The sequence below is a fragment of the Thalassophryne amazonica genome, chromosome 7 (genome assembly GCF_902500255.1).
Source record: "Thalassophryne amazonica chromosome 7, fThaAma1.1, whole genome shotgun sequence".
Lineage (NCBI taxonomy): Eukaryota > Metazoa > Chordata > Actinopteri > Batrachoidiformes > Batrachoididae > Thalassophryne > Thalassophryne amazonica.
Window position 1 is genome coordinate 75,931,942 of NC_047109.1, and position 68,121 is coordinate 76,000,062.

At 42.4% G+C, this 68,121-nt stretch overlaps 1 protein-coding gene across 1 annotated transcript; it reads right to left on the reverse strand.

Moving 5' to 3' along the window:
• Nucleotides 1-14,722: 14,722 nt before the first annotated feature.
• On the reverse strand, nt 14,723-34,945 carry slc2a3b (solute carrier family 2 member 3b). The gene is made up of 11 exons (XM_034174579.1): nt 34,795-34,945; nt 34,410-34,509; nt 22,734-22,838; nt 19,829-19,989; nt 19,460-19,700; nt 18,301-18,463; nt 17,918-18,105; nt 15,790-15,894; nt 15,606-15,707; nt 15,309-15,512; nt 14,723-15,216 (listed from the first exon to the last, which is right to left on the reverse strand). The coding sequence occupies exons 2-11, from the start codon at nt 34,431-34,433 to the stop codon at nt 14,980-14,982; spliced, it is 1,530 nt and encodes a 509-aa protein (XP_034030470.1). The 5' UTR covers nt 34,434-34,509; nt 34,795-34,945; the 3' UTR covers nt 14,723-14,979.
• Nucleotides 34,946-68,121: the final 33,176 nt, after the last annotated feature.

Genomic DNA, 68,121 nt, shown 5'->3' on the forward strand with positions numbered 1-68,121 from the left:
AAATCGGCCTGACTTCGTTGCAGTCACTAGTAATCAGTCGTGTCTCTGGGTGAAAACACGACTTTTTTCGTGTGTGTGTGTGTGTTTTTTTTGTAACGAGTAACAGCATGGCGCATAGAAAATGTATCGGAGTAGAAGTATGCAATTAAGGTCGGAAATGTAGTGAAGTAAAAGTGAAAGTAAGCTGAATTTAAAAAAACTCAAGTAAAGTACAAAGTCTTCCAAAACGTACTTAAGTACAGTAGTGAAGTATTTTTACTTTGTTACTATACAACACTGCCATAATGTAACCTAACCCCCCCCCCCCTCCCAGACACCCCCTCATCATGAAAATTGGGTGCTTTTCGTGACAGTGTCATGAATCATAGATTAATTTGCATTTCATAATGCCATCACGAACTGCCATGAGATTGGGTTGTCTGTGTGCTTGGATGAGACACTTGGTACCAGCCTTGGCTGGGGAAGTAACCTGAGTCCCGCCGGGGGGTTGTAACATCTCATCCACTTGATACCATGGAATCCAGAGATAAGCATCAGGACCTATATGGGAGGGAGTGACTATACATCACTTCCGGCAAAGTGGCGAATCCGAAGGCAAGAATTTGTACTTCTGCGACTGGCTGCCCGATGAAAACACGCTCTGGCCGTATTGCTTGTCTACTCAAATCAGCTAGTTTGGTTTTGTCTCTAACTTGCTTCTAACAGCCACCTGACAGCTGTCATTGCCTGGAACAATGAGATTTATAGACCAAGCTGACCTGAAATTAACCATTGTACATTAAGTTGACTTTACTGATGAATCTATCCCCTTTGAAAAGTGACAAAAATTACATGTATTTGTATTGCGTTCAGCAATGTTTTCATCGGCAAAAAACGGCCACCAGAGGGCGCTTGGGTAAAGTCCACAGCAACACATTGGACTTACTACTTCTTCCACCCAGAATAAAGTCGCACACACCACAAGTTTGTTGTAATTTGTACTTTTCAAGCAAGGCAGTTATACAGCAGTGTTCAGAATAATAGTAGTGCTATGTGACTAAAAAGATTAATCCAGGTTTTGTGTATATTTCTTATTGTTACATGGGAAACAAGGTACCAGTAGATTCAGTAGATTCTCACAAATCCAACAAGACCAAGCATTCATGAAATGCACACTCTTAAGGTTATGAAGTTGGGCTATTAGTAAAAAAAAAGTAGAAAAGGGGGTGTTCACAATAATAGTAGCATCTGCTGTTGACGCTACAAACTCAAAACTGTTATGTTCAAACTGCTTTTTTAGCAATCCTGTGAATCACTAAACTAGTATTTAGTTGTATAACCACAGTTTTTCATGATTTCTTCACATCTGCGAGGCATTCATTTGGTTTGGAACCAAGATTTTGCTCGTTTACTAGTGTGCTTGGGGTCATTGTCTTGTTGAAACACCCATTTCAAGGACATGTTCTCTTTAGCATAAGGCATCATGACCTCTTCAAGTATTTTGACATATCCAAACTGATCCATGATACCTGGTATGCGATATATAGGCCCAACACCATAGTAGGAGAAACATGTCCATATCATGATGCTTGCGCCACCATGCTTCATTGTCTTCACTGTGAACTGTGGCTTGAATTCAGAGTTTGGGGGTCGTCTCACAAACTGTCTGCAGCCCTTGGACCCAAAAAGAACAATTTTACTCTCATCAGTCCACAAAATATTCCTCCATTTCTCTTTTGGCCAGTTGATGTGTTCTTTGGCAAATTGTAACCTCTTCTGCACGTCTTTTATTTAAGAGGGACTTTGCGGGGGATTCTTGCAAATAAATTAGCTTCACACAGGCATCTTCTAACTGTCACAGCACTTACAGGTAACTCCAGACTGTCTTTGATCATCCTGGAGCTGATCAATGGGTGAGCCTTTGCCATTCTGGTTATTCTTCTATCCATTTTGATAGTTGTTTTCCATTTTCTTCCACGCGTCTGTTTTTTTGTCCATTTTAAAGCATTGGAGATCATTGTAGATGAACAGCCTATACTTTTTTGCACCTGCGTATAAGTTTTCCCCTCTCCAATCAACTTTTTAATCTGACTACGCTGTTCTTCTGAACAATGTCTTGAACGTCCCATTTTCCTCAGGCTTTCAAAGAGAAAAGCATGTTCAACAGGTGCTGGCTTCATCTTTAAATAGGGGACACCTGATTCACACCTGTTTGTTCCACAAAATTGACGAACTCACTGGCTGAATGCCACACTACTATTATTGTGAACACCCCCTTTTCTACTTTTTTTTACTAATAGCCCAATTTCATAGCCTTACGAGTGTGCATATCATGAATGCTTGGTCTTGTTGGATTTGTGAGAATCTACTGAATCTACTGGTACCTTGTTTCCCATGTAACAATAAGAAATATACTCAAAACCTGAATTAATCTTTTAGTCACATAGCACTACTATTATTCTGAACACTACTGTAATTGTTCACGTGCCTCACCCATGTCCTTTAAATCGCAAGTTCATTCGCACTTATCTGTGCGGCCATGGGTGTAGTCAGGTGCAGTGCCGGTGCATCGGTATTGCTTGGAAGCCCAGATAGATTGTACAATAGACCAGCAAAAACCTGGTCTGAAGTTGAGGTTGGTGCATTTTTGGTTTTACATGACACAATACTCAGATGACCCTTACACAAGTAGGTTCACAATTAATGTATGCCTTACATGTATAGACAACAAAACTGAATTGAAAACATCCATTCAATAAAATAAAAGTAAATATACATTAAAAAAATACAAAACCTTCATTTACTGCTTCACCTCAGGGAGTTTTGGCGTCCGCTGTCTGTGGGCACAGATCTGTTAACTCACCAGAAACCCTCTCACTTGACTGTACTTCCCCCTAAATAGCAGAAAGGCATTGGACAGGCCTCTTGTGAATCCTGCCAGATGACCCTTCCAAAGAGTCTAGTTCTGCTTGAGGTTTCGTCCATTTAAAAGGAGATTTTTCTCACCACAGTCACCACACAGCTGCTCTTGAAGGAATGTTGTTTGCTGTAAATTATATAGCACAGCGTACACTCGAGATTTGTTCTGCATGTAAAGCACCATATTATGTCTGTTGTAATGTGGTACTTTATAAATGAAATTAACTTGAAGTAAATCTGTATTCAAATGACCCTTCTCTAAAGCATAAATATAATGTTTGCAAAAATGAATGTGTTCAAAGCGATGGATTACACAATTCAAGAAAGTTTTCACAACATGCAGAAACAAATGAACATCAATAACAGTTTGAAATATTACAAGAAAATTCAAAGACTGGTGTTGTGTTTATATGATGACCTAAAACTATCACTGACTTCACAGAAGGTTTCTCTGTTGGGAAAGTGTAGGAACACGGACCCACAACAGGGGGCGCAAATGAACGGACAATGGAGTAAGTCAAAATAACAACGCTTTACTGTTGTGAATGTGCACAACGAATACAACCAATTACAGAAATGGACAAAAGTCAATACACAAAGGTGTCGTGTGGGCAGGCTCGAAGATAGGAGACGCCTCTCCAAGGTAAGACCGGAACCACACGGCTTCCTCCGCCACAGGACCCCGGGAATACTGGAGCCGCCAAGTCCCGAACTCCCAGGTGGCCACTGCCTCCGCGTGTCGGACCTGGTACTGCTGGCGAGCGAAAAAGAACAGTTAGATGGGGGCGCGTTTGCACCCAGAACTCCGAACGGCAGGAAAGGTACCTCCACCTCTCGTTGGAACAGTAAACCAATAACTAGCTCAGTCAAAACTGTGTACTCAGTAGGCTTTGATATGTTACCTCTCTGGTAGAAACGTATCTCGGCAATGAGGTGGAGATGCCGTCCTGCTGATATACCCCACTGATGATTGCCGTCAGCTGTCTCAGGTGATGGGTGACAGCTGTCACCGAGGGCTGCTCCCGTGAGGCGGCGGCGCCCTCTGGTGCCTGGAGCCCGCACTCCAGGCAGGGCGCCCTCTGGTGATGGTGGGCCAGCAGTACCTCCTCTTCAGCGGCCCACACAACAGGACCCCCCCCCTCAACGGGCGCCTCCTGGCGCCCGACCGGGCTTGTCCGGGTGGCGACAGTAGAAGTCGGCCAGGAGGGCCGGGTCCAGGATGAAGCTCTTCTTCACCCAGGAGCGTTCTTCGGGACCGTACCCCTCCCAGTCCACCAGATATTGAAAGCCCCGGCCCATCCGTCGGACGTCCAACAACCGGCGCACTGTCCAAGCCGGCTCGCCATCGATGATCCGGGCAGGAGGTGGTGCCGGACCGGGTGTACAGAGGGGCGAGGTGTGATGGGGCTTGATTTTTGACACATGAAATACTGGATGGATCCGCAGTGAGGCTGGAAGCCGAAGCCTCACTGCAGCGGGATTGATGACCTTGAGAATTTTAAACGGACCTATGTACCTGTCTTGGAGTTTTGGGGAGGCCACTTGCAGTGGAATGTCCTTGGTGGACAACCACACTTCCTGCCCGGGGCGATACGTAGGGGCCGGGGTCCGCCGCCGGTCTGCATGGGTCTTCGCCCTCATCCGGGCCTTCAGCAAAGCAGAACGGGTGGCACGCCACACCCGACGGCACTTCCGCAGGTGGGCCTGGACCGAGGGCACACCGACCTCTCCCTCAACCACCGGGAACAACGGGGGCTGATACCCCAAACACACCTCAAAGGGGGAGAGGCCGGTGGCAGATGACACTTGACTGTTGTGGGCGTACTCGATCCAGGCCAGATGAGTACTCCAGGCCGCCGGGTGCGCGGCTGTCACACAACGCAGTGTTTGCTCCATTTCTTGATTGGCCCGCTGTGCTTGCCCGTTGGTCTGGGGGTGATACCCGGACGAGAGACTGACCGTGGCCCCCAGTTCCCGGCAAAAGCTCCTCCAGACATGCGAGGAGAACTGGGGACCGCGATCGGAGACGATGTCTGATGGTATCCCATGCAGGCGGACGACGTGGTGGACCAGGAGGTCCACTGTCTCCTGGGCCGTTGGGAGCTTCGGGAGGGCCACGAAGTGGGCCGCCTTGGAGAATCGGTCCACTATCGTGAGGATCACGGTGTTTCCCTGGGACGGCGGGAGGCCCGTGACAAAATCCAGGCCGATGTGGGACCAGGGGCGATGAGGCACGGGCAGCGGCTGTAGCAGTCCCGGAGCCTTGCGATGGTCGGCCTTGCCCCTGGCACAGGTGGTGCAGGCCTGGATATAATCCCGGACGTCGGCCTCCAGGGACGCCCACCAGAAGCGCTGCCGAACAACTGCCACGGTTCTTCGCACCCCTGGATGACAGGAGAGCTTAGAGCCGTGACAGAAGTCCAGGACTGCAGCCCTTGCCTCTGGTGGGACGTAAAGTCTGTTCTTTGGTCCAGCCCCGGGGTCCGGGCTTCGTGCCAGGGCCTCCCGGATGGTTCTCTCTACGTCCCAGGTGAGGGTGGCCACGATAGTGGACTCCGGGATGATGGGTTCCTGTGGATCCGACAACTCCGCCTTGACCTCGTCTTCGTGTACCCGGGACAAGGCATCCGACTTCTGGTTCTTGGTCCCGGGCCGGTAGGTGATGCGGAAGTCAAAACGGCCGAAGAACAGTGACCAGCGGGCTTGCCTGGGATTCAGCCGCTTGGCGGTCCTGATATATTCCAGGTTCCGGTGGTCAGTGAAAACCGTGAATGGCACGGACGTTCCCTCCAACAGGTGTCTCCACTCTTCAAGAGCCTCTTCACCGCAAGGAGTTCTCGGTTGCCGACGTCATAGTTCCGTTCAGCCGGGGTCAACCTGCGGGAAAAATAGGCACACGGATGAAGGACCTTATCGGTCTTCCCACTCTGGGACAGCACAGCTCCTATCCCTGAGTCCGAGGCGTCCACCTCAACCACTAACTGGCGACTAGGATCGGGCTGCACCAGAACGGGTGCAGACGAGAAGCGCCGTTTCAACTCCTTGAACGCGGCATCGCAACGATCCGACCAGGTGAAGGGGACTTTTGGTGAGGTCAGGGCTGTCAGGGGGCTAACAACCTGGCTGTAGCCCTTAATGAACCTCCTGTAGAAATTTGCAAAGCCGAGGAACTGTTGCAGCTTCCTACGGCTTGTGGGTTGGGGCCAGTCTCTCACCGCTGCAACCTTGGCCGGATCAGGAGCGACGGAGTTGGGGGAGATGATGAACCCCAGGAAGGACAAAGAGGTGCGGTGAAACCCACACTTCTCGCCCTTAACAAACAGCCGGTTCTCCAATAACCGCTGCAGGACCTGACGTACATGTCGGACATGAGTCTCAGGATCCGGAGAAAAGATGAGTATGTCGTCTAGATATACGAAGACGAATCGGTGCAGGAAGTCCCGCAAGACATCATTAACCAATGCTTGGAACGTCGGGGGAGCATTTGTAAGACCGAACGGCATGACCAGGTACTCAAAATGACCCAACGGGGTGTTAAATGCCGTCTTCCACTCGTCTCCCTTCCGGATCCGAACCAGGTGATACGCATTCCTAAGATCAAGCTTGGTGAATATCTTGGCTCCATGCAGGGGCGTGAATACCGAATCCAACAAGGGTAAGGGGTATCGGTTACGAACCGTGACTTCGTTCAGCCCCCTGTAATCAATGCATGGACGTAATCCGCCATCCTTCTTCCCCACAAAAAAGAAACCCGCACCCATCGGGGAGGTGGAATTCCGGATCAACCCGGCAGCCAAAGAGTCCCGGATGTAGGTCTCCATTGATTCGCGTTCAGGTCGTGAGAGGTTGTACAGCCTGCCGGACGGGAACTCAACGCCTGGAACCAAATCAATGGCACAATCATACGGGCGGTGCGGGGGGAAGGGTGAGTGCTAGATCCTTGCTGAACACCTCCGCAAGGTCATGGTACTGCACCGGCACCGTCCCTAGATTGGGCGGGGCTCTGACCTCCTCCCTGGCCTGGGAACCGGGAGGAACCGAGGAACCTAAACATACCCGATGGCAGGTCTCGCTCCACTGGACCACTACCCCGGACGGCCAATCGATCCGGGGATTGTGTTTCACCATCCAGGGAAAACCTAAAATCACACGGGAGGTGGCCGGAGTCACAAAAAACTCGATCTCCTCCCGGTGATTCCCCGACACCACCAGAGTTACTGGTGGTGTCTTGTGAGTGATTGGAGGGAGTAGGGAGCCATCTAGTGCCCGTACCTGCACAGGCGAGGTAAGTGCCACCAGAGGGAACCCTATCTCCCTGGCCCATTTGCTATCAAGCAAATTCCCTTCTGAGCCGTGTCCACCAGTGCTGGGGCCTTCAGGGTAAATCCTCATAAAGGATTGTAACTGGGAGTCGTGTGGCGATGTGGGTGTGTCCCACGTGCACGTCTCGGCCCCCCCCTAGCCCAGTGTCTAGGGGCGGGCGTTGGTGTTTAACCGCTCGGGGCAGTCTCGTACCTGATGCTCAATCGAGCCACAAACAAAACACGCTCCGCGGGCCAGCCTCCTCTGTGTGGCCCGGTGCCCCTAAATGTTGCCCTACTCGTTGTCCATAGCTTCGTCAGCAGGGGGAGCTGTGATCGCACGGAGCGCAGGGGCCGTGGAGCGTGGGGAGGGCGGAACGCGGTTGGAACCGGAAGGGAGAGGGACGACGTGTGCCTGGCCACGCCCTTCGTCTCGTTCCCGACAGCGCTCATTTAACCGATTGTCTAATCGTATGACAAGATCGATAAGCCCATCCAAATCCCGCGGTTCGTCCTTAGCCACCAGGTGCTCCTGGAGGACCAATGACAGTCCGTTTACGAAGGCGGCGCGGAGGGCAGTGTTATTCCAGCCGGACCTCGCAGCCGCGATGCGGAAGTCGACTGCATAGGCAGCTGCGCTCCGGCGCCCCTGTCTCATTGACAGCAGCACGGCTGAAGCGGTCTCTCCTCTATTAGGGTGATCGAACACTGTTCTGAGCTCCCTCACAAACCCATCATATGTCAGAAGGAGCCGTGAACTTTGCTCCCAGAGCGCTGTAGCCCAAGCGCGTGCCTCACCACGAAGCAGATTTATCACATAAGCTACTTTGCTAGCGTCGGCCGCGTACATGACGGGACGCTGTGCGAAGACGAGCGAACACTGCATAAGGAAATCCGCGCACGTCTCCACACAGCCTCCGTACGGCTCCGGGGGGCTTATGTATGCTTCAGGGGATGGTGGGGGGGGTCGTTGGACAACCAGTGGAACGTCGCTGTCACGCACAGGGTCTACGGGAGGGAGAGCCGCAGCGGCGCCCGGAGGGCGCGCTTCCACCTGCGCGGCAAGAGCCTCCACCCTGCGGTTCAGGAGGGCGTTCTGCTCGGCCATCAAGTCTAACCGAGTCGTGAAAGCGGTGAGGATCCGCTGCAACTCACCGATTACCCCTCCTGTGGACGCCTGTGCGCCTTGTTCTTCCATTGGCCGTTCAACAGCCGGTTGACGCCCCTCGGGATCCATGACGCTGGCCGAGATATCCTGTTGGGAAAGTGTAGGAACACGGACCCACAACAGGGGGCGCAAATGAACGGACAATGGAGTAAGTCAAAATAACAACGCTTTACTGTTGTGAATGTGCACAACGAATACAACCAATTACAGAAATGGACAAAAGTCAATACACAAAGGTGTCGTGTGGACAGGCTCGAAGATAGGAGACGCCTCTCCAAGGTAAGACCGGAACCACACGGCTTCCTCCGCCACAGGACCCCGGGAATACTGGAGCCGCCAAGTCCCGAACTCCCAGGTGGCCACTGCCTCCGCGTGTCGGACCTGGTACTGCTGGCGAGGGAAAAAGAACAGTTAGATGGTGGGCGCGTTGCACCCAGAACTCCGAACGGCAGGAAAGGTACCTCCACCTCTCGTTGGAACAGTAAACCAATAACTAGCTCAGTCAAAAACTGTGTACTCAGTAGGCTTTGATATGTTACCTCTCTGGTAGAAACGATATCTCGGCAATGAGGTGGAGATGCCGTCCTGCTGATATACCCCACTGATGATTGCCGTCAGCTGTCTCAGGTGATGGGTGACAGCTGTCACCGAGGCTGCTCCCGTGAGGCGGCGGCGCCCTCTGGTGCCTGGAGCCCGCACTCCAGGCAGGGCGCCCTCTGGTGATGGTGGGCCAGCAGTACCTCCTCTTCAGCGGCCCACACAACATTCTCAGCTTAATTTCAGTCCAAGTTCAGTTTGTCGTATGTTTCAGGAGTGATGGGTCCATTTTCAACCTTTTGGCATTTATTAGTGAATAAATCCCTCAATGTGAATTTTAAAAAGCATCCAGTCTAGCAGTTTGGATGCAGCAAGAGAATGAAGTTTCCATATGTGCCAGTAAACCTGATTTTGCTATTATTTAAAGCTCGCTGTAATAATCTATCCACAGAGTAGAATACGCTCTGAGCACCCAAACAGTGCTCACTCTCATGAAAATACGTACAGCAACTTCTGAAAATGCATTTAACTGACATCTCAGATTTGATTAGTTTTCAATGTGAAACCTGCTGCACTCATAAAATAAAATCAAAGTCGTGTAATTTTTTAAGCAAATGTTTTTTTTCGAGTGGAAACGTCATCGTAAATTTTGGAGGAATTCCCCTCTGAGGAAATTATAGTCTTGCATCTCTACATGTGTTCTGGTTCGGCTTTTTGAAACTGCATGACCCGAGATGAAATCTGACCTTATAACTCCTCCTCACGCATACAGTCCCAAAAATGTCAAACCCATTATCTTTGAAATCAAACCGGAACTACAGAAACAGCATTTAACTTGTGGCTGTTTTTTTCTTGTAGCATCGGTTAATTTCACAGTGGGTAAGTCTGAGTTTTTGCAGTGGTGCAGAAAAAAGGAATATAGCATTGCACTGGTGCAGATGTGAGCACCAAAGTACCAAACAGACAACTGACACTTTCACTTTAACACACAGACTGCAACGTTCATGCAGTGTGGGCCAAAAGGGAAAAAAAATAGGGGGAAAAAGAAATCCTTATTTATTTTCAAAATTCAAATTACACATTCCCTTAAAAGATGATCTTTATTTCCTTTTAGCTGCTCAATGCCTGCATCACTCATGTTATTACAGCAGGAGAAAAGATGCTGTCATACCTCAACTCATTTCTGTTTCTATATGCACATGCGCACGCACACACACACATGCATACAGAACAGTACAAAAGCAAAATATACACATTTAAGAGATGTAACAGTGAAGTCTATATGGTGGTAAAAGACACCAAAGTAGTATCAGAGTGCAAATAACATCACAGAGGAAGAAATGCAGATGCAAAATGTATTATGAGCTACAATAAATGCAACTGAAAACATACATACCCTGACACAGAGAAAAAAAAAAAAAAAAAAAAAAAAAAAAAAAAAAAAATATATATATATATATATATATATATATATATATATATATATATATATATATATATATATATATATATACGTAACAGAAAACCACACACTCATTAAACATCACTAAACAGCATTTAGAGCCAAAGTACAAATAGACAAGCTCAAAGTACTTAGTAATCAGTGCCCGTGCCTCCACAGGCAAATAAGCCTAAGCTGTGACACATTTATCTCTTTATATCATGTAGCTGATCATGATGGAGTGACTGGAAATACCAAAATATACACATGATTTCAAACAGTTAAGACAAATATATATATATATATATATATATATATATATATATATATATATATATATATATATATATATAGTGCGTTACCTAACATAATAAATTCAGTATGTTTAGTGTGTCACCTCCAAACATAATATTTGAATAGTTTGGCCAAGATATTATCACTAACATGTAATGATTTTCTAGATATCCCGCAGTTGATAGAATCATTTGTAAGACTTTCAATTGAATGTAACAGTCATTTAGAGATTTTTAAGGGGTCGCAACTGTGCACATTTTTAATCTACCTTTTACAGTTATAAATATCTGGGATTTTGTGTGAAACATCCTAAAAATTCCCAGGGTTCTACATCTGTGCATATAGAATTTTTCCAATTGTACTGAAGATTTTTTTTTACCCAACGTTACTCGTTTTAGAAGTGACATATGTAAAGGCCCCGTCACACTAGAGCATGAATGCCGCAAGAATCACTCACTCACACACACTCAACTGCTTAGTCCAATTAAGGGTCGCGAGGGCCGTAAGAATCACATGAATTGGAAAAACAAACAGAATTGGAGCTGCATTTGTACGCGACAGACATTCATACAGCTGTGTACGAATGCCATTCAAATACCCAGAATGTGGTTCTAAGTTGGCTCAAATGATTCGCACACATTCGAAGTGCAACCGCTAATGAATCCAGGTCGACTACCCAGAGTTGATGGAAGGCAAGCAGGGGTGGGGGGTGGCAGGGCGCGCGCTGTGGGCTGTGGTCCACTCTTTTGAAGACCTGCTGTGTCACACTGCTTGGTGTGGAATGACATCCAACCCATGGACTGATTACATGTAAACCAGGGTCCCCTGACCATTGAATTAGTGGAATGCTTGTGTGATTGGATTATTACGGACATCTGATCACCAATGTGCACACCCACAGCTGTTATTACCGGCAGGGGTGAAAGTAAGATTAGATTCTTGCAGGGACTGTGGTACTCAAAAGTTTTTTTGTTTGTATGCTTCATGCGCTCCCATCATATTAAAGATATTAAACTCACCTGTGGCACTGAGCAGAGACACTCAACAGGGGAAGACGATTATCATAAGCTTTAGGGAGCAGGCGGGATTACTTTGTCCAACACCTTCCAGCTGAGCTGCCAGGTGGACGTGTCAACTTATTCATGCCACAGAGGGTTTTCCAAGAAGCGGTGAAGAAAGGCAACACCAAGGAGCTGCATTCATTGCTGCAGAACATGACACACTGCCATTTCAATGCCAACTCCTTCAGTCCGGAAGGACAGACGGTGGTCCACCAGTCTGTCATTGATGGGAACCCAGAGCTGGTAAAACTGCTGGTGAAATTTGGCGCAGATATCCGACTGGCCAATAGGAAAGGGTGGAGAACAGTCATTTATAGCTACACAGTCGTGGCAGATTTAAGGAAAAAAAAAAAAGAAGAATTCTGCAACCACCACAACCCACCACTGCAAAGCAAACAAATGCGGCTCTTTGCCCTCTTGAATCCAAAACGCAGCACTGCTTTTACGCAGCGTTTCTCCACAAAAATTTCAAATAAAATTCATAGAATGAAACAGCCACGCCGGCCAGTTTTGTTGGTGTTGGGGTTTTCCCCTTAAGTGTGTGTTAACTCTGATCATGCGCTCCACTCCAGCGGTAGCCAATCCATGTATATGTGTGCGTCAGCGTGTGCACATTTGGAGTCCAGTGCCCAGATAGCCCCCTTCTCACCTTCCACAGTCTCTTCTTCCTCAGCAGGGGTGTATATTCAACCTGTCATCTTTTTTTTTTTTTTTTTGTCTTTTAACCTTGTATTATGTCATAGTCAAACACAACACTTGATGCTCAGCATCACAGTGACAGCCCGTTCAGCCATGCGCAGTGCAGCTCAGCTCTGAGATGCACTGACTTGCTCTGCAGCTCACCTGACCAGGCTGTTACAGCTACATGGTCATGCCCTCTCATGGGTTACATAAAGTATGTGAATTATGATCATCATCTTAGATGTAACATCATGTGCAGCACCCTGCCAACACCAAGCCAAAGGCTCTGTCACTACACCTTGCTATAACTAGAATACAGTAGTGTTCAGAATAATAGTACTGCTATGTGACTAAAAAGATTAATCCAGGTTTTGAGTATATTTCTTATTGTTACATGGGAAACAAGGTACCAGTAGATTCAGTAGATTCTCACAAATCCAGCAAGACCAAACATTCATGATATGCACACTCTTAAGGCTATGAAACTGGGCTATTAGTAAAAAAAAGTAGAAAAGGGGGTGTTCACAATAATAGTGTGGGATTCAGTCAGTGAGTTTGTCAGTTTTGTGGAACAAACAGGTGTGAATCAGGTGTCCCCTATTCAAGGATGAAGCCAGCACCTGTTGAACATGCTTTTCTCTTTGAAAGCCTGAGGAAAATGGGACGTTCAAGACATTGTTCAGAAGAACAGCGTAGTCAGATTAAAAAGTTGATTGGAGAGGGGAAACCTTATACGCAAGTGCAAAAAATTATAGGCTGTTCATCTACAATAATCTCCAATGCTTTAAAATGGACAAAAAAAAAAAAACAGAGACGTGTGGAAGAAAATGGAAAACAACCATCAAAATGGATAGAAGAATAACCAGAATGGCAAAGGCTCACCCATTGATCAGCTCCAGGATGATCAAAGACAGTCTGGAGTTACCTCTAAGTGCTGTGACAGTTAGAAGGCGCCTGTGTGAAGCTAATTTATTTGTAAGAATCCCCCGCAAAGTTCCTCTGTTAAATAAAAGACGTCCAGAAGAGGTTACAATTTGCCAAAGAACACATCAACTGGCCTAAAGAGAAATTGAGGAATATTTTGTGAACTGATGAGAGTAAAATTGTTCTTTTTGGGTCCAAGGGCCGCAGACAGTTTGTGAGACGACCCCCAAACTCTGAATTCAAGCCACAGTTCACAGTGAAGACAGTGAAGCATGGTGGTGCAGGCAGGGGAGGTGACCTGCGGCACACTGGTGTCCCATTCAGAGGCCGGTCATCGACTCCCATCCACTTCATTCTATGGTATCCATAAAAAGGCATGGGCACTAATGGGCCTCAGAGCCTATACAGGACTTCTTGTTGTGATAATTATGCACAGATGCCAGCAGCTTTTCAAGTCCAGTTACAAGTAAATGTACATTCTATGCCAGAGCACTTAGGAGGGATCAATGCACTCACTCTTTTACTAGTGTGGTCAGTTTTGCTGAGAATCTGGTCTTCGCCTCCTGGTTGTCTTCGACCATCTGTCATTGTGAATGCTGGACTATATGTGGTTGCTTAGCTGCAGCATTTCCATCACTGCATGTTATGACAGTTCTGTGTTGTACTTTTGTTTCAGTTGTTGGCATGGCCAAAGCAGATGGTCACCCCACTGAATCTAGCCTGTCTGAGATTTCACCAATGTCCTTACTCACTGGATAAGTAATATGGTTTAAACCTTGCTTATGTGTAGTACTTTGGGATGAATTATGTTATGATTTGGGTCTTTAGAAACAAATTTAATTGAACACTGAGTATTTTTTTAACATTAATATGTTTCACTATTTTCTATAGTTCCTGGACACCAATGGAAACGTATCCGTCCTCCCCACAGTGGCTGTCGGCAGAATGCATAGGCACAATATTCAGGGTTGACATTGCTAATCTGTACTTGTGCTGTCTTTACCAGCATGGGAAATGATGAACGTATGCCTTCCTTCGCCAGAATGACAGGGGATCTTTGTAGCAAAAGGGTTACACATGTCACCTTCTGTTTTAAACTAACCTTCCCTGCACTTCGGTCTTCTCCTTCCTACCTGGTTAGTCTTTCTAATCATGACAACATGTTTCTCTTCTTATGGCAACATCAAGTATTCAGCAGGTAGGCAGGATGGCGAGCCAGTGTTTTTGGGTCAAACTACAGGGCTCCAAAACCAGCTTTACGAGCTTGACCTCAATAAGGAAATGCCAAATCCTGCAACCTTTTGACACTGGTTGGGGAGGGGAACGGGGGACTTAACCCTGAACATACGCTGTTTTTTTTGGCACTCTGGATGCCATCAAACATTAAGTCGTGATAAGACATTTGAGGTGCCCTGTTAAAAGCAGGCTTACAGAGGGAATTTATTTTAGCATTTTAAAAGAACTGTCAGACATATAAACACATTATATATTAATAAAACTAAAATCTTGCTTTGTTATTAATCCACTCAGTCGACTTTTTTCTACTTTAACCTTTTAGCACTAAGCAGCTTGTTCATCATTTGTGAGTACACCTTACAAATCAATTTGCTCAGATCCTGTTATCCACATCTTCCTATGCCTCCTGTTTTTTGTCTCAAAAAGCTCAAGTGTTGTTCATGGATTCTGTGGTGGAAGATCATCCATTTGAACCGTGTCTGTTGGTGCAGCTTCTTTGTTCTTGGATGGACCAGTGTATGGTAAAGGGGAAGACTTGTCCTCAGTGGCAGCAAATCCCTGTGCGATGTCATCGAAAGTTCTTCCTTTGGTCTCGGGCACACGCAGGTAGGTGAAGATGAAGAATAGGATGAGGAAAACCATAAAGATGATGAAGACGTAAGGACCACATAGTTGCTGAGAGACAGCAACAAAGATGTTTGTTAAAAGGCCTTGGAATGACAAACTTGATATTTGTGCACTGGTAAGTTAAGTGAAGCAGTTACTACCTCCAGTTTAGGGAAGCCTAACCCCACCAGGAAGTTGGCAGTCCAGTTGGAGAATCCAGAAACGGCAATGGCGGCAGGTCGAGGCCCTTGGGAGAAAAGCTCAGCCACGATAAACCAGGGAATGGGACCTGGGCCCATCTCAAAACTGGCAACAAAGCCAAACACTGCCACTATTGCCAGGTAGCTTAGGGCTGAGTTGACCTTCTGCTCAAAAGAGGGAGGGAAAGAGCATTAGTGAGACACTTTATTGCTGTGATCACACATTCACTTGACATAAAGTCAGCAAGAGCTACTCACCACCAAAGAAAGGGAGATAGTCATGATCAATGCACAGACAGCCATTCCAGCCAGACCAATCAGGTGCAGTGTCCTTCGCCCCGCCCTTTCCACCAAGAAGAGCTGATGTCCAAAGAAGTAAGTGAGTTATTATATGAAATATAACACAGTGCAACGGCACATACTGATATACTAAGACACTTACAGAGACAACAGTAAACACGGTGTTGACTACACCAGCTCCAATCGTAGCATAGATGGGTTGAGTGACACCAGCGGTCTGAAAAATACCTGTAGAGTAGTAAAACACCTAAAAGGGAAGATGAAGAGACAGTTTCATTGTGATTAAAGTTCAGTTAAACTATTGCCCACTGGCAACACCTAGTGGAACTACTCAAAAATGACACAATAATGCAAATTGTGCTCACAAATCAGTGTATCTTTACATGAGAAGTGCAGTGTATCAAATTAATTTTTGCAGTAACCTGCACAATTGCATGCAAGTTATATTATGTGAAATTGTAGAAGCTGCTGATTTTCTGCTGAGTTACAGTCAGTTTGACTTGTAGTATATACACTCAGCCACTTTATTAGGTACACCTGTTCAACTGTTTGTTAATACAAATAGTTAATCAGCCAATCAAATGGCAGCAGCTCAATGCATTTAGGGATCTAGACACGGTGAAGACGACTTGCTGAAGTTCAAACTGAGCATCAGAATGGGAAAGAAAGGGGATGTATTTGACTTTGAAAATGGCATGGTTGTTGCTGCCAAACTGGCTAGTCTGAGTATTTCAGACACTGCTGATCTACTGGGATTTTCATACACAACCATCTCTAGGGTTTACAGAGAATGGTCCAAAAAAGACAAGATATCCAGTGAGCAGCAGTTGTATTCACAAAAAATGCCTTGATGATGTCAGAGGAGAATGGGCAGACTGAATGAATGGATGTGATGCCATTATGTCAATATGGACCAACATCTCTGAGGAATGTTTCCAACACGTTGTTGAATCTATGACACAAAGAATTAAGGCTGTTCTGAAGACAAAAAAAAGGGGGGGGTCCAACCCAGTACTAGCAAGATGTACCTAATAAAGTGGCCTGTGTGTGTGTGTGTGTGTGTGTGTGTATTGTAGCGACCCTGCAGTAATGTTCAAGTGTTTTCTGTGTTTATTGCCTGTCTGGTGCATCAAATGTGTAGGGGGCTAAGGCAGGTATGTGACTGGAGAAGTGGGAGGGGTGTAAGGAACTGAAGTTTTCTTTGGAGCTGAGAGTGTTGCAGTGTTGTTGGCGTGGTTACGGCTGACAGTAACAATTTTATGCTCCAGAATAACGAGCTGTTTTGCTGTCACTCCCCGTCATCTTTTCAACGTCTTGGTAAATGTTACAGTATATACTAATGTGTTGCCTCTGGGGATCCATGGGCTCTAGATTGGGTAGCGTTTATAAAATAGGTAGCTGACATTTTTGAAGGGTGGTAATAAATTAAGCAAAGTTTCTATGAGTTGCAATGGCGTGTGAGTCCAGAATGTTTTTAGAACCTGAGACCTCAACAGTTTTTTGAAGAAGAACTCAACCCTTTTATTTCCTGTTGATTACATTTTTTTTAAATATTATTTTACTGTCTTAATGTATTTAGAAATTATTTAGGTTCTTGTTATCTTATACACACTATTATTATTATTATTATTATTATTATTATTATTATTACTATTAATAATAATAAATATTATTATTATTTTAGCTTCTATTCTGTTGTTTGATTTTTAATGCTATACACAGGTGCTTTTAATTTGACAAAGAGATGGTGGCAAGCAATACACATTTCACTCATGGTATCAACATGACACTTAAGTCACTCATGGTAAACGCAACATAACACTTAACTGACTAAACCAGTTGAACTACAAAAACACAATAAATCAATATCACTAACAACACTGTTAAACTAACATGAATCACAATAACAACATTTAAATCCTCAAAACCCAGAAGTCCCATGGTGCATTGCAGCACAACGTCCATTGTTTACTGGTTAGCTAAAACTGCTAATTTCTAAAAAAAAAAAAAAAAAAAAAAAATTTTTCTATCAACTTTCGGTTTTCACAGCGTTCATCCTTGACCCAAAGTATATAAGCATACCAAACGGTGAATGTCAACTCTCCCCAGTTTTGCCGTGATCTAAGCCATACCCATGCATGCACGCAGAGGCCACTTGGCTATTATAATACAGATATATACAGTGGGTAAAATAAGTATTGAGCATGTCAGCATGTTTCTCAGTAAATATATTTCTAAAGGTGCTACTGACATGAAATTTCAACACTCACCGCATTGATGCCGGAGAGCTGCTGGGAGAGTTGAAGGATGATGGCGATGATGATTGGCTGACGGTAGTTCCGAGAACGGAAGAGCTCGGGGATGGTCACTTTCTTTTCCATGGCCATCTTCATCTTTTCTTCCCTCATCTCTTGAATGTCAGCATTCACATCTTCATGGCCCCGCAGCCGCACCAATGCTACAAGCAAAAGTGATGGAAAACAAAGAAATGACCACTGACATCCAAAGGTAAAATTGGTTGAGACTGTTGGAATGCCATGCCTGACAGAGTTACAACCTGAACACAGCAGACATGCTTCAGTCCACAAATCATTCAGGATTTATCAGTCTAGATTAACATTGTTGGCACTAAAGAGGTCACATGTTGCCTGACCTTTTCTTGCCTCCTCCTCCTGGTTGAGTACAATGAGGAGGTAACGCGGGCTCTCGGGGCAGAAGAGCAACATGATGCTCTGCAGAAATGCGGGTAGGACCGTCAAAGCCAGCAGCAAAGGCCAAAGTTCATCTGAACCCAGCAGGAACTCCAGACCAAAGATCTAAAATACACCGCAAACATGGCAAGAGGTCCTCAAATACAATAGTTTTCATCAAATGAACCACAATTGAGGCAAATCTTTTTCAGTGGCAATGCAATCTTTGTACTACAACAGAAATCCAAACTGCAATTGCTTTCTGGCTGCTGAAGTTTGCTTCAGACTAAAGATGCTTTTCCTTGTTCCCATTTATTTTTTTATGTGCCCCAATCCTATTCCAAGGCCCTGTTTTGATTGTACATGTTCAAAAATGTCGATTTTGATGTCAGAATCATCCATATTAGGCAGGTATGTGCATATGCTTCCCTTCAGACCATCTACGAATGTTCTGTAGTTAAGTTGGCACACAGTGAGCAAATGTAAAACAAACCATCTTTTTCCTGATTAAGTAGTGTGATGGACATGAATGCCCATCACACTACTTAATCAGGAAAAAGGCACATGTAGATAGGATCTTCTTAACTTAGCACTTCAGCATTTGCACTTATTTGCACACTGGTTTTTAATGCAACTATTTATATAGGGTTGCGAATTGTATAGATATTGTTATCTTTTAGGCTGTTTTAATCTTTCATTTTGTGATTTTTACCAACGCTGTATGTCTTCTTATGTCATGATTTTATCAATGCTAAAGTGTCAATATTATCAATACTCTTTCCACATCATCAAGCCTTCTTCATTCATCAACTCCTCAAAATATTCCCTCCACCTTCTCAACACACTTTCCTCACTTGCCAGCACTTTACCATCTGTATACTTTATAACGCTAACCTGCTGCAAATCCTTTCCAGCTCTTTCCCTTTGTCTGGCTAATCAGTACAAGTATGTCCACAATCAGATACCAAATACTGCCAATGGGAGGTCTGCTTTATATGTTTTGGCAACATGTGGAGGTGGAGAAAATGTTTATTTTTAGCCAAGACGTATGCTAACATATGACCTGACCTGGGTGTACATTTTTCCAAGAGATTTCATATGGGAAACACCACCACATTTTACCTGTGCCACTAGTATGCCGATAACCACACCCAGCTGGTGAAGTGTACCGAAGGCACCGCGGACAGCGGTGGGTGAAATCTCTCCAACATACATGGGTGTCAGGCCCGTGCACAGCCCACAGAACACACCGATGATCAACCGGCCAATAATAACCATCTCAAAAGATCGACTCAGAGCTGATAGTCCCATGAGACCTCCACCCAGTAAGGCAAGGATGTTACTGACCAGCATGGACTTACGCCTGGCGACACAAGACAAGAACAAAGAAAGGATTAATTAGTGAGTGTGCGGACAAATAATACAAAAGCTAATTGCATTTTAAATAACCCTCAAACCTGCTGGGCTGATTTTCTGCCTCTCAAGACTCACCTGCCTAATCTGTTGACTAAAGCACTGACAGAGAAGGAGCCGATCATGCCTCCCACACTGAAGATGGCCACAGAGAAGCTCCACACCATGGTGTTAGCGTCTGCACTGAATGGTTCCCCGTACCGCTCACCAGACACATTCTGGAAGAATCCTCGCAGTTTCTGTCGTTCCCAAAGAAGAGGATGGCAAGAAGTAGCTACATTATCAAAGTTGGTGTTTTTATGTGTTTTCACGTTTGTTTAATTTTCACCAAGATTAATTCAAAACTTGGGGAGTAATTTTTTTAACTTATTTATCCTCGCCAACAAAGTTGGAGGAGGTTTTGTTTTTGCCCCGGTTTGTTTGTTTGTTTGTTTGTTTGTTTGTTTGTTTGTTTGTTTGTGAACAGCCTGCAGCCCAGAATTTTTCATATATTATGAAATTTTTACTCAAGATTCATAGGCAAGAATTCATAGGCAAGAAGTGATTCAATTTTTAAGGTCATAGGTCAAACATCAAAGTCAGGAAAAATCTTGAAAAACTGGGATAACATTGAATGAATTTTAAAAAAATCATAACTATGTCAAAAAGATCAACCTTTCTTGTTTGAGAGCATTATGTAGGATGGTATCCTTTATTGACTGACAAACTTTGATCAGGTGTCGCAGACCAAATGGTCCCCCTAAAAATCGGTCTCCCCTGATGACACAGTTCACGGATTAACACCTCGTTTCTGCTTCAAACTGCACTCCAGTCATAATGATGACTGGACTCAATGACAGATATCTGAAGCTTTTGTACAACAATCATTTCCACATAAATTCAGCATTATTTCATCATAAAAGGTGGTGGAAGCGATCAGAGCACCGCGGCTAAATGAGTTGCTAGCTGATGTGTTCACTGCGTGTCGGTCATTTCAAAGAGTCACGGAATGTCACCTCGTTTCTGCTTAAAACTCACTTTAGAATGATTTAAGAGGTTCTACCTTTATCATTTGATGGTTAATAATCCATTTAATTGTGTTGGTTGAAGAGACTCTGTCTTACACATGCTGCTGTGGTCTGAAATGACGCACGCGCAAATGCAAAAGGCGGACCCATTTTTAGCGGCGGACCATTTAGTCTGCGACACTGGATCTGATCCAGATTACAGATTTTGTGGCCATTTAAATTTAACATTGAAAACCCCATTTAATTTATATTTTACATTATATCTTAATCAAACTTGCCCCAATCACTCTCATATTCGAAAGTGAGGTGCAGACTGGCACTCACTATCGCCTCACAAAGTTTGATCCAATCTGATCCGGATTGTGGATTTTGTGAACATTTGAATTTAATATTGAAAAGCCCATTTGGTGAACATTTTACATTATATCTCAATGAAAAGTGCCTCAATCACTCTCATTTGTGACAATGAGGTGCAAACGGACACTCTCAATGAATAGACTAAATTTGATCTACATCTGATCTGTATTGTGGATTTAGTGGATATTTGATTTTAACATTGAAAAGCTCTTTTGATCTATATTTTGTATTATATTTTAGCTTATGAAAAGCCACTTCCAACAGGACTTTGACCTTGAACATTTTTTCCAAGGTAAAAATTTGTGGAATTGGAAGCTAGTGTTTGTGGAGGTTTGCGCTCTGAGCGAGGTGTTGGAGGGGTGGGGCACACAGACCAAGGAGAGGAAATCGCTGGGGTTCAGTGGTCTGGTTCTTATCCCTGGGTTCTCTCATGAGAACTGGATCAGAGTCTATGACTCATTCTAGAAGGGAAGCTAGTCCATGGCAGGGAACTGGTTAAAGCCTGTACCCTTTACAGCTGGGTGGACTGGGACAGTGTAGTCCACGAATACAGTATTTTGGGGTTATATATGTTTAAGGAGGCAGTTTCAAAGGAAAGATGAAGAAAAAGCCAATAAATTTTGGTGGAACCAGGTGTGGATTCAAAACACCTAATTCCCCTTAAATTTTGGTCAGTCTCTTGTGAAAGGGATACATGTGGTCAAAGGACTGGAATATGGTTTGGAATTTGGCTGAAAAGTGCACATTGACGAAGATATGTGTCCTACTGAATGCTCCTCCATTTATATTATATATATATATATATATATATATATATATATATATATATATATATATATATATTACGCACATGAGGGCAGTATTGCTTCTCACACTGCCTTGGTGTGACCATTAAACTAGAAACATCATCTTCTGAACATTGTTGGAGTAATAATAATAATGGTGGCAAGCAGTGGTTACATGAAGTTAAATGTTTTATGTGTTTTAAGTCAAATCACTGAATTGTGGTGAATTTCATCAGCAAGCAAGACCAAATGATAAAATATGAAATTTTAGTGTGAACCTGGTCAAGGGGTGTGTCAAGTATTTTAATGCATATGGCATTTTATTTTTTTTTTCATGAAATCCCATGTTTCTCATGTATAGACATCAATTAAAAAAAAAAAAAAAATCATACATGTTGTCAGACGGCTAATGTGACCCCAGTGAGTGCACCTCTGTGTTCTAATGTGGTTTATTCAGTCATGCACCTCAACACAATATTTGTTCCTGCACTTTTCTCCAGACCAGACACATTATAATATAGTCCGACAATAATCCTGCTCTGAAATACAAAAATGAAAGTGGATTGGGTGAATGTGAGGCATAATTGTAAAGCACTTTGAGCTTCTGGTGCAGATGAAAAAGCACTATATAAATGCAGTCCATTTACCATTTACCTCCTCATAAAACTACACACACATGCGCGTGCACATGTTCACATGCACGCACACACCTTAAAGGCCATGAATTAAAACTGAATTATAGTGCTGACAGTAACAATAATCATTTGTGGTTTTAGTCATTATTATGAGTGAATTAATCAACACTGACACATACATACACACACACACACACACCTTTTCAGGTGCGTTGATGACCCCAGTGTTGTAGCCGAATTGTAGCGACCCGATGACTGCTGTGGAAACACAGTAGAGAAGGTACGCAGTCACCGATTTCTTTGGCTGTGGACACAGACAGAAATAAAACATTATAACAATGAGCAGAGAGAACACTGTGTGCACTGCCTGTTCGTGGCTCGACAAAGCTTTTGTTGTTTGTAGCCTGGAAATTACACACAATGAGCCTTTTTCTGCATCTGCTCTGATTTTCACATTCAGCTTCTGAGCTACTGTTTCAACACTGCCGGCTGCTCTGATTTACACTTTGGAGAAATGTCTCAGCAGCTAAAGACGGCCTGAAAGACTTACGCCTAAATCCTAGAGCGAACATTTCTTTCCAACTAGTTTTGGAATTAAAGTGGATTTAACTCATAATAATGATTAAATATAAGTTAATGTTTGGAATGTCACGCATGTTGGAAGGCAAAGTCTGAAACACACAAAGGCCTGTGCTAAAGCAGAGTCCAAAATATTGAAATAGGGAGTACGTTCTAGTACGTGCAGTTCACTGACTCACTCATCTTCAACCGCTTACTCCAAATAAGGGTGACATGGGGCTGGAGCCTATCCCACCAGTCACAGAGCGTGAGGCGGGGTACACCCTGGACAGGATGCCAGTTTGTTGCAGTGCCACATATAGACAAACAAACACATACTTTACAGTTTCCAATTCACCTAACCTGCATGTGGGAGGAAGATGGAGCAGCCAAAGGGAACCCACACAAACATCACACAGAAATACCACAGATGGGAATCGACCCCATGAACTTCTTACTGTGATGAAGCAGTGCTAACCACTAAGCCACCTAAAAACGAAAAGCCCAAATTCAAAAGTTTTTTTTAAATTTCCATTGTCTGATGCAGTAATTTTGGCCAATATTGTACTGATGATGTTCCAAAATACTGGATCAATGCACCTCTTATTATTACCTACTAAACCAAAAGGCCAACAGATATTACATTTGGATTTACATGTCTTTTACAAAATATGGCATTTTTTTAAAAAATGGTTAGACAATTTAGAAATTTTGTCTGAATATGAAATAATATAAACTACTTGCCATTTTTATTCATGTGTTTGTCTGTCGGTGTTTGAAGAGTGCTGAAATAACGATGGGAGCAGCTGCTTAAATGACAGTTTATTATCATTTCAACTATTTTCCATCTGTCACTATTCCAAGTGTTACATTTGACTTGAAAATATAATATAAATGAGTGAATTAAACAAACCTTTATTTCTAACAGCTACAAAGTAAATCAAAAAGTGGGCAGTTAAGAGTCCTACTCGACTCAGACACAACTGGATATAAACAATTAGGGACCTTCTGCTATTCGCTCACTGTATTATCAAGGGTACATGTCGGGGTGCGCGCGCGCACACACACACACACACACACACATCGCGATCACGATTATAGGAACTTAAGGGTACAGCCAGTACGGTCTCTGTGACAACAAAAAAAGGGATTATTTGACAGCACTCACTGGACTGACCAACACATTCTCACACTCAGCTCATCACATATTGATACAAAACTACCAAGTGTCAACATGTGATGAGTTGTGTACCCCTTTCATGTCATTTAGTGACATGCACTGCTATCCCGTGCATCACTAAATGATGCAAACCGGGCATCCATTACATCACATGTTGATGATAAGGGCTACTGACCAAGTGTAAAAATGTGACAAGTTGGGAGTGAGAATGTGTAGGATAATCGACACACCTTGTGACCAGTCCAGTGACCACAATATAGAGCTGAGGATTGTAGGTGTAACAAGTCAGGAAAGTCTCTCGAAGCCATTTCTCATCAACTGTAAATTTCCAGCGCATCCGTTCAAACAATTGCATGTCAGTACAAGTTCCTCGGAGGTGCAGCCACGGTGCTGAGGTCTGGAAGCAAACCCTATCTGTCACCCTCATCAAAGAGGAAATTCTGGTCAGCAACAGCCTAAATCTTTACTTCAAAAAAATAAATCTGGGCAACATTCAAGTCAGTATGGCTTGATTTATATGTATCTCACTCATGTTCTAAGATAGGCTGGGGTAGAAGCATGGGGGGGGTCTAGCCTGGGGACCCTCACTGGATGTATGTCCGGGGCCCGGTGTCACTGACCAAAAAATTCATAACTATGTCAAAAAGATCAACCTTTCTTGTCTGAGAGCATTATGTAGGATGGTATCCTTTATTGACTGACAAACTTTGATCAGGTGTTGCAGACCGAATGGTCCCCCTAAAAATTGGTCTCCCCTGATGACACAGTTCACGGATTATCGCCTCGTTTCTGCTTCAAACTGCTCTCCAGTCATCATCTACCTCAGCGACAGATATCTGAAGCTTTTGTACAACAATCATTAACACATAAATTCAGCATTATTTCAAAATAAAAAGGCGGCGGATTGATCAGAGTGCAACAGCAGCACATCTGAGTCTGACTCTCTGAGTCTGACTCTCTACACCCAAAGCAACGAAAGAGAATAATGGGATTATTAACCATCAGATGACAAAGAAAAAAACCTCTTAAATAATTCTAACATCAGTTTTAAGTAGAAACGAGGCAATAATCTGTGAATCGCTGCTGATGCTCCAAAATGAGGTATGTGCAGCAGCAGCATGTCTGATGTGATGCTGTCGCACTCTGATTGGTCCCCCGTCTTTTATTATGAAATAATGCTGAATTTCTGTGGAAATGATTGTTGTACAAAAGCTTCAGATATCTGTCACTGAGACAGATGATGAAGCAGAAACGAGATGATAATCGGTGAATTGCTGCTGATGCTCCGAAATGAAGCATGCACAGTGAAGGTGCATTGAAGGGGGGGGGGGGCGTTCGGTCAACAACACCAGGCCCTGATTGGTGTGTGAACCCCCAATCTGTTGTTCCGAAGACCTCCAACCTGGAAGAGTGGCTCCAGCAGATTCCAGGCACAACATCACAGGTCTCTATCCAGAAGTGTGCAGCCTTAAGAACAGCTGAGCTACAGCACAGAACCCTCAAACATCCAGTCCTCTACGTGAAAACTGCCATTGTGATACATGACTCATTTTCTTATCATGGCGCTTTGGTGATAAATGAATGTGAGCGTTTTTTTCCACAATGTGGATGATTGAATACAGTTTGTGTCAAAACAAACAAAAGCTTTCTCTAGTACAGAGTGTTTGAGACTGTACTTATTACGAACCTATATATTTGGTTATCTTTCCAGCTCAGATTGAAAGAACATAGAGTAAAATGACACATTAGTTGAAGTAATGATAAGACAGAGAGACACTGATAGTTGATATTATAGGCTACAGCGTGTATCCATCACGGCCTTGCTGGATAATAACTGAAACAAGCTGAATTTAGACAGAGAGTATCTTTGTATGACACAGGAAACATGCAGGATAAGAAAAGGGAAATGCACAATGCTGGGGGGATAAAAGACAGTACGGATGCAGAGACGTGACATAGCATTTTATATCATGCTCACTGGTGGAATGTCACAGCTACAGCACGCTATGTGAACATGTCTGCAGCACAAATAAGTGTATTTTATCAACACCAACATAATCCACACACACACACACACGTATTTCATGACATATCAGGACGTATGACAGAAATGTAAAAAATGGGAACATGACTTTCCCAAGGTCCTAGAGGCCTGGGAATCAAACTCATTGTGACCCATGCTTACAGGAATATGTCTATCTGTTGAGTTTTTGGCTAGGGCTATATTTTGGTCAAACCTAATATTTATGCTACATATGAGGACACTACATGACTTATGAGTGCAATAACATCACACTGAAAGTGTGTAAAAAGTGTGTTCAGTTCCACAACTGACCACTAGGCGGTGAAATTGAAGATGAGCAAAAACGATAAACATGCTTACACACTTATTTTCCAAAAAATGTGATATTTCAGGACATATCAGAGATTTTTGGTCTGGGAACATGTTTCTGGGGGTCGAATGCTTTAGAGTGCTCGGTAAAATGAGGACGCGTAAAATGTCCGTGTTTTCCCCAGATATTGAAGGTGTGTTATCATAAAAACATCCTGAAACAAGTGTGCACACACACACACACACACACATACACACACACACCTGTTGCCACAGGAACCACAGGATGTCACAATAATCGAATCGGTTTGCAGAAAGCTGGGTTGTCAATCAGAAGGACCATCTTAAGTTGGTGAATATGAAAACTGACAGTAGAACACAGCAGCTTAATTTCACCACAGCTGACATACCAGAATGTCCACATCAGTGTGGTGTTGGAGGTTTTACTCAGTATTTGTTCATTCTGTTGATATATTTCTACTGCCTATACCAGGGGTGGCCAAGTTCGTCCTCGAGAGCCACCTTCCTGACACTCTTAGGTGTCTCCCTGCTCCAACACACCTGAATCTGATGAAAGGCTCATTAAAAGTCTGCTAATGAGTTTTTCATTGGATTCAGGTGTGTTGGAGCAGGGAGACACCTAAGAGTGTCAGGAAGGTAGATCTCGAGGACCGAACATGGCCACCCCTGGCCTATACTAATGGTGCAGTTTGGTTTAGAGGTCGGTTTCACACGTGCAGTTGATAGTAAAATCTTGAGTAAGTTTCTAAGAGGTTTCAGCATAATATCATCCAACATGTTTCAAAAGACAAGGCACAGAAAACGTCTGGAAACTGCAACTAGAACAGGCTGAGAGAACAGGTTACTCTTTGCTGAAAGTTACAGTATTTATCAACAAAAGTGTTCTTTTCCCATTTTTTTAACAAAGAAATTGAAATTTCTTACGAATACCTAAAGAAAGATAGAGTACTGTATAGTTCAAATTCAAAACACAAATCAAAACAATGAAAACAAGTATTTACAGTACTGTAGTTTACTTACATGGCACGGTAACATCACTTGACAGTACTATCCAATGTATGGTGGCTGAGGTTTGGGTGGACCCTTTGTCCAGCTTCCCTCAGTGTGAGGCCGTGTTTGATCACATAGTCCACCAAAGTTGCTCGAATTTTATCTGAAGCATTTCTCCTTGCTCTTCTTTGTCTTTGTCCTTGTCCATGTATCTGTCTTTGTCTTCCTCTGCCTCTTTCTCTATGTCTTATTGCCTCCGTGATTGCAGATTTGACAAAATGTCTTACCTGAGCTCTATTTGTAATGCCAAAGGTCAGACTGATTGGTGGTGAGTATTCTGTGTGAGTGTGTTCAGATGTGTGCACAAGTATTTGCAATTACCAGGTGTGTTTTGCATTTTTACTAAATGTGTTTCCCCAGTGATAACGAGATATTTTATCTTTGAGTTCAGTGTCTACTGTAGAAAACTGTGTGTAATGTTCTGCACCAACTGAAGAATTGCAAACAAAGTGCAAACAGAAAATGTGTTTACTGCAAGGTATTGTCACACTGTGTTTTAGCTGTTACAAGAACTTTTGGGTTTGAAATTTTAGATTCTCAGCATTTGCTTTTTGAGTGTAAGCAATTGGCAAAAACTGTAAACACCAAAACGGAGTCACATATCACACTTCTATTGGTTACATGGCTTTTGAATATGTTTGACCTTGAAAGGTCAAGTTGATAATCATAAGTGCTTATGACACATACCTAAAGTTCACCTGTAAAACTCATCCTTAATTTGCACCTTAACACTCATCTCATCTCATCTTCAACCTCTTATCCAGGATCGGGTCGCGGGGGCAGCAGCTCCAGCAGGGGACCCCAGACTTCCCTTTCCCGTGCCACATTGACCACCTCTGACCGGGGGATGCCGAGGCGTTCCCAGGCCAGTGTGGAGATATAACCTCGTCACCTAGTCCTGTGTCTTCCCCAGGGTCTCCTCCCAGATGGATGTGCCTGGAACACCTCTCTAGGGAGGCGCCCAGGAGGCATCCTTAACAGATGCCTGAACCACCTCAGCTGGCTCCCTTCAACATGAAGGAGCAGTGGCTCTACTCCAAGCTCCCCATGGAAAACCATGCTTCTCACCCTCTCTCTAAGGGAGACACCAGCCACCCTCCTAAGGAAGCCCATTTTGGCCACTTGTACCCACAATCTAGTTCTTTCAGTCATGACCCAACACTCATGACCAGTAGAAGACTGACCAGTAGATCAAGAGTTTTGCCTTTTGGTTCAGATCCCTTTTCGTCACAACAGTGCAATAGAATGAATGCAATACTGCCCCTGCTGCACCGATTCTCCGGCCAATCTCACATTTCATCATCCCCTCACTTGTGAACAAGACCCTGAGGTACTTGAACTCCTTCACTTGGGGCAAGACCGTATTCCCTACCCGGAGTAGGCAATCCATTGGTTTCCTGCTGAGAACATGGCCTCAGATTTAGAGATGCTAATCCTCATCCCAGCCACATCCCTTCACACTCGGCTATGAACTGATCCAGTGAGTGTTGGAGGTCACAGGCTGATGAAGCCAACAGGAACTACTCTCTTTGAAAGGGGTTGCACCTTAACAAATACATCAAATTAAATGCAACAGAAAATGAAATACAAAAATGTTTACATTAAGATGAATTCAAGGAGAGAGAAAATCTGTATGACTTTGTATGATTAGCGAAGCGGCGCGCAAGCGGCGCAAGCTTGCTCATGGTACAGGGAGTCCTAAACAGGAAGCGCCAAATTTTGAGTCCACAGTGAAACAGGAAATGTCAAATGTTGAACACTTCCTGGAGCTACAGCAGAAGATTTTAGTCTGTTTTTCATTATGTTGTTTTTGCGCTGGTATGTTTATCCTCTGTAAGGTTTTTGTGTAACTTGTTGTTTGTCTCAATTTTAAAAAGGAGATCGCATGTGAATAGAGGAGATCTCCTTTTCAATTCAGCGGAAAGTTGACACTGAAACCGGATATGCAAAAACAGTACAGGAGATTAACCTGCTTTTCAGTTTTTGCTGTGGTATGTTTAATCTCTGTAAGGTTTTTGTGTAATTTTTTGTTAGTTTCAATTTTTTTTTAAAAATTAATTAAAAAAGGCAAAGAAGAGATCTTGCACGACTAGAGGAGATCTCATGGGAAGTCAATGCACAGTCGACACTGAAACAGGAGATGCTAAATGCTGAGTCAACATTGAATCCGGGAACGCTAAAGTGAGAGGCAGCACACACCTTGACAGCACATGAGGTCAGTCATTTACTGAAAATAAAGTCTGAAGGACCTAAATGAGCTGGTGGGGACTTTCCAGGCATGTGAGATGCAAATAAAGACAAATGCTTATAGTGGCGGTGGTGCCCTCCAGACGTTGAAGGGTTTTAGTCTTACTAATGCTCCACCGAAACATTTACTAAAAACAAAAAAGTTTGAAGGACCTAAATGACAAAGTGAGATGTTGAAGAACTTCGCTCGTTCCTGTCCGCAACATATACATATTAACTCTGTTAATATGTATGACGAATGCCCACAGAACTATATATTATTCTATCACTGAATTAGGTCAGGTCTGGCAGCCCGTGCTGTACCTCATTGCATCCACCACACCACAGAACTGTGCTGGGTCCTGGATAGCAACCACCCAGACATACAACCAATCCATCTCCACATTTTAAAAGTAACCATCTACCCATCACAGCCAGGTAAAATGTACTAATCCCCTTGGTCTTTTCCAGTTGCTGCTACCCTCAACACTGAGGCACCTGCGTGCTGGATCACACACAGACAAATGTGCCACATGTCCAAAATGCCATAACTAATGTTCCCTCACAATGTAAGTGATACTCAATGCAAGTGATGTCATTCCAGTAGTATCCAAACATTCTCCAAAGAGACCAAGTACCAAAGACACCTAACCATTGCCTTAGGTCACTGGTTAGCCCCCACGTTTCACAACCAGACAGTGAGACAGGAAGCAACAGGACCCAAAAGACTTGGACCTTTGTTCTGCTGCAAAGTGATATCAAACACCTCTGTCCAGCAATGTCATGTCTCAATACACTCCTCCCAAGTGACTCTTCCGATGGTCTAGTCCAGGAGCCACTGAAAGCTTGCACTTTTGTCCTGATCCAGAAGAATCACAGACACTCCAACAACTCATTGAGCTTCTGAAGTGGTGCAATCAAGGCATCCATTGGTTGTACAAAGTGTATCACTGAATCACAAAGATTTAAACTGCATGAACATGTGTTGAACATGTAGGAGGTGGAGGTGTTGTTCTCACCGATTGCCCCTTCTCATTTAAAATCTTGTGGGTTTTATCACAAGAAAGCCTTTAAAGTTTTCTTTTTGAACAGTTTCCTTGTGTTAAAGTGAGGAGAGTGCTCTGTTCCTCTTGATTTATCATTGCTGTAAAATTTCTCAAACCTTGAGGACTTTTTGCAGTATTTACTCTTTCCACCCTCGCCTCACTAAATAATATTCAAGTTGAACGCCACACGCCACCAAACTGGTCTATCTCTCTCTGTTTCTGTCTGAGAAACGCCTCCTCACCACGGTTTGTGGGATTACCCCAAAAACTGAAGCTTACGTTTAGTTATTTGCTTAAGCTTAAGTCCTTTATTTGTATTTTGTTTGCAGTAGAGGCCACATACATACGTATGGGGCAAAAAAAGAGAAAAGGAATACCTATCATCACATGTCCTGAAGCCCAACAAGCTGATGTACAGTAACTGATTTTGTTATTCTTCTTATAGTTTCCTGTAAAAATGCACAAGGTATGTGACTCGTAAATACCCACACAGCTATTCATCAGGGCAGGTTGGCACAAATCAAACTCTGATTAAAACACACACAACACACACACACACACACACACACACACACCACACACACACACACACACACACACACACACCACACACACACACACACACACATGCAGTGCACCCGGAAAGTATTCACAGTGCTTCACTTTTCTCCACATTTTATGTTACAGCCTCATTCCAAAATTCATTTTTTTCCCTCAAAATTATACCACACAATACCCCATAACGACAAGTGAATTTTTTTTTTAATTTCTGCAATTTTATATAAAAACAAAACAAAACAAGGGACTCACACATAAGTATTCACAGCCTTTCCCATGAAGCTCTAAATTGAGCTCAGGTGCATCATGTTTCCACTGATCATCCTTGAGATCTTTCTACAGCTTAATTAGAGTTCACCTGGGGTAAATTCAATTGATTGGGACATGATTTTGGAAAGACACTTGTCTACATATGAGTTCCCACAGTTGACAGTGCATGTCAGAGCACAAACCAAGCATGAAGCCAAAGGAATTGTCTGCAGACCTCAGAGACAGGATTGTCTCAAAGCACAAACATGGGGAAGGGTACAGAATCATTTATGCTGCTTTAAAGGTCCCAATGAGCACAGTGGCCCCATCCACTATAAATGGAAGAAGCTCGGATCCACCAGGACTCTTTCTAGAGCTGGCTGCCCGTCTAAACTGAGTGATCAGGGAGAAGGGCCTTAATCAGGGAGGTGACCAAGAAAATGATGGTCACTCTGTCAGAGCTCCAACATTCCTCTGTGGAGAGAGGAGAACCTTCCAGAAGGCAAGGTTGGGTAGGATTACTTTGAAAGAATACATGTGGATTACATGTATGTATGTACATACATTTGGATGATTTGTAATCTGATTATTTTTGGATTACATTTCAAAGTAATCCTACCCAGCCTTGCCATAAGGACAACCATCTCTGCAGTAATCCACCAATCAGGCCTGTATGGTAGAGTGGCCAGACGGAAGTCACTCCTTAGTAAAAGGCACATGGCAGCCTGCCTGGAGTTTGCCAAAAGGCACCTGAAGGACTCTCAGATCATAAGAAACAAAATTCTCTGGTCTGATGAGACAAAGACTAAACTCTTTGGCGTGAATGCCAGGCATCATGTTTGGAGGAAATCATCATCCCTACGGTGAAGCATGGTGGTGGCAGTATCATGCTGTGGGGATGTTTTTCAGCAGTAGGAACTGGGAGACTAGTCAGGATTTAGGGAAAGATGAATGCAGCAATGTACAGAGACATCCTGGATGAAAACCTGCTCCAGAGCGCTCGTGACCTCAGACTGGGGCGACGGTTCATCTTTCAGCAGGACAATGACCCTAAGCATACATCCAAGATATCAAAGGGGGTGGCTTCAGGACAACTCTGTGAATGTCCTTCAGTGGTCCAGCCAGAGCCCAGACCTGAATCTGATTGAACATCTCTGGAGAGATGTGAAAATGGCGGAGTACCAATGCTCCCCATCAAATCTGATGGAGCTTGAGAGGTGCTACAAAGAGGAATGGGCAAAACTGCCCAAAGATAGGTGCACCAAGCTTGTGGCATCATAGTGACTTGAGGCTGAAATTCCTGCCAAAGGTGCATCAACAAAGTACGAGGTCTGTTAGAAAGGTATCGGACCTTTTTAGTTTTTGCAAAAACCTGATGGATTTGAATCACGTGTGCTTGCATGAGCAAACCTTGAACCTTCGTGCGCATGCATGAACTTTTTCACGCCTGTCGATTGCATCATTTTCTGGTAAGCAGCCTTTGTGTGGGACGTCTGTTGTGCACTCGGCGGATTTTCATTTCAAGGAAAAAGATGGAACGACTGGAGCAGTGCTGCATCAAATGTTGCCAGAAACTGGGTGACAGCCAGGTGGAAACCATTCGGATGATTCAGATGGCTTTCTGTGACTTTTCAGTCGTGTGACTATCCGAGAAATTGTGGAAGAGGTGGGCATGTCACAGCATGTCCTGTGAGACTTCAACACAGAGGCGCTTTTGCTCCTCCATCAGAAGCAGCATGAATTTCACAGCCACTCTTTTCATGGCCAAATCTTCTGTCTTCTACAGTGGAATGTACCGAAAAAGTGCTGATGTCCACCTCTTCTGCAATTTCTCGGACAGTCACATGACGGCCCTGTATCACCACAGCGTTCACTTTGGAAATGAACTGGTCATTTCAGCATGATGATGGCCGACCGGAGCGTGGCTCGCTCTCCACCGTTGTGCGGCCGTCTTTAAAGTGGTTGTACCGCTCCTTAATCTGTGTGATGCCCATAGGATTGTCACCAAAAGCCGTCAGAATCTTCCGAATGGTTTCCACCTGGCTGTTGCCCAGTTTCTGGCAAAATCTGATGCGGTGATGCTCCAGTCGTTCTGCCTTTTTCCTTGAAATGAAAATCCACCGAGTGCACAACACATGTCCCACACAAAGGCTGCTTACCAGGAAATGACGCAATCGACAGGCGTGAAAAAATTCACGCATGCGCACGAAGGTTCAAGGTTTGCTCATGCAAGCACACGTGATTCAAATCCATCAGGTTTTTGCAAAAAATAAAAAGGTCCGATACTTTTCTAACAGACCTCGTATTGAACAAAGGGTGTGAATACTTATGTACATGTGATTTCTTAGGTTTTATTATTTTTTTAAATAAATTTTCAAAAAAAAAAACTTTTTATGTTGTCACTGTGGGGTGTTGTGAGTAGAATTTTGAGGGGGGAAAAATGAATTTACTCCATTTTTGAAAAAAACTCTAACATAACAAAATGTGGAAAAAGTATGTATGAACAACAACTAAAAAATAATGAGCCATATCTCACCTGAAGCTTGTGTACAGAAATTGTGCAGCTGTGACAGATGTGTAAGTTTCAAAATCAGACGATTATGTTTAAAAATGTGACAAGCAGTAACCCCAGAAGTAACAAATGCTTGGACTTACTTTATCTTGTTGTAGCCTCTCCATCTCTGCAGAACCCAAAGTTTGTGTGATGCAAACGGAAACTGTGGACACACTGTGCAAACAACCCAGAATAACAACCCTGAAAATAAATAAACAGCAAAGACATATGGATATATTCGTTCATACAGTGAACACATCTTCAACAAAAGTTTGTGTTGGAAACACCTTTCTGCAACATTTCAAAAACGACCGCAACTTCTCCTTTCTGCTTAGAAGACTCTAACTCTTAATAAAACTTAATTTCAAAAGAATAAATAAATGAATAAATGCAGCTCAAAGCGTAAAACAACATCTGATTAGCTTTATACTCCATTTATGGATCAAATTAAATGATTATATGCCGTTATAAAGGGTTTATTCTGACCTTTTTCCCAGTTGATCAGTGTTGTTCGGATTTCTATGACAAATGTTTGGTTATTCCTCCTCTATTTGACTTTTATAGAATCCGACACAAGACAGTCTGCGTGTTACTTCACACCGCGCGCAGCCTCCCACCGTGCGTAAAAGCGCACTTGAAATTTCTCATTCAGTCACAGGCGGGCAAAACGCCTTAATATGTGTGACAGAGGTGCACATGCATTTCCGCCCTCTGTTGGAGGAGGTCTTTATTTTTATCTCGTCCGATATACTTCGATGCAGCTGGATTATTTGCTATAAAGAAGTAATTAATGGTGAAAGAAATTCAGTTCGCTGGTTACTTAGGTAAAGTTAGAAAGATATTCACAGATTCGAAGTTCACGGCTCAATAGATCTGAAGAGAAACGTTGTAGAAAGACAAACACCACTAGTTTCTAACCTCAGGAAGGTAGACAACGAGCTACAACCTTATTTTTTATCCATATGAGCCGTCCTCTGAGCTGAAAAAAAATAACACTGATCTGAACGGGCAGCGGCAGAGAAACGGAAGCTTAGGGACCGTCTACAAAGTGCATACATGGAAAAAAGACACCAGAAATGTATTGAATAAATCATTGTAATAAGGAGTGATATCACCAAATTCACTGCACACATCAGTGGGGTCCTGCTGATTATACTACAGAGCTCAGTTTGGAAAAATGCCATTATGAAAAACTGCAGAATTTTGTTATTTTTTTAAATTTTTAATAGCATCAAAGTCACAAGATGTGGTGTCACCAAATTCACTGCAAACAACAGCCGTGTCCTGTTGATTATACCAGAGTGCTCAGTTTGGGAAAAGTAATATTAAAAAAGTTTGGAGAATTTTTCATTGATTATATTTTCAATAGCATCAAAGTCATAAGGTGTAGTGACACAAAATTTACTGCACACAACAGTGGTGTCCTGCTGATTATACTACAACACTCACTTTGGGGAAAAAGTCATTTTCAAAAATTTTGGAGATTTTTTTAAGGTTTAGATTTTCAATAGCATCAAAGTCATAAGGTGACACAAAAGTGACTGCACACAACAGTGGTGTCCTGCTGATTATACTACAACACTCACTTTGGGAAAAAGTCATTTTCAAAAATTTTGGAGAATTTTTTAAGGTTTATATTTTCAATAGCATCAAAGTTATAAGGTGACACAAAATTTACTGCACACAACAGTGGTATTCTGCTGATTATACTACAACACTCAGTTTGGGAAAAAGTAATTTTCAAAACTTTTGGAGAATTTTTTTATTGTTTAAATTTTCAATAGCATCAAACTCATAAGGTGTAGTGACACAAAATTTACTGCACACAACAGTGGTGTCCTGCTGATTATACTACAACACTCACTGTGGGAAAAAGTCATTTAAAAAAAATTTTGGATAATTTTTTATTGTTATATTTTCAATAGCATCAAAGTCATAAGGTGTAGTGACACAAAATTTACTGCACACAACAGTGGTGTCCTGTTGATTATACTACAACACTCACTTTAAGAAAAAGTCATTTTAAAAAAATTTGGAGAATTTTTGATTGTTTAAATTTTCAATAGCATCAAAGTCATAAGGTGTAGTGTCGCCAAATTCACTGCACACAACAGTGGTGTCCTGCTGATTATACTACAGGACTCAGTTTGGAAAAAAGTCATTTTAAAAAATTTGGGGGGATTTTTCACTATTTAAATTTTCAATAGCATCAAAGTCATAAAATGTAGTGACACAAAATTTACTGCACACAACAGTGGTGTCCTGCTAGTTATACTACAATAATCAGTTTGGAAAAATGTCATTGTTTAAAATTTGAGAGATTTGTTGTTTAAATTTACAATCGTGTCAGTGTTAGAAGGTGTAATGACACATAATGACACGCTTAGATTAGATAGAACATTTTGTGATCTCTTAGGAAAACTCCCTCAGGGAAACCGAGGTTCCATCAGCATTGTATAGCATCACACAGGGTAAGAAGCACACAAAATATCAAAAGTGAAAGTAAAAAAACCCCCCAAAAAAACCAGTTTGTAAATATAAATATAAATACCAGACATACGGATCAATACTGGTTTACTGGCTCCTACTGTTTCTCTCCTTCCCATCATCGGTCTTCCTGTTACTCCTCCTCCCCCAGTGAGTAGTTCTCCAGTCTGATTGCATGAGGGACAAAGGAGTTTTTCAGTCTGTTGGTCCTGCACTTAAGAAGGAGCAGTCTGTGGCTGAAGAGGCTCCTCTGGTTACTAATGACGGTGTGCAGAAAGTGACTGACATCTTCCATAATATCCAGCAGTTTGTCCAGTGTTCTCTTCTCTGCCAGCATCACCAGAGAGCCTAGCTTCGTGCCAACCACAGAGTCAGTCCACCTGGTCAGTTTGTCCAGCCTGAATGTGTCCTTCTTGGATATGCTGCGCTCCCCGAGCACACCAAAGTTTAAAAGAGGACGGTGGCTACTATGGACTGGTAGAACATCCACAGGAGTTTCCTGTTAAATGGCTGCAGCCTCTTCAGAAAGTCCAGCTTGCTCTGTCCCTTCCTGTACAGGTGGTTGGTGTGGTTTGTCCAGTCCAGTTTGATGTCCAGCCACAGCCTGAGGTACTTCTAGGAATCCACAGCCTCCACCTCAGCTCCCTGGATCAGAACTGGTTGTGGATTTGGTCTGGACTTCCAAAAGTCAATGACCAGCTCCTTTGTCTTTTAGGTTTTGAGCTGTAGATGGTTTCTGTCGCACCAGCCAGCAAAGTCCTTCACTAGGCTCCTGTACTCCTCCTCTCTGTCATCCCTGATGCATCCAACAATGGTTTTGTCATATATGAACTTCTGAATGTGACACAGCTCAGAGTTGTAGCAGAAGTCGAAGGTCTACAGGGTGAAGAGAGGAAGGGCCAGCACCGTGCCTTGGGGTGTGCTGGTGCTGTCAATTACAATGTCAGATATGGTGTCCCTCAGCCTGACATACTGTCTGTCTGTGAGGTAGCTGGAGATCCAAGTGACCAGGCAGGGGTCCACTCACATCCTATTCAGTTTGTCCTGGAGCACAACGGGCTGGATGGTGTTGAAGGAACTCGAGAAGTCCAGGAAGAGAATCCTCACTGTGCCATTTCCCATTATCCAGGTGTGAGTGGACTTGTAGCAGGTAGAGGATGGCATCCTCCACACCAACAGCTGCACTATATGCAAACTGCAGACAGTCATGGGTGTGTTGCACCTGGGGTTTGAGGGAGTCGAGGAAGAACCGCTCCAACTTCATCAGGTGTGGAGTGAGTGCCACTGGTCAGAAGTCATTCAGCTGGCTGGGCTGGTTCTTCTAAAGAACTGGAAGGATGCATGAAGTCTAACTGAGGGTGGGCACTCTCCCTCACTGCAGGCTAGGGAGAAGATATGTCATAGCGGTTCTCCCAGTTCAGTTGCGTAGGTCTTCAGTAGTCGGAGACACACTTTGCGTGGGCCTGCCGCTTTCATGGGATGAAGTTTCCTTGGCTGTTCTCTGACTTGGTCCACACTGATTTGTGAAGGAGGTTGTGTTGAGATGGGGGAGGTGTCCACCACATCAGCGGTGTCCTGCTAGTTATACTACAGCACTTTTATAAGCTGTAGGGTGATGTAAACATCAGCACATATACTCCATATCATGGTGTTTACACTACAACACTTGGCTTGGAGACTTTGGCTTTCACTCAATGCTGAGGAAGTCTTTATACCTACCAAAAAGGAAACATCATTTCTGTGTCATCACCTTTTAGTAGCAGTGCTCAGTTTGAACAGCAGGGGTCTCTTTTATTTAGTTCATTAATTGTCATAAATTATTACTATATTTCAAAAGTGAGTCCTGTAGTATAATCAACACGACACTGCTGTTGTGTGCAGTGAATTTGGTGTCACTACACCTTATGACTTTGATGCTATTGAAAATATAAACCTTAAAAAATTCTCCAAAATTTTTGAAAATGACTTTTTCCCAAACTGAGTGTTGTAGTATAATCAGCAGGACACCACTGTTGTGTACAGTAAATTTTGTGTCACCTTATGACTTTGATGCTATTGAAAATATAATCAATGAAAAATTCTCCAAACTTTTTTAATATTACTTTTTCCCAAACCGAGCGCTCTGGTATAATCAACAGGACACGGCTGTTGTTTGCAGTGAATTTGGTGTCACTACACCTTATGACTTTGATGCTATTGAAAATCTAAACCTTAAAAAATTCTCCAAACTTTTTGAAAATGACTTTTTCCCAAAGTGAGTGTTGTAGTATAATCAGCAGGACACCACTGTTGTGTACTGTAAATTTTGTGTCACCTTATGACTTTGATGCTATTGAAAATATAAACCTTAAAAAATTCTCCAAAATTTTTGAAAATTACTTTTTCCCAAACTGAGTGTTGTAGTATAATCAGCAGGACACCACTGTTGTGTGCAGTAAATTTTGTGTCACTACACCTTATGACTTTGATGCTATTGAAAATATAATCAATGAAAAATTCTCCAAAATTTTTTAAAATTACTTTTTCCCAAACTGAGCGCTCTGGTATAATCAACAGGACACGACTGTTGTTTGCAGTGAATTTGGTGACGCCACATCTTGTGACTTTGATGCTACTAAAAATTTAAAAAATAAAAAATTCTGCAAAGTTTTTCATAATGGCATTTTTCCAAACTGAGCTCTGTAGTATAATCAGCAGGACACCACTGATGTGTGCAGTGAATTTGGTGATATCACTCCTTATTAAAATGATTTATTCAATAATTTTCTGGTGTCTTTTTTTCTGTGTTTGCACTTTGTACATGGTCCCTAAGCTTCGGTTTCTCTGCCGCCTGCTCGTTCAGATCAGTGATATTTTTTTCAGCTCAGAGGACGGCTCAGAGGACTATTTGCAGGCCATGACATTGACCCTATGTGTCTTTTTGCAAGGAATGTTTTCACAGTTTTTGCTCTATGGCAAGATGCATTATCATCTTGAAAAATGATTTCACCATTCCCAAACATCCTTTCAATTGATGGGATAAGAAAAGTGTCCAAAATATCAACGTAAACTTGTGCACTTATTGATGATGTAATGACAGCCATCTCCCCAGTGCCTTTACCTGACATGCAGCCCCATATCATCAATGACTGTGGAAATTTACATGTTCTCTTCAGACAGTCATCTTTATAAATCTCATTGCAATGGCACCAAACAAAAGTTCCAGCATCATCACCTTGCCCAATGCAGATTCGAGATTCATCACTGAATATGACTTTCATCCAGTCATCCACAGTCCACGATTGCTTTTCCTTAGCCCATTGTAACCTTGTTTTTTTCTCTTTAGGTGTTAATGATGGCTTTCGTTTAGCTTTTCTGTATGTAAATCCAATTTCCTTTAGGCGGTTTCTTACAGTTCGGTCACAGACGTTGACTCCAGTTTCCTCCCATTCATTCCTCATTTGTTTTGTTGTGCATTTTCGATTTTTGAGACATATTGCTTTAAGTTTTCTGTCTTGACGCTTTGATGTCTTCCTTGGTCTACCAGTATGTTTGCCTTTAACAACCTTCCCCTATTGTTTGTATTTGGTCCAGAGTTTAGACACAGCCGACTGTGAACAACCAACATCTTTTGTAACATTGCGTGATGATTTACCCTCTTTTAAGAGTTTGATAATCCTCTCCTTTGTTTCAATTGACATCTCTCGTGTTGGAGCCATAATTCATGTCAGTCCACTTGGTGCAACAGCTCTCCAAGGTGTGATCACTCTTTTTTAGATGCAGACTAACGAGCAGATCTGATTTGATGCAGGTGTTAGTTTTTGGGATGAAAATTTACAGGGTGATTCCATAATTTATTCCTCAGAATTGAGTGATTCCATATTTTTTTCCCTCTGCTTGGTCTAAAAAAGTAACCGTTACTGACTGCCACAATTTTTTTTTTCCTGAATTCTTATAGTGTTTCTTAAAGCCAGAAAGATGCCATTTGAAATGACTTTAGTTTTGTGTCACGTCTGTGATCTGCTTTTTTTCTACAAAATTAAACAACTGAATGAACATCCTGCGAGGCCGGTGATTCCATAATTTTTGCCAGGGGTTGTATAGTCGCACACTCGCTTCGATTACTCGCCAAAAATGACACATCATGAAATTACCATTGGGTGAAGATCATTTTATTCATTCACTGACTGTCCTGGGTTATGCATATCGTCTTTGCGCTCGTTTTTGAGCAGAAATCGACGGAGAGAACAAACGGCGGTGAAAGGAGTTTCTGTAGTGGCGCTGCTGCACTGTAAAAAAAACAGTAGTTGAGAATACTTCAAATTTGCAGGCAACAGTCTGCACTAAGACTTTTATGTGCTGATGATTAAATATATACTATAACATATATTTAATCATCAGCACATATATTTAATCATCAGCACATAAAAGTCTTAGTGCAGACTGTTGCCTGCAAATTTGAAGTATTCTCAACTATTTTTTTCTTACAGTGTGAGGGCGCACCGTGGGAGGAGGAACAAAAGGCATTGCGCGACAAGGTCACACGCACAAAGTCCGGTCAGGCACAAATCATGAGACCGGCTCAATGAGCCGCACACAAACCGGGAGCTCACACTCCCTCTCTAATTCTTCATCACCTAATCTTCACCCCGATCCCATCCGGAGTCTGCCAAATTTATCAGGCCTGTTTGAGCAGAGTGGCTGCTGCTCTAATTTGTTAGATGATCTGTCCCAGCATGACAACCGGGTACCATTTATTGACAAAATCAAGAGAATACATAACCAGATAAGTTTACTTTTTTTTTTTTTTTAATTTTGCTTTACAGATTTTTTTTTTTCCTAAGAAAAAGCCCCATTCACAGATGCATCCTGTATAGTCCATAACTGGCAAACCTGCATCTGAACATCACAGCTGTCCACAGATGTGTTCAGATAGCAGTTTGATGCTAATAGCAAGCCAGATTTGCAGACCTGTACTATATGATGTACGTGATAAAAACCACATCATAACTTATACGACAACCTTGAATTTTTTGGGAAAACTCCCTGATGATGTCACAGCATGCTAAACACCATTAAAGGATTCTTGGAAAAGCAAAGGATCACCAAAGAATGTCAACAGAATTATTTATTTATTTATTTTCAAACATCTTTAAAACCCTGCCAGGGTTAAAACAAGACCATGGAGCAATAACACAATATCCCAGTTCATCACAGACACTCTCTTGGACCATCTAGGTTTCAATTATGGCAGTCAGATTTTTCTATGTCTACCTTCCTCAACTGATTCTAAACCACGATCAATCCAGCATTCACTAACCATCCAGCAGCTGGCAGACATGCCTACGGGGCATCACATGGACAAAACAAAGTTGCTTTTTTGACTGATCTGGTGCATCAAAGTTAACTAGCTGTGAAAGTGTTTGTCTTCATTTTGTGTTCTTTTAATGTGGTGAGTTACACCTTGATTGCCTTTATTGTTTTTAAGTTATCATGTGAACAAATGGGAAGATATGGGCTCATTCATTCATTTATCCATTTCCTCATGTATTTTAGAGTGCACATGCCACAGCTTTTCCAAAGACCAGGGATGTGCAATGCTGTCAAAGTGTTAATTTATTTCTGCTTTTTAAATACATATTTTCAAGATTAACAAGCATTATTTCAAGTTTATTAACCTTGAGAGTCTGAGAGGATTTGAATAGCAATGTGATTAAACGTAATCACTCAACACTCACCTTTAAATTGAATAAAGAGTGAGGTGGGTTGTTATTCTCGATCAGACCCATTACTGTGCTGGTTCTCACATCTTTCTATCTGAATGTTTCTTGCTGCCTGTTCCTCTTTTACAGCTAATCTCTGGTGTTCTTCACGTCTCCGTTCTGTGCTCCATGTTGTTATCTTGGTACATTCTACACTTTGGACATTCAGTGCTTTCAGGGTCCATCTGTCACACCAGTACTATATGCTGATGATATCCAGTTGCACATTGCATTCATACCAAACAATAATTATGAATTGTCAGTTCTTCATCACCACATTAGCTACATTAAACGTTGAATGGCAGAGCATTTTTTCCACAGCTTCAAGCAATTAAGAGAGAAGACTTTATTTGTGAGCCAACAAGTCATTGAACCCCCCCCAGCACACACTTTTTTTGTGTGTGTCAAATCTTCCATTAAAACGCTTGCTGTTATTTTTGACCACATTGTTGATGGATATGTTCATTCACTAAATCTCTACACAGATACTGTGAGTGCTGCTGTCCTTGTCTATAACTGCTGCACATGCACAAAACAGGAATTTAAACATACAGTGCATCTCAGTAATATAGAATATAATTGAAAAATGAATCTATTTCAGTAATTCAATTCAAAACATAAAACTCATACAGTATATCACATAGATTCATTACACACAGTAAGTCCCTTCAGCTGCTCCCTTGTTTGCACTCGGGGTCGCCACAGCAAATCCAAGGTGAATCTGCATGTTGAATTGGCACAAGTTTTACACCGGATGCCCTTCCTGACGCAACTCCACATTACATGGAGAAATGTGACAGGGGTGGATAAGAGCAGGTGGTACATAAGAGCAATAAAAAGGTTTTTAATAAAGAAATGTTGGCCTACTGAAAAGTATGTCCATGTACTGTACAGTATATGCACTCAGTACCTAGTCAGGGCTCCTTTTGCATGAATTTCTGCATCAATGTGGTGTGGCATGAAGGCGATCAGCATGTGGCACTACTGAGGTGTTATGGAAGCCCAGGTTGCTTTGATAACAGCCTTCAGCTCATGTGCATTGTTCATTCTGGTGTCTTTCATCTTCCTCTGGACAATACCCCATAGATTCTGTATGGAGTTCACGTCAGGTGAATTTGCTGGCCAACCAAGCACACTGATACCATGGGCATTAGATCAGGTATTGGTACTTTGGGAGTGTGGACAGGTGCCAAGTCCTGCTGGAAAATAAAATCAGCATCTCTATGAACCTTGTCAGCAGAGGGAAGCATGAAGTGCTCTAAAATTTCATGATAGACCGCTCCATTGGCTTTGAACTTGACAAAACACAGTGGACCAACACCAGCAGAAGACAAAGCTCCTCAAATAATTACAGACTGTGGAAACTTCACACTGGGCCTCAAGCAACTTGGATTCTGTGCCTCTCCACCCTTCTTCAAGACTCTGGAACTTTGATTTCCAAATTAAAATTTATTTTCATCTGAAAAGAGGACTTTGGACTGAGACTCTAACCACAGTCCACTTCTTGTGACTCTCCCCCAAATTCTTGAATGGGCTTTGCTTCACAATCCTCTCAAGGCTGCGGTTATCCCTGTTGTTGATGCACCTTTTTCTACCATAATTTTTCCTTCCACCAAACTTTCCATAAACATGCTTTGGATACACCACTCTGTGAACAGCCAGCTTCTTTAGCAATGGCCTTTTGTGGCTTACGCTCCTTGGGGAGAGTGTCAGTAACTGTCTTATGGACAACTGTCAAGTCAGCAGTCTTCCCCATGATGGTGTAGCCTACTGAATCAGACTGAGAAGCCATTTCAAGGCTCAGGCAACCTTTACAAGTGTTTTGAGTTATTTAGCTGATTAGAATGTGACACCATGAGTAATGAATTTTTTCATAACATTCTAATTTTCTGAGACACTGAATTTTGGGTTTTCATTAGTTGTACACCATAATCATCCAAATTAAAAGAAATAAATGGTTGAAATATATCACTCGGTGTATAATGAATCTACAACCCCTGGCAAAAATTATGGAATCACCGGCCTCGGAGGATGTTCATTCAGTTGTGTTATATGGCTGGGGGGGCCTGGCTGCCGGTTTGCTTCTGTCTTTTGGTTTTCCTCCCAGGTGGCGTGCGTTTGGGACTGAGTGGCTGTGTTGCTGAGGCTGTCAGGACCTCACCCTGATCACCTGCGACTCGTCAGGACTCACAGCTGTGGTGCATCTGGATGGATTGGAACATGTTGGCATTTAAGACTGGAGTGCACAGTGTGTATTTGCCAGAGACTCGACCTTGTGACCAGACGGGTGAGATCGTCGTCTCGGGAGCCATCTCATCAGCAGCGGATGCTGAGAACGTCCAGGTTTGATGCACAGTCTGTGAAAGAGGAGGGGGTGAGGTTTCACGCTCGTCAGCACACTTCCTGAGGTACGTTAGATTTTGTGACTAACAGTTATACAGTCAGTAAATGTGGTGTCCCTCACACCTTATTGTATTGAGCTGTTTGTTAGTCATGTATCAGCTTCCACTGCAGTGGAGTTTTGTGAACTGGATGTTCCATGCCTGCAGGTTGGGAAGCTGATCAGTAATCAAGCCAGGAAGTGTTTGCTGTTTGTACACCTTTAAGTGTTCTGTGTGTAGAGTGTGGACTCACATAATGGTTCCTTCTTTCACAGACTCGGTTGTTGCGGCCACCTGGGGGGTGTCGGCGGGGTCCTTGGGTCCGAAACAGCTTCTGGCTCCGGACCGTTAGCGCTGCTGGGAGCGCACCACGCCAGGCCGCACCTTTTTGTTATTATATTATCACTGTTATGTATTAAATTCAGTTAGCCTTTGTACCGTGCTCTGCTTATTTCATACTGGGTCCTTCAAACGCTGGTCGGTTCTCCGAGCTGCGTCCGACACATAACAAGTTATTTAATTTTGTAGAAAAAAAGCAGATCACAGACATGACACAAAACTAAAGTCATTTCAAATGGCAACTTTCTGGCTTTAAGAAACACTATAAGAAATCAAGAAAAAAAGATTGTGGCAGTCAGTAACGGTTACTTTTTTAGACCAAGTAGAGGAAAAAAATATGGAATCACTCAATTCTGAGGAAAAAATTATGGAATCACCCTGTAAATTTTCATCCCCAAAACTAACACCTGCATCATATCAGATCTGCTCATTAGTCTGCATCTAAAAAGGAGTGAACACACCTTGGAGAGCTGTTGCACTAAGTGGACTGACATGAATCATGGCTCCAACACGAGAGATGTCAATTGAAACAAAGGAGAGGATTATCAAACTCTTGAAAGAGAGTAAATCATCATGCAATGTTGCAAAAGATGTTGGTTGTTCACAGTCAGCTGTGTCTAAACTCTGGACCAAATACAAACAACATGGGAAGGTTGTTAAAGGCAAACATACTGGTAGACCAAGGAAGACATCAAAGCGTCAAGACAGAAAACTTAAAGCAATATGTCTCAAAAATCGAAAAATGTACAACAAAACAAATGAGGAACGAATGGGAGGAAACTGGAGTCAACGTCTGTGACCGAACTGTAAGAAACCGCCTAAAGGAAATGGGATTTACATACAGAAAAGCTAAACGAAAGGCATCATTAACACCTAAACAGAAAAAAACAAGGTTACAATGGGCTAAGGAAAAGCAATTGTGGACTGTGGATGACTGGATGAAAGTCATATTCAGTGATGAATCTCGAATCTGCATTGGGCAAGGTGATGATGCTGGAACTTTTGTTTGGTGCCTTTCCAATGAGATTTATAAAGATGACTGCCTGAAGAGAACATGTAAATTTCCACAGTCATTGATGATATGGGGCTGCATGTCAGGTAAAGGCACTGGGGAGATGGCTGTCATTACATCATCAATAAATGCACAAGTTTATGTTGATATTTTGGACAATTGAAAGGATGTTTGGGGATGATGAAATCATTTTTCAAGATGATAATGCATCTTGCCATAGAGCAAAAACTGCAAAAACATTCCTTGCAAAAAGACACATAGGGTCAATGTCAATGAGCAGATCTGATTTGATGCAGGTGTTAATTTGGGGGATGAAAATTTACAGGGTGATTCCATAATTTTTTCCTCAGAATTGAGTGATTCCATATTTTTTTCCTCTGCTTGGTCTAAAAAAGTAACTGTTACTGACTGCCACAATCTTTTTTTCTTGATTTCTTATAGTGTTTCTTGAAGCCAGAAAGTTGCCATTTGAAATGACTTTAGTTTTGTGTCATGTCTGTGATCTGCTTTTTTTCTACAAAATTAAACAACTGAATGAACATCCTCTGAGGCCGGTGAATCCATCATTTTTGCCAGGGGTTGTATATATGAGTTTCAATTTTTGAATTGCTTAAGAAAATTAACTTTTCAATATTCTAATTTATTGAGATGTACCTGTATGCTTGACAATATTAATGCGTACACTGCAATGGATTAAAAAATCATACTAGACTGCAAAATGTTCACAAAAGTACACAAACTCTGACTCATATGTACAAACATTTTGCAGGGTTAAAATGTGAGTGGCAGCATTAAACATATAATGGTGCAGAGTGCCATTTAATTCCACTTAATGTCACGTATGACGTAACTCCTGTATTGTTTTCTCTGCATTGGATATGTGTGTGTGTATATATATATATATATATATATATATATATATATATATATATATATATATATATATATAGTTTTCAACTGCAGTATAAAAACAAGTAAATAAAAGCATTGTTGAATGAAATAACTCGAAGAAGGGCATGAGGAACATTAAGTCAGAATCAACATGCTCACTTCTAACAAGCCTTGTAAAACCCTCTGCACCATTTAAGAAGGTAGATGAACTCTTACATAACAGGAAAAGACATGCTGCAGGAAAGACAAAAGCATTTGTACGTGCAGATTTCTTACCACAGAGCCCTCAACACTCTGTGAATATGATCCAGCATTAAACAGACTTTCATAATGTACAGCATACGCCAGATATGAGTACAACCATGTGCTACATAAAGTCTAAAGATTGAAATTCCTCACAATAACTCTTTTATGTTGAAGTTGAAAAACAGTGCATTTCCCCTTATTGACTTTCAAAAAGAAATACTTCAGACAGGTTTTATTGAAAATATAGGCCCCCAAAAGTAGAAACTTAGGACAAATTTTGCTTGTTGCACCGTGAAACACACCTTCATAGTGGAGTAGATACAAAAAAAAAAAAAATTATTCAAGAAAACTTATCAAATCTAGGTTTGAGTCTCCCATGTGGCTTCTGGCAAAGTACAGCTGAAATGTCAAGTTTTCTGTTTGAGAAAGTCTGTTTCTCTTCAATTCCACCCTAAAGCTGCATAACTGATGATCTATGCAGTCTTTCCAATCACACTCAAAGGACCCATGGACACCTTCTGTTTTCATGAGTAATACTTTCAGCAAGTTCATGTCCCTACAGCAGATCCAGTACAGATGCACATTATGATCTGGCACCGGATGCCCTTCCTGAAGCAACTCCAGCTCTACATGGAGAAACATGCTCACAGCTCCTGGTGTTCCCAAGCAATTTTACAATATGATCAGGACTAGCCTTGATATAGAGAGTGGCGTCAACTCAGAACATGGCACCATTTTGGTTCCAACTGCACTGAACTACTGAATGAACCTTTAATGTTTTCAACATTTTTAAAATTATTTAACCACATACAGCAACACAGCCAGGTACAGGTACTATCAATCAATCAATCAATCAATTTTTTTATATAGCGCCAAATCACAACAAACAGTTGCCCCAAGGCGCTTTATATTGTAAGGCAAGGCCATACAATAATTATGTAAAACCCCAACGGTCAAAACGACCCCCTGTGAGCAAGCACTTGGCTACAGTGGGAAGGAAAAACTCCCTTTTAACAGGAAGAAACCTCCAGCAGAACCAGGCTCAGGGAGGGGCAGTCTTCTGCTGGGACTGGTTGGGGCTGAGGGAGAGAACCAGGAAAAAGACATGCTGTGGAGGGGAGCAGAGATCGATCACTAATGATTAAATGCAGAGTGGTGCATACAGAGCAAAAAGAGAAAGAAACAGTGCATCATGGGAACCCCCCAGCAGTCTACGTCTATAGCAGCATAACTAAGGGATGGTTCAGGGTCACCTGATCCAGCCCTAACTATAAGCTTTAGCAAAAAGGAAAGTTTTAAGCCTAATCTTAAAAGTAGAGAGGGTGTCTGTCTCCCTGATCTGAATTGGGAGCTGGTTCCACTGGAGAGGAGCCTGAAAGCTGAAGGCTCTGCCTCCCATTCTACTCTTACAAACCCTAGGAACTACAAGTAAGCCTGCAGTCTGAGAGCGAAGCGCTCTATTGGGATGATATGGTACTACGAGGTCCCTAAGATAAGATGGGATCTGATTATTCAAAACCTTATAAGTAAGAAGAAGAATTTTAAATTCTATTCTAGAATTAACAGGAAGCCAATGAAGAGAGGCCAATATGGGTGAGATATGCTCTCTCCTTCTAGTCCCCGTCAGTACTCTAGCTGCAGCATTTTGAATTAACTGAAGGCTTTTTAGGGAACTTTTAGGACAACCTGATAATAATGAATTACAATAGTCCAGCCTAGAGGAAATAAATGCATGAATTAGTTTTTCAGCATCACTCTGAGACAAGACCTTTCTGATTTTAGAGATATTGCGTAAATGCAAAAAAGCAGTCCTACATATTTGTTTAATATGCGCTTTGAATGACATATCCTGATCAAAAATGACTCCAAGATTTCTCACAGTATTACTAGAGGTCAGGGTAATGCCATCCACAGTAAGGATCTGGTTAGACACCATGTTTCTAAGATTTGTGGGGCCAAGTACAATAACTTCAGTTTTATCTGAGTTTAAAAGCAGGAAATTAGAGGTCATCCATGTCTTTATGTCTGTAAGACAATCCTGCAGTTTAGCTAATTGGTGTGTGTCCTCTGGCTTCATGGATAGATAAAGCTGGGTATCATCTGCGTAACAATGAAAATTTAAGCAATACCGTCTAATAATAATACTGCCTAAGGGAAGCATGTATAAAGTGAATAAAATTGGTCCTAGCACAGAACCTTGTGGAACTCCATAATTAACTTTAGTCTGTGAAGAAGATTCCCCATTTACATTAACAAATTGTAATCTATTAGACAAATATGATTCAAACCACCGCAGCGCAGTGCCTTTAATACCTATGGCATGCTCTAATCTCTGTAATAAAATTTTATGGTCAACAGTATCAAAAGCAGCACTGAGGTCTAACACAACAAGCACAGAGATGAGTCCACTGTCCGAGGCCATAAGAAGATCATTTGTAACCTTCACTAATGCTGTTTCTGTACTATGATGAATTCTAAAACCTGACTGAAACTCTTCAAATAGACCATTCCTCTGCAGATGATCAGTTAGCTGTTTTACAACTACCCTTTCAAGAATTTTTGAGAGAAAAGGAAGGTTGGAGATTGGCCTATAATTAGTTAAGATAGCTGGGTCAAGTGATGGCTTTTTAAGTAATGGTTTAATTACTGCCACCTTAAAAGCCTGTGGTACATAGCCAACTAACAAAGATAGATTGATCATATTTAAGATCGAAGCATTAAATAATGGTAGGGCTTCCTTGAGCAGCCTGGTAGGAATGGGGTCTAATAAACATGTTGATGGTTTGGATGAAGTAACTAATGAAAATAACTCAGACAGAACAATCGGAGAGAAAGAGTCTAACCAAATACCGGCATCACTGAAAGCAGCCAAAGATAACGATACGTCTTTGGGATGGTTATGAGTAATTTTTTCTCTAATAGTTAAACTTTTGTTAGCAAAAAAAGTCATGAAGTCATTACTAGTTAAAGTTAATGGAATACTCAGCTCAATAGAGCTCTGACTCTTTGTCAGCCTGGCTACAGTGCTGAAAAGAAACCTGGGGTTGTTCTTATTTTCTTCAATTAGTGATGAGTAGAAAGATGTCCTAGCTTTACGGAGGGCTTTTTTTTATAGAGCAACAGACTCTTTTTCCAGGCTAAGTGAAGATCTTCTAAATTAGTGAGACGCCATTTCCTCTCCAACGTACGGGTTATCTGCTTTAAGCTACGAGTTTGTGAGTTATACCACGGAGTCAGGCACTTCTGATTTAAAGCTCTCTTTTTTAGAGGAGCTACAGCATCCAAAGTTGTCTTCAATGAGGATGTAAAACTATTGACGAGATACTCTATCTCACTTACAGAGTTTAGGTAGCTACTCTGCACTGTGTGGGTATATGGCATTAGAGAACATAAAGAAGGAATCATATCCTTAAACCTAGTTATAGCGCTTTCTGAAAGACTTCTAGTGTAATGAAACTTATTCCCCACTGCTGGGTAGTCCATCAGAGTAAATGTAAATGTTATCAAAATAAATCATATATTATCAAAATAATATATAATATATATAATAAATAATATATATCAAAATAAATATAAAAATAGGTAAGCTGTCATATTTACAATTTACGAGTATAGTTACTTATTTAATGAATTTAAAGCCTGATTTATGCAGCTGCTGCTCTGTAACTCCGTGTCATACAATGATGTGTGTGACAGTTTTAAAGATCTTCGTCTCTGGATTATACTTTATTTTGGACTAATTTGACCCTCAACAAGCTTTTCTTTCTACAATCATCACGTCCAAATCAAAGGTAAGCTGTACACTTTCCTCTTTTACTGACTTTGTGCTGTAAATGTGCAGACTTTTCTGATCCATTTATCAGCGTGCACACTGCAAAAACTGTTATGATGACAGATGAAGGCAGAAAAGTATCAAATCACAGCCTTTTGTGTCTGATTCAACAGGTGCATGTCAGGCTTCAGGGGTTTGAAAAATTAAACGGTCGGGTTTTTAATCAGGGAAATGACTCCGGTCCCACTTTCCTCAAATCGGCAAGCGTCAGAGTGCAGAAGTTTAAATTGTACCTCTGTTACTTTGCACGCCCAGACTGCTGGGGGTTTTTAATGTAAATACATTGCAATCAGACTGGACATTTTATCTGATGTCAGCGAAAATCCATTGTACAAAATCTGGTATACATGGTGTTTATTACATGTAAAATAATACCAAAACTTTGGAACTTTTTCTGTCCAGTGACTGCGAATATCTGGTTTATACGATGACGGTTTAGGTGAGTTTTACTATACATGGTACTGAATAATAAATTTACCTACCTTCATCCTACATGACTGACTTTATTTTCTCAAATTTTTATTCTGCTCGGATCTGAAGGGAATCTGTACATCTTGAAGCCCTTGCTTTGTCTATTTGTACATCCAAATGCACAGCAACCTGTCATTTTCAGTGAATAAATAAAAAGATAGCTGGATTTACATGCAGACAGATTAACAGCGAATGCTATTTTGAACCCAAGATGGCACAAGTCACATTTTTCAACTCATCATGTCGTCACTCTCTCTATGAAGGCACACTAATCAGGACCTACTCTGCTTCATTTCTGAGAATCCATGGACTCCGGCATGAGCAGCACAGCTGCAGATTTGTCTTTATAATAATACTTATATCTAATTGTCCAATTGCTTCTGGGCTTTTAAAATGCAGGGACTGTGTATAAAAATGGCTGCAATTCCTTCACGGTTAATGCAATATTTATGTTTAACTCTTTTAAATAAAGCTGACACTCTAAGCACATCTTGGTGGTTTCATTTCATCTCCCTTGGTTGTACAGAGGAAAAACTACAAATGTCACTGTGCAAATACTGCAGTCAGGTGCAGAACTACTGTAATGCTTGTGCTTACACACATTGTGATTGGACAGTTTACCTTGTAGTAACATCTTACATCACTAACCTTAAAGAACTTTCACTTCCTGTGTAACAGTCACTTATGGAAATCAGTCATTTCAGTTATTCTTGAAAGCAACAGTTCAGTCATTAACAAAACAGGAACTGAACATGTGAAATAACGTTCAGGTTTAAGGTCATCATGCATGTTCTACTCTATACAACTGTCCTTCCCAGCTTATTCGCCATTGCCAAGGAAACCCATCAAGCAGCAAAATGTTCTCAGCAAGCAAACGACAACTGCAAAGAGTCGAACCCGAGTTAGCAGAGAAGGAAATGAGAAAGATTACCACCTCTCGCACAGCCTGTAACTGAACTTTCTTTTGGCTGCTGCCATTTTTCTTGAGGGCACCATAATACTCTGTACATGGATCCACATACAGATTTGGTACAAGTTTCACACCAGATGCCTTTCCTGACACAACTCGAGAGGAGTGTTAGGCACAAGTGGCCATGAACCAGGGAGCGAGCACACAAACAGCTTGCACCACCATGCAACCTGTAACTAACTGCACTTTTCAAAAAATAATACTTTAAGCCAGCTTTTAAGTTTTAAGTCTTTATGAATTTGTTTCATTGTACTTCATGTTTTCTAACTATAAAGCTGAGTTTCTGCTTCAAAAAAAGCTTTTCTAACGCAAGCAGAGACCTCGAGTCAAACTTGTCACATCTGCACAAATACATTGCTTTTATACATTGTAGATTCAAATTCGACATTTCAAGTAGCTCCGTTTACATGGACAGCAATTGATCTTCTTTGTAAGACCATATTTCGCATAATTTCTTACTCCAATTATGACCTTATTCAGATTAAGGTAATCGGTAAATGCTGTTTATGTGGCAGCGCATTATTCAGAGTATGGTCTTCATGGGGTGAATATCAGAATATTAGTGTCCATGTCAACAAATAACTATCACCGATAAATGTTGGCTCTTTATTAGAACATATGGAGCCTCAAAACTGTCCATAAATGTGGTTGTTTTCATGAATTTGTAGCAGTGCTTTTCTTGTCCCAGATCAGTGTGATTTTAAATTTCATAGATCTCACAGGGGTGTGCTGTGATGTTCCACATTTTGAGTACTGTCCACTACACGTACAGTAGTGTTCACAGTAATAGTAGTGCTATGTGACTAAAAAGATTAATCCAGGTTTTGAGTATATTTCTTATTGTTACATGGGAAATGTTATGTGTCGACGCGGGTTGAGGAGCGGACCTGCGTCTGACGGAACCCAGCGCTAAAATAACCAGAAAGCGGTTCCAATAACAAAACAATTTATTTCTTCCACCCTTTGGTGCATAACAACGTGTACAAACTAAAACAGCATCAGTCTGGTGGAGTGAAGGCTGGCACGCTCTCCAGCGCCCAAAAGGATCGAGGCCCGGCGCTTCTGGACTCACTTTTACCGCCAAACACCCCCCAGGTGGACACTGACAAACCGACTCTCTGCGAAGGATAGAAGAGGTGAGGTAAGTCAGCAGTTACAAGCAATATCCTTCAAAAGGCACACACTATCAGCAACACATTCAGGTCTGTATTTAAGCTTTATGTAAATGAGCAGCTTCTCACAACAGGTGGAGGATCAGTTGTCCGCACGCCACGGCAGTGAGAAGCGAGCTGCACAATTCTCATCACAATTCAAATATACTGCGTAACAAAATACCAAGTTGCTATCAACAATTAGTCAAACAATTATTCACCTCTGATGTGTGCTGACAGCATGTGTCCCTCACCCTTCTTCCTTCACAGGCACGATGTCAAACCCAGGCGCGGTCCTCAGCGTCTCACAAACGAACACCACAAGGTCGAGTTCCCGGCAATTCTGCTTGAATCACACATGGCTTAAATGCAGAACGCCATCTAATTATCTGCTTCAGCTGAAAGTCTTTAAGGTTGCATGTGAGCACCATCCACAGGTGCTGCACATAACGTTGATGAGGGTGAAGGACTCTTCAGCCAGCACCTTCTCCACAGACAAATCAGTTTTCATACCACCTGGAGAGCAAAGAAAAGAAAAGAACACCAAAATGTCCAGCCACCCCCCCCCCCCCCCCCCAACACACAACAGGAAACAAGGTACCAGTAGATTCAGTAGATTCTCACAAATCCAACAAGACCAAGCATTCATGATATGCACACTCTTAAGGCTATGAAATTGGGCTATTAGCAAAAAAAAAGTAGAAAAGGGGGTGTTCACAATAATAGTAGCATCTGCTGTTGACGCTACAAACTCAAAACTATCATGTTAAAACTGCTTTTCTAGCAATCCTGTGAATCACTAAACTAGTATTTAGTTGTATAAGCAGTTTTTCATGATTTCTTCACATCTGCGAGGCATTAATTTTGTTGGTTTGGAACAAAGATTTTGCTCATTTACTAGTGTGCTTGGGGTCATTGTCTTGTTGAAACACCCATTTCAAGGGCATGTCCTCTTCAGCATAAGGCAACATGACCTCTTCAAGTATTTTGACATATCCAAACTGATCCATGATACCTGGTATGCAATATATAGGCCCAACACCATAGTAGGAGAAACATGCCCATATCATGATGCTTGCACCACCATGCTTCACTGTCTTCACTGTGAACTGTGGCTTGACTTCAGAGTTTGGGGGTCGTCTCACAAACTGTCTGCGGCCCTTGGACCCAAAAAGAACAATTTTACTCTCATCTGTCCACAAAATATTCCTCCATTTCTCTTTAGGCCAGTTGATGTGTTCTTTGGCAAATTGTAACCTCTTCTGCACGTCTTTTATTTAACAGAGGGACTTTGCGGGGGATTCTTGCAAATAAATTAGCTTCACACAGGCGTCTTCTAACTGTCACAGCACTTACAGGTAACTCCAGACTGTCTTTGATCATCCTGGAGCTAATCAATGGGTGAGCCTTTGCCATTCTGGTTATTCTTCTATCCATTTTGATGGTTGTTTTCCGTTTTCTTGAACACGTCTGTTTTTTTTGTCCATTTTAAAGCATTGGAGATCATCGGTGCAGCACCTGCAGTGATGCGGTCGCTGTATCGGACCGTCGTGGTGAAGAGAGAGCTGAGTAGGGGGGCAAAGCTCTCGATTTACCGATCGATCTACATTCCGATCCTCACCTATGGTCATGAGATTTGGCTCATGACCGAAAGAACGTGATCGCGAGTACAAGTGGCCAAGATGAGTTTCCTCCGCAGGGTGGCTGGGCGCTCCCTTAGAGATAGGGTGAGGAGCTCAGTCACTCGGGAGGAGCTTGGAGTCGAGCCGCTGCTCCTCCACGTCGAAAGGAGTCAGTTGAGGTGGCTTGGGCATCTTTTCCGGATGCCCCCTGGACGCCTCGCTGGAGAGGTGTTCCGGGCACGTCCCACTGGGAGGAGGCCCCGGGGAAGACCCAGGACATGCTGGAGGGACTACATCTCTCGGCTGGCTTGGGAACGCCTTGGGGTTCCCCCGGAGGAGCTGGAGGAGGTGTGTGTGGATCGGGAGGTCTGGGCGGCTTTGCTTGAGCTGCTGCCCCCGTGACCCGACTCCGGATAAAGCGGAAGAAAATGGATGGATGGATGGAGATCATTGTAGATGAACAGCCTATAATTTTTTGCACCTGCGTATAAGTTTTCCCCTCTCCAATCAACTTTTTAATCTAACTATGCTGTTCTTCTGAACAATGTCTTGAACGTCCCATTTTCCTCAGGCTTTCAAAGAGAAAAGCATGTTCAACAGGTGCTGGCTTCATCCTTAAATAGGGGACACCTGATTCACACCTGTTTGTTCCACAAAATTGACGAACTCACTGACTGAATGCCACACTACTATTATTGTGAACACCCCCTTTTCTACTTTTTTAAATAATAGCACAATTTCATAGCCTTAAGAGTGTGCATATCATGAATGCTTGGTCTTGTTGGATTTGTGAGAATCTACTGAATCTACTGGTAACTTGTTTCCCATGTAACAATAAGAAATATACTCAAAACCTGGATTAATCTTTTTAGTCATATAGCACTACTATTATTCTGAACACTACTGTATGTACAGTAGATCCTGACTGTGTAAACCCAGCTCTAGCTCGTTTCACAAACTGAACATTGTATTTGTAACTTTAAAACAAATGAATAAGTCCTGCTGCAGTTTAGAGGTAAAGCATGAGGAGGAATGTATTTACTTCCTGGGAGTGAAACGCACCCACTCAGATGTGTTTGGTCATGTCAAAGCATATGTAGCTGAGTGGAGCACCTTGTCTGCACCTTGAGACAAATAAGTTCACGCAAAACATTTTTATGTTTGAAATGCAGGATTATGAAATGTAAACATTAACCTGAGATCATCCTGGTGTGAATTGTCATTAACCCTATCTATGACCGGGCTTATTTGGGATTCCTGGGGCCGGGGGGGAGGCTCTTTCGGCTCACCCTCATAACCGGTGAACGGTATAGCGTATGACCATCAAATTTGCAGATGATCTACATGTGAAACCTAATCATTTGTGTCATGTTGGTATCATTATAATGTAATATGACGTCATAATGATGTCTTAATCTGATTGTAATTACTGATTATGTGCCTTAGAGCACTTAAATGATTTCTGCAGCAAATGGCAACTACAAAAAAATATCAAAATGATGCCATAGATATGGCAAAGTGGCTTCAATTTCTCATAACATGACGGTAAACTATAAGTCCTTAATGACATGATATTTGTAAGACAATATTTTGCATAATTTCTTACTCCAATTATGACCTTATTCAGATTAAGGTAATCGGTAAATGCTGTTTATGTGGCAGCGCATTATTCAGAGTATTGTCTTCATGGGGTGAATATCAGAATATTAGTGTCCATGTCAACAAATAACTATCACCGATAAATGTTGGCTCTTTATTAGAACATATGGAGCCTCAAAACTGTCCATAAATGTGGTTGTTTTCATGAATTTGTAGCAGTGCTTTTCTTGTCCCAGATCAGTGTGATTTTAAATTTCATAGATCTCACAGGGGTGTGCTGTGATGTTCCACATTTTGAGTACTGTCCACTACACGTACAGTAGTGTTCACAGTAATAGTAGTGCTATGTGACTAAAAAGATTAATCCAGGTTTTGAGTATATTTCTTATTGTTACATGGGAAATGTTATGTGTCGACGCGGGTTGAGGAGCGGACCTGCGTCTGACGGAACCCAGCGCTAAAATAACCAGAAAGCGGTTCCAATAACAAAACAATTTATTTCTTCCACCCTTTGGTGCATAACAACGTGTACAAACTAAAACAGCATCAGTCTGGTGGAGTGAAGGCTGGCACGCTCTCCAGCGCCCAAAAGGATCGAGGCCCGGCGCTTCTGGACTCACTTTTACCGCCAAACACCCCCCAGGTGGACACGACAAACCGACTCTCTACGAAGGATAGAAGAGGTGAGGTAAGTCAGCAGTTACAAGCAATATCCTTCAAAAGGCACACACTATCAGCAACACATTCAGGTCTGTATTTAAGCTTTATGTAAATGAGCAGCTTCTCACAACAGGTGGAGGATCAGTTGTCCGCACGCCACGGCAGTGAGAAGCGAGCTGCACAATTCTCATCACAATTCAAATATACTGCTTAACAAAATACCAAGTTGCTATCAACAATTAGTCAAACAATTATTCACCTCTGATGTGTGCTGACAGCATGTGTCCCTCACCCTTCTTCCTTCACAGGCACGATGTCAAACCCAGGCGCGGTCCTCAGCGTCTCACAAATGAACACCACAAGGTCGAGTTCCCGGCAATTCTGCTTGAATCACACATGGCTTAAATGCAGAACGCCATCTAATTATCTGCTTCAGCTGAAAGTCTTTAAGGTTGCATGTGAGCACCATCCACAGGTGCTGCACATAACGTTGATGAGGGTGAAGGACTCTTCAGCCAGCACCTTCTCCACAGACAAATCAGTTTTCATACCACCTGGAGAGCAAAGAAAAGAAAAGAACACCAAAATGTCCAGCCACACCCCCCCAACACACAACAGGAAACAAGGTACCAGTAGATTCAGTAGATTCTCACAAATCCAACAAGACCAATCATTCATGATATGCACACTCTTAAGGCTATGAAATTGGGCTATTAGCAAAAAAAAAGTAGAAAAGGGGGTGTTCACAATAATAGTAGCATCTGCTGTTGACGCTACAAACTCAAAACTATCATGTTAAAACTGCTTTTCTAGCAATCCTGTGAATCACTAAACTAGTATTTAGTTGTTTAAGCAGTTTTTCATGATTTCTTCACATCTGCGAGGCATTAATTTTGTTGGTTTGGAACAAAGATTTTGCTCATTTACTAGTGTGCTTGGGGTCATTGTCTTGTTGAAACACCCATTTCAAGGGCATGTCCTCTTCAGCATAAGGCAACATGACCTCTTCAAGTATTTTGACATATCCAAACTGATCCATGATACCTGGTATGCAATATATAGGCCCAACACCATAGTAGGAGAAACATGCCCATATCATGATGCTTGCACCACCATGCTTCACTGTCTTCACTGTGAACTGTGGCTTGACTTCAGAGTTTGGGGGTCGTCTCACAAACTGTCTGCGGCCCTTGGACCCAAAAAGAACAATTTTACTCTCATCTGTCCACAAAATATTCCTCCATTTCTCTTTAGGCCAGTTGATGTGTTCTTTGGCAAATTGTAACCTCTTCTGCACGTCTTTTATTTAACAGAGGAACTTTGCGGGGGATTCTTGCAAATAAATTAGCTTCACACAGGCGTCTTCTAACTGTCACAGCACTTACAGGTAACTCCAGACTGTCTTTGATCATCCTGGAGCTAATCAATGGGTGAGCCTTTGCCATTCTGGTTATTCTTCTATCCATTTTGATGGTTGTTTTCCGTTTTCTTCCACACGTCTGTTTTTTTTTTGTCCATTTTAAAGCATTGGAGATCATCGGTGCAGCACCTGCAGTGATGCGGTCGCTGTATCGGACCGTCGTGGTGAAGAGAGAGCTGAGTAGGGGGGCAAAGCTCTCGATTTACCGATCGATCTACATTCCGATCCTCACCTATGGTCATGAGATTTGGCTCATGACCGAAAGAACGTGATCGCGAGTACAAGTGGCCAAGATGAGTTTCCTCCGCAGGGTGGCTGGGCACTCCCTTAGAGATAGGGTGAGGAGCTCAGTCACTCGGGAGGAGCTTGGAGTCGAGCCGCTGCTCCTCCACGTCGAAAGGAGTCAGTTGAGGTGGCTTGGGCATCTTTTCCGGATGCCCCCTGGACGCCTCGCTGGAGAGGTGTTCCGGGCACGTCCCACTGGGAGGAGGCCCCGGGGAAGACCCAGGACATGCTGGAGGGACTACATCTCTCGGCTGGCTTGGGAACGCCTTGGGGTTCCCCCGGAGGAGCTGGAGGAGGTGTGTGTGGATCGGGAGGTCTGGGCGGCTTTGCTTGAGCTGCTGCCCCCGTGACCCGACTCCGGATAAAGCGGAAGAAAATGGATGGATGGATGGAGATCATTGTAGATGAACAGCCTATAATTTTTTGCACCTGCGTATAAGTTTTCCCCTCTCCAATCAACTTTTTAATCTAACTATGCTGTTCTTCTGAACAATGTCTTGAACGCCCCATTTTCCTCAGGCTTTCAAAGAGAAAAGCATGTTCAACAGGTGCTGGCTTCATCCTTAAATAGGGGACACCTGATTCACACCTGTTTGTTCCACAAAATTGACGAACTCACTGACTGAATGCCACACTACTATTATTGTGAACACCCCCTTTTCTACTTTTTTAAATAATAGCACAATTTCATAGCCTTAAGAGTGTGCATATCATGAATGCTTGGTCTTGTTGGATTTGTGAGAATCTACTGAATCTACTGGTAACTTGTTTCCCATGTAACAATAAGAAATATACTCAAAACCTGGATTAATCTTTTTAGTCATATAGCACTACTATTATTCTGAACACTACTGTATGTACAGTAGATCCTGACTGTGTAAACCCAGCTCCAGCTCGTTTCACAAACTGAACATTGTATTTGTAACTTTAAAACAAATGAATAAGTCCTGCTGCAGTTTAGAGGTAAAGCATGAGGAGGAATGTATTTACTTCCTGGGAGTGAAACGCACCCACTCAGATGTGTTTGGTCATGTCAAAGCATATGTAGCTGAGTGGAGCACCTTGTCTGCACCTTGAGACAAATAAGTTCACGCAAAACATTTTTATGTTTGAAATGCAGGATTATGAAATGTAAACATTAACCTGAGATCATCCTGGTGTGAATTGTCATTAACCCTATCTATGACCGGGCTTATTTGGGATTCCTGGGGCCGGGGGGAGGCTCTTTCGGCTCACCCTCATAACCGGTGAACGGTATAGCGTATGACCATCAAATTTGCAGATGATCTACATGTGAAACCTAATCATTTGTGTCATGTTGGTATCATTATAATGTAATATGACGTCATAATGATGTCTTAATCTGATTGTAATTACTGATTATGTGCCTTAGAGCACTTAAATGATTTCTGCAGCAAATGGCAACTACAAAAAAATATCAAAATGATGCCATAGATATGGCAAAGTGGCTTCAATTTCTCATAACATGACGGTAAACTATAAGTCCTTAATGACATGATATTTGTAAGACAATATTTTGCATAATTTCTTACTCCAATTATGACCTTATTCAGATTAAGGTAATCGGTAAATGCTGTTTATGTGGCAGCGCATTATTCAGAGTATTGTCTTCATGGGGTGAATATCAGAATATTAGTGTCCATGTCAACAAATAACTATCACCGATAAATGTTGGCTCTTTATTAGAACATATGGAGCCTCAAAACTGTCCATAAATGTGGTTGTTTTCATGAATTTGTAGCAGTGCTTTTCTTGTCCCAGATCAGTGTGATTTTAAATTTCATAGATCTCACAGGGGTGTGCTGTGATGTTCCACATTTTGAGTACTGTCCACTACACGTACAGTAGTGTTCACAGTAATAGTAGTGCTATGTGACTAAAAAGATTAATCCAGGTTTTGAGTATATTTCTTATTGTTACATGGGAAATGTTATGTGTCGACGCGGGTTGAGGAGCGGACCTGCGTCTGACGGAACCCAGCGCTAAAATAACCAGAAAGCGGTTCCAATAACAAAACAATTTATTTCTTCCACCCTTTGGTGCATAACAACGTGTACAAACTAAAACAGCATCAGTCTGGTGGAGTGAAGGCTGGCACGCTCTCCAGCGCCCAAAAGGATCGAGGCCCGGCGCTTCTGGACTCACTTTTACCGCCAAACACCCCCCAGGTGGACACGACAAACCGACTCTCTGCGAAGGATAGAAGAGGTGAGGTAAGTCAGCAGTTACAAGCAATATCCTTCAAAAGGCACACACTATCAGCAACACATTCAGGTCTGTATTTAAGCTTTATGTAAATGAGCAGCTTCTCACAACAGGTGGAGGATCAGTTGTCCGCACGCCACGGCAGTGAGAAGCGAGCTGCACAATTCTCATCACAATTCAAATATACTGCGTAACAAAATACCAAGTTGCTATCAACAATTAGTCAAACAATTATTCACCTCTGATGTGTGCTGACAGCATGTGTCCCTCACCCTTCTTCCTTCACAGGCACGATGTCAAACCCAGGCGCGGTCCTCAGCGTCTCACAAATGAACACCACAAGGTCGAGTTCCCGGCAATTCTGCTTGAATCACACATGGCTTAAATGCAGAACGCCATCTAATTATCTGCTTCAGCTGAAAGTCTTTAAGGTTGCATGTGAGCACCATCCACAGGTGCTGCACATAACGTTGATGAGGGTGAAGGACTCTTCAGCCAGCACCTTCTCCACAGACAAATCAGTTTTCATACCACCTGGAGAGCAAAGAAAAGAAAAGAACACCAAAATGTCCAGCCACACCCCCCCCCCCCCCCCCCCCCAACACACAACAGGAAACAAGGTACCAGTAGATTCAGTAGATTCTCACAAATCCAACAAGACCAATCATTCATGATATGCACACTCTTAAGGCTATGAAATTGGGCTATTAGCAAAAAAAAAGTAGAAAAGGGGGTGTTCACAATAATAGTAGCATCTGCTGTTGACGCTACAAACTCAAAACTATCATGTTAAAACTGCTTTTCTAGCAATCCTGTGAATCACTAAACTAGTATTTAGTTGTATAAGCAGTTTTTCATGATTTCTTCACATCTGCGAGGCATTAATTTTGTTGGTTTGGAACAAAGATTTTGCTCATTTACTAGTGTGCTTGGGGTCATTGTCTTGTTGAAACACCCATTTCAAGGGCATGTCCTCTTCAGCATAAGGCAACATGACCTCTTCAAGTATTTTGACATATCCAAACTGATCCATGATACCTGGTATGCAATATATAGGCCCAACACCATAGTAGGAGAAACATGCCCATATCATGATGCTTGCACCACCATGCTTCACTGTCTTCACTGTGAACTGTGGCTTGACTTCAGAGTTTGGGGGTCGTCTCACAAACTGTCTGCGGCCCTTGGACCCAAAAAGAACAATTTTACTCTCATCTGTCCACAAAATATTCCTCCATTTCTCTTTAGGCCAGTTGATGTGTTCTTTGGCAAATTGTAACCTCTTCTGCACGTCTTTTATTTAACAGAGGAACTTTGCGGGGGATTCTTGCAAATAAATTAGCTTCACACAGGCGTCTTCTAACTGTCACAGCACTTACAGGTAACTCCAGACTGTCTTTGATCATCCTGGAGCTAATCAATGGGTGAGCCTTTGCCATTCTGGTTATTCTTCTATCCATTTTGATGGTTGTTTTCCGTTTTCTTCCACACGTCTGTTTTTTTTTTGTCCATTTTAAAGCATTGGAGATCATCGGTGCAGCACCTGCAGTGATGCGGTCGCTGTATCGGACCGTTGTGGTGAAGAGAGAGCTGAGTAGGGGGGCAAAGCTCTCGATTTACCGATCGATCTACATTCCGATCCTCACCTATGGTCATGAGATTTGGCTCATGACCGAAAGAACGTGATCGCGAGTACAAGTGGCCAAGATGAGTTTCCTCCGCAGGGTGGCTGGGCACTCCCTTAGAGATAGGGTGAGGAGCTCAGTCACTCGGGAGGAGCTTGGAGTCGAGCCGCTGCTCCTCCACGTCGAAAGGAGTCAGTTGAGGTGGCTTGGGCATCTTTTCTGGATGCCCCCTGGACGCCTCGCTGGAGAGGTGTTCCGGGCACGTCCCACTGGGAGGAGGCCCCGGGGAAGACCCAGGACATGCTGGAGGGACTACATCTCTCGGCTGGCTTGGGAACGCCTTGGGGTTCCCCCGGAGGAGCTGGAGGAGGTGTGTGTGGATCGGGAGGTCTGGGCGGCTTTGCTTGAGCTGCTGCCCCCGTGACCCGACTCCGGATAAAGCGGAAGAAAATGGATGGATGGATGGAGATCATTGTAGATGAACAACCTATAATTTTTTGCACCTGCGTATAAGTTTTCCCCTCTCCAATCAACTTTTTAATCTAACTATGCTGTTCTTCTGAACAATGTCTTGAACGTCCCATTTTCCTCAGGCTTTCAAAGAGAAAAGCATGTTCAACAGGTGCTGGCTTCATCCTTAAATAGGGGACACCTGATTCACACCTGTTTGTTCCACAAAATTGACGAACTCACTGACTGAATGCCACACTACTATTATTGTGAACACCCCCTTTTCTACTTTTTTAAATAATAGCACAATTTCATAGCCTTAAGAGTGTGCATATCATGAATGCTTGGTCTTGTTGGATTTGTGAGAATCTACTGAATCTACTGGTAACTTGTTTCCCATGTAACAATAAGAAATATACTCAAAACCTGGATTAATCTTTTTAGTCATATAGCACTACTATTATTCTGAACACTACTGTATGTACAGTAGATCCTGACTGTGTAAACCCAGCTCCAGCTCGTTTCACAAACTGAACATTGTATTTGTAACTTTAAAACAAATGAATAAGTCCTGCTGCAGTTTAGAGGTAAAGCATGAGGAGGAATGTATTTACTTCCTGGGAGTGAAACGCACCCACTCAGATGTGTTTGGTCATGTCAAAGCATATGTAGCTGAGTGGAGCACCTTGTCTGCACCTTGAGACAAATAAGTTCACGCAAAACATTTTTATGTTTGAACTGCAGGATTATGAAATGTAAACATTAACCTGAGATCATCCTGGTGTGAATTGTCATTAACCCTATCTATGACCGGGCTTATTTGGGATTCCTGGGGCCGGGGGGAGGCTCTTTCGGCTCACCCTCATAACCGGTGAACGGTATAGCGTATGACCATCAAATTTGCAGATGATCTACATGTGAAACCTAATCATTTGTGTCATGTTGGTATCATTATAATGTAATATGATGTCATAATGATGTCTTAATCTGATTGTAATTACTGATTATGTGCCTTAGAGCACTTAAATGATTTCTGCAGCAAATGGCAACTACAAAAAAATATCAAAATGATGCCATAGATATGGCAAAGTGGCTTCAATTTCTCATAACATGACGGTAAACTATAAGTCCTTAATGACATGATATTACTAGCAAATTTGTAGGGCATTATGTACAAACACATAATCCCCACAAATATATTGGCGTTATTATGATGTCATCAAATTAGCATAAATTAATTCTAATTAACGAAGCTGACATTAAATTAGGTAAAGTTAATATAATGGAATAAGTATATGTTAAGTAGAACATATGTAGCGTACATTGATGAAACATAGATCTGTAATTGTTGGTCAGACATACTAGTCAGAAAACTGTTGCCATGGAAACGGCAAAGATGATGGACTTTTGGTACCAAATTGTAGCCAACTAAATTTTAGGAAAAGTCACCAAGTTTTGTAGTCCTAGCATAAGTTACGAAATTATACGACGTGAAAGTGGGCGCAGGCACTTTTAGCCTCCCCACACCCCAGGCTAGTGCTGTTAAGCTCGAGTAAGTCTGCTCGACACTGCATCGAGCTTTTTGAACCAGAAGTTTCAGTGAGCAGCGTTTCGAGCACGCCCCCATCACATGACCACTGCGAGCGAGGCCTCGTTACGTCACACCACGTGTCGAGCTTCGCGGAAAATTCGAATAATCTGGGCGTTTCAATACGACCCGCCGAGTATTTAAATGAGATCTGAATCGCAGCTCAAACCGTGGGTTTTTGAGAGGAGGAGATTGCTAGCGACACTGTTATTACCAATCACCACGTGAATCGGAGCCAAGGAAAGCATTAGTTTGTATTTAGGTCTAGTTTAGAGTTAATTTAGTATAGTTAGCTACATACACATAGGATCTAACAGACAGACACACACCATACACAACAGGCATCCATTCATATACATTTATTCACACAGTACATCAACATAGGTTATAGGCTAGACTATATATTATAGGTAGATCAGAGACTGAGCTGAGTGACTGAAGAGCTGTGATTTTGTTGAAGTGAAAGTTGTGAGAAAGGTGAGTGTGTGAGAGAGAGAGTGAGTAGTGGTGAGGAAGGGACATGGAGCACCAGTTCCAAAAAGAGCACGATCAATTGCTTGGGAGCACTTTCAATCAATCAATCAACTTTTTTCTTATATAGCGCCAAATCACAACAAACAGTTGCCCCAAGGCGCTCCATATTGTAAGGCAAGGCCATACAATAATTATGAAAAACCCCAACGGTCAAAACGACCCCCTATGAGCAAGCACTTGGCCACAGTGGGAAGGAAAAACTCCCTTTTAACAGGAAGAAACCTCCAGCAGAACCAGGCTCAGGGAGGGGCAGTCTTCTGCTGAGACTGGTTGGGGCTGAGGGAAAGAACCAGGAAAAAGACATGCCGAGAAGGGGGGCAGAGATCGATCACTAATGATTAAATGCAGAGTGATGCATACGGAGCAAAAAGAGAAAGAAACAGTGCATCATGGGAACCCCCCCACAGTCTACGTCTAAAGCAACATAACCAAGGGATGGTCCAGGGTCACCCGATCCAGCCCTAACTATAAGCCTTAGCGAAAAGGAAAGTTTTAAGCCTAATCTTAAAAGTAGAGAGAGTATCTGTCTCCCTGATCTGAATTGGGAGCTGGTTCCACAGGAGAGGAGCCTGAAAGCTGAAGGCTCTGCCTCCCATTCTACTCTTACAAACCCTAGGAACTACAAGTAAGCCCGCAGTCTGAGAGCGAAGCGCTCTAATGGGGTAATATGATACTACGAGGTCCCTAAGATAAGATGGGACCTGATTATTCAAAACCTTATAAGAAGAAGAATTTTAAATTCTATTCTAGAATTAACAGGAAGCCAATGAAGAGAGGCCAACACGGGTGAGATATGCTCTCTCCTGCTAGTCCCTGTCAGTACTCTAGCTGCAGCATTCTGAACCAACTGAAGGCTTTTTAGGGAACTTTTAGGACAACCTGATAATAATGAATTACAATAGTCCAGCCTAGAGGAAATAAATGCATGAATTAGTTTTTCAGCATCACTCTGAGACAAGACCTTTCTGATTTTAGAGATATTGCGTAAATGCAAAAAGGCAGTCCTACATATTTGTTTAATATGCGCTTTGAATGACATATCCTGATCAAAAATGACTCCAAGATTTCTCACAGTATTACTAGAGATCAGGGAAATGCCATCCAGAGTAACGATCTGGTTAGACACCATGCTTCTAAGATTTGTGGGGCCAAGTACAATAACTTCAGTTTTATCTGAGTTTAAAAGCAGGAAATTAGAGGTCATCCATGTCTTTATGTCTGTAAGACAATCCTGCAGTTTAGCTAATTGGTGTGTATCCTCTGGCTTCATGGATAGATAAAGCTGGGTATCATCTGCGTAACAATGAAAATTTAAGCAATACCGTCTAATAATACTGCCTAAGGGAAGCATGTATAAAGTGAATAAAATTGGTCCTAGCACAGAACCTTGTGGAACTCCATAATTAACTTTAGTCTGTGAAGAAGATTCCCCATTTACATGAACAAACTGTAATCTATTAGACAAATATGATTCAAACCACCGCAGCGCAGTGCCTTTAATACCTATGACATGCTCTAATCTCTGTAATAAAATTTTATGGTCAACAGTATCAAAAGCAGCACTGAGGTCCAACAGAACAAGCACAGAGATAAGTCCACTGTCCGAAGCCATAAGAAGATCATTTGTAACCTTCACTAATGCTGTTTCTGTACTATGATGAATTCTAAAACCTGACTGAAACTCTTCAAATAGACCATTCCTCTGCAGGTGATCAGTTAGCTGTTTTACAACTACCCTCTCAAGAATCTTTGAGAGAAAAGGAAGGTTGGAGATTGGCCTATAATTAGCTAAGATAGCTGGGTCAAGTGATGGCTTTTTAAGTAATGGTTTAATTACTGCCACCTTAAAGGCCTGTGGTACATAACCAACTAACAAAGATAGATTGATCATATTTAAGATTGAAGCATTAAATAATGGTAGGACTCCCTTGAGCAGCCTGGCAGGAATGGGGTCTAATAAACATGTGCTTGATTTGTGCTCAAGAGTTGAGGTACAGTAACAATACGTCTTCAATGACACCTGAGGTCCAAACATCCCGAGACGTCAATGGCTGCTGCTTCTGTTGCTGCTCCTGGAGCAGTATTTATCTAAGATTAAAACATACTCATAAACAAAAATAGCTCAGCATGTCAGACTGTATTTCCATTAAAGGCAGACAAGCTGATTTGGACGAGGCACTAGTGGACTATGTTGTGGAAGATGCACAACCGTTCAAAATAGTGGAGAGCAAAGACTTTAGGGCTTTACTACAAAGGTTTGACCCAACATATGCCTACCTCCAG

Coding starts and splice junctions, on each gene's coding strand:
- slc2a3b (XM_034174579.1), bottom strand. CDS start 34,433: ATGGAGAGGCTACAACAAGATAAA. Junction 19,701..19,828: donor TTAGTCAACAGATTAGGCAG/GTGAGTCTTGAG, acceptor TTGTGTCGCCAG/GCGTAAGTCCATGCTGGTCA. Junction 18,464..19,459: donor TCGGCATACTAGTGGCACAG/GTAAAATGTGGT, acceptor GGTGTATTTTAG/ATCTTTGGTCTGGAGTTCCT.